This window comes from Haemaphysalis longicornis, unplaced genomic scaffold, assembly GCF_048455015.1.
Source record: "Haemaphysalis longicornis isolate Haplotype H1 unplaced genomic scaffold, Haemaphysalis longicornis Haplotype H1 scaffold_7, whole genome shotgun sequence".
NCBI classification, from domain to species: Eukaryota; Metazoa; Arthropoda; class Arachnida; order Ixodida; family Ixodidae; genus Haemaphysalis; species Haemaphysalis longicornis.
The window spans coordinates 106,587,786-106,653,673 of record NW_027526422.1 but is presented as its reverse complement, the minus strand read 5'-3'; the positions used below and the strand labels follow the sequence as shown (position 1 = coordinate 106,653,673).

Here is a 65,888-nt window from a genome sequence, read left to right as displayed (position 1 = left end):
AGAGCCTATGGCGACGGCTCATAAAAAGGGTCTTATTGATGCAATCGCAGATTACTCCATGCAGTAGAATGCAGCGGGATCCACGCAGCGGGATTTACGGCCTCTGCAAGGCGCGCTCGTCAAAAGTGATTTAGATGAAACTTGCCGAGCAGACAGTGTAGCAGCAGTGCGCTAACGTGCGCCGACGTATCTCGCTTTCACAAAGCCAGGGAACATTTGAAACTCCACTCGACTATTCGAAAAATCAAATAGTAGCTATTCGATTCACGAATTGAAGTATTTGTGGAGGTACTATTCAATTCGGGTTCGAATATTCTAGTATTCACACACCCCTACTTTTATGCTGATATGCGGCAGATACTTGGCTGCGTTGGCATGGTGGCCGTACAATTGTTGCTGTTGCTCACTACGTCATGAGTTGCTACAACATTTCGGATGGAGGCCGATCACAAAATCACCTGTGCAGTTCTTTGTAGTACTAGTACCATTGTGAATTCAGTCACGGGAGCAAAAAGTGGGATTGTCAGTCTAATGCTCTTTGTGCACTTCCTTTCTCTATGCTGTAGTTATCGTGGGAGAATTTGGGGACGGATGTTGAAACATGTTCAAGCTACCCGGTTTTTGTAAAATCCGGTCATGGCCCCAATCTCGCTATAACCTATCATTAAAAAGCAATTTTCGGATAGCTATCTTGAAGTTCTCTCACGGATAATGTCAATCTAGCTCCATAGACTAGATGCAAAAACGGCACCTCTGCTGCTCTCATAACCTTTCTCATGCATTCTAACCAGCCCAACCTTTCTTACGAGTTCTAACCAACCCTAGAAGAAATAATGGCAGATTGCTAATGGGGTGTCTCGCTTTTTCGAAGCATTCACAATTTGCAGCGCCGTTCGCTTTTAATACTTTGGCCAGCATGCTTTTGTTCCAGTGGTAGCCAGTGTGTCACGATGGTCCCCAGCCATGCACTGTTGGAGCTGACATTTTCGTGAGGCTGCAAGGTGCCACTTTCAAATAAAGGAAATGCACACACTGGTCATTGACCACGCACCACGCGATGCCTCCTTTACGGCACTGACACTGGGCACATTTCACTCCCCTCTAGGTACAAGCCCACCACTTCCTGTATATGCCAGTCTCATATACTGGTGAAGAAAGACGGACGATGCGCATGTCAGTCTTTCTTCGTCTGTTTATGTCTATTCAGCGCAAGTTTCGTGATACATAATGCACCAACTAGCCCAACAGCACATCATATACTGGTTTGCCTTGCTTTGAAATATAGCACTGCACAGGAACGGGCTGACCCGAAAAGCCAGGCCCGGACCGCGGACCGGGTTAGGCAGGCCGAAGCGTTTATCGGCGGGCCCAGGCCGTGCTCTGGCTCGAAGCCAATGGGGTGGGCTGGGTTCGGGCTTGAAGCCATAGGCCTGAGCCTTTAAAGGAGCCATGAAGAGAAAATACAACTTCGTTTAATTTGAAAGAACTAGTTAGGATTCAGTATCTCACTCGGCTTCATTACCGCCACAAAAGATGTTTTTTAACGAAAAAAAAAAGCCAGAAGTATTCATAAGCTTTCAAATTTTGCGCCACAGTGATGAATGACGTCATACGGGCCAACAATAAAACATAATTTTCAGTGCGTTAACTGCACGTTAGCATTCAAGTGATGCGGTCAAATGGAACTACAGGACCCATTGCAGACGTCCAGTCATGTGTCGTCGCGACAGGTCAGTTAGGCGGCCGCCAATCGCACAAACAAAGTTCCGTGACGTCATAGAAAAGTTGCGGGAAATTGGCTAGGGGGTCGCGACTGCTTCACACGTTTTCTTTAATATCTCCGTTATTTGTTGGAAGATTGCGATGATATTGGTATCATTGTTATCGGGACTAAGCAGTCTTTTTAATAAACCCAACTTGTATTTTGTCTTAATGGCTCATTTAGGCTTTATTATCGCACATGGTTTTGTTTTTGTGGTTATCTTTAACTTTTCTTTTCTTGCTCCTCAAGCTGTACTCCCCGTTTTATAAGCACCCTTTATTTCTCTTTAAATCCCTACTTTCTTACTTGCCATGCATAGGGTAGCAAACCGGAATGTAACCTGGTTAACCTCCTTGCCTTCCATGTACTAGTATTATCTTTCCTTCCAATTGTTCACGGCCATGTTTGTGGGGATTCATGCAGGAGGTATGCAATTCTCTCAAGTTTATGTTGGCTCGCTTTTCCCCCAAGGTAGACTATTTATTCGTGGTGGCAGGGAAAACGCTGTACATAGATTTAAGATCAGTTCCCTTTCCTACACCTCCTGAACGATCTCTTTACAATGGTCTACCTGGACATGATGTTTCTCCGGGAGTTTGTAAAGTGCCTCTTTCTCCGTGTACAAAGCTGCATGCTGAAATCTCTCCCGTAAAGATCGACGTGAATGCGTAAAAGAAATAACTTCGTGTATTCCCTGAATTGTCGGCTTTGTGGGGTCCCGGAAGCAACTAAAAATTTTATTGACTGCATAGAAATTATAGCGTTCTGGGATAACCTTTAAAGGACACCCCAGAAGTACCTCGACTTAAACACCCCACAGCCTGCGACACTGTGTAGCTTCGTGCGATGATGTGCCATATATACGACCTTTTTTTGCTGGTGGCGCTACATAGTTAACGGATAAAAAAACGCTCACGTTCAACGGACAAGTTGAACCAGTGGTATCCAGACGCCGACGTCGCTGACCGGCATAATACGGCAGCCACAACAGCCTTCTAATGGCGCGAAATTCGAATAAAGTGCTTTCTCTCGCTCTTACTCCGACATCTTCACACAAACACACTTCCAATTCCCGCAACCCTACATAAATACTACCCGGACATCTACCCAACACCACAGTGCCCGCACTGCGACCAGACGGGAGATTTACTCCACATGATGTGGCACTGCACACAAAACCCCAACATGAAGAACATCACAGCGAACAACAGATCCACGACACAATGGGAGGCCACCCTGCTCAACCCGCATCCAGCTTGCCAGAAATGGCTTGCGGACCGGGCTGAGAGAGCTACTCGTCGACCACCGGCAGCCCCGGATTAGCGGGCCCGACCATGGCTCTGAGCAATTTTTCTCTTTCTCTCTCTCTAGGTATCACTTTTGGTAAATAATAATTCAGCTGAATAGTTGCTGTGGCCAAAATGATTCTACACCTCATTTGTATCCTGTTGTTTCGATGCTCACCATTGCCCCGTTACACTCTAAAAAAAGTATGAGGTTTTTTAAAGACGATAGGCTTTCTTGGGCTACTTAAACCCAGAAATTTTGGTTAGTCTGTATGTCTGTCTGTCTGTCTGTCTGTCCGTCTGTCTGTGTGTCTGTCTGTGACTCGATTCAGCCACCCGGCCCAAGCAAAAAAATGCCTGCGCAATAGTCTTATATAGTCACAGCTAAATGTGTTCATACTTGTCAATATTGTTGAAGAACAACAAGACATTACAACAAATTAAGACAACAAATTAATACAGAAGTAATATTTGCAGCGTTCCTTTATAAAAAATCGTACATGTTTGGTTTTGGCGAGATTAAATACTTCATCAACTGAAGAAAAAAATATCACTCCGCCGTCGCCTGCTGTCGCCCGCGCCATATAGCTTCTGGCGGCATTTGAAGAAATCAAGTGGCAACAGTTACGAAAGATTCCAATAGCTACGTTCCACGTTCTGCTTGGAACGCACGTGAACTAGGGAAACGCGGTTCTATAAACGTTGAAGTAGGGCGCCTCGATTCACACTCGTCTTCGCCGTACGGCAGCGTTGGCATCGAGACTCCCGGTTTGGAGCAGTGGAACGCGGGAAATTTGAAATGATTTAAGCAAACCTTTGGCGTCTTTACCTTGGGAGGAGCGCGCCGCAAGAGGAACAACATGAGAGGTGAGCGGAAAAGCGAAGGGAGGCATTTACTTGGAAAATGTCGATAAAGACTATCGTCTTTTGACGACATTTGCAACGAAAGGCGCAGATACGCGGCCAATTTTTTAATTGGTTCGCACAATTCCAGCTTTCCTATTGAACTTTGTATCTAAGCTCTGTGACATACAAAAATGGTCTCCGTATATCATTATCATCCAATATACGTGTACTAACTACCGTAAAAGAAAAAAAAGAATAGTGGTGTCGGGGACGCGTGACAGCCTCGCGTTTTGGAGGACCTCGGTTCTATTCTCACCCAGTCCGGGTTGCATGCTCCCGACAAAAAATCAACTCGCCGACGAAGCACGAATGTCGTTTATTGTTTCTGACACGGATGGGATCGGAATTATCGCATCGGCTGCAATCCTTCGGGTGGCCGTTGCTGCGGTCGCGCTCCCAGCCAGGACACCCACGATGCGACCCACACCTGCGTACAGGCAGGCATCCACCAGCCCACCAGGGATGAGCTCGGTGTCAATGTGCGTCAGGACCAGGCTGCCGCCCGACCCGCTTGTTTTCGCCTCTAGGTCTTTGCTGTACATGTGTCTGTGCCCGCTCCCCAGATCGCCCACGATGCGACCGCGGACAGGTGTGCTGGTCAGCCTCAGATCATTATCAGGCGTGGCCTCGTCGAAGCTCGAAAAGGTCTTTTTCTTCTGATCCGTAGCAGGGACGGGGCTATCCAGGGCCAACGCCAAGCTGCTGTTCTTGAACGCTGGGTCGACGAGCCCGCCCTCGCCACTCAGATCCCCAACAGTCTCGCCACGTCCCTGTGTGTCCGTCGCCCTCAGCTCCACCTGGGTGAACCGGTCGTCCATGCCCCGGTGCGCCTTTTCTTCGTACCCGGGAGACAGGACCTGATGGATAGGGGCCTCTGGGAAGAAGATGTCATCCTGTCCACTCTTGGAGCTTATTTCAGGGGTGTAGACTGTGGAAAGTTCTCCTTCGGTGGTACGAGACGGGGCATCCTCCGATACGACAAAGCCGCCCACTTGGCTGAAGCTTCCTGGACGCGCCATCGCTGACCCCTTTTCCACTCCGCCGGACCGTGTGGGCCCGCCCTCCGGTTGCGTCGGGATCCTAGACGAGGGCATTCCCCGCTCCGATTTCAGGCTTACCGGGCTCGTCAATGCGTTGGGTATCGACCGAATGTCTGCCCCCGAGAACTCGCTCGAGAGCACCACATGCGTAGAGCTCTCGGAAGGTTCCAGCGACGAACGGCTGGCGCTGTCGTGGATGCCATCACCCTCCATCATCTACGAAGACTGCGTCGCATCGGACGAGGGCAAGGCACGCAGAAAATGGCGGAGGCAAAACGGCGCTGCTGCTTCTTCTTGATGATGAGAATGGTGATGATACCGTCGAAGTTTTTGGAACGTACCCACAAAAGTTTGATTGATCAGGGCTAAATGACATATTGAAATTCGTGAGGACCTCAACATACTAATTTATTACCGGAAAGAAAGAGGGCATAAAATGAAGGTTATAGTCACGATTAAAACCCCATTTGGCCATTATTAGTGCCCTTCGGTAATTAAAGCGAGCTGAAGAAGAAAGGAAAGCTTGAATAAAGTTTTGTATATCCCTTTTTGCATACCCCAAATTTGTTGCCCCGGGAGATAATATAAGTGGAAAAGAGAGTCAACCCTAAACGCTCCAAAAGCAGTTGTCAAGCTTCCTCCTCCTCCTCCTCATCATTGTCCCCTTCTTCTTCTTCTTCTTCTTCATTTAATAGTAATGCAACGTACGCACTCAGGTAGGGTAAATGGCCATGGCTTGACGTCTGTCTAATTATATATGATGTTTTTTTAGAATTAAAAATTAATTACGTTTACAAAGCCGTATGTTTTGTTTTTAAGTCAACGAGGCGTGAGAAAAACCATTGTGGTGGCCCCAACATATTACGGCGCATACCTATTCGGGACGATGGGCCGAGAAATGTGGAATGGTGAGGGTGGGTGCCCAAATAAGGACACGAACAGGAAACGTGTAGTTCAGCAGTTATAAAATAATTACTCCGCTTCTAAGAAATGCAATGAGCAGCGGGATCATCTAAGGCACCGCTTGCTCATAATCTGGAACCGGCGTTTCATCCAGTCCCTCGCCAGTAGCGAGAACGCGGGAATAACAAGCGGCAGTACGTTATCCTGCTTCTCAGCAACGAGAGGCAGAACGACGATCGAGATACCGAGCTCCGCCATGAGGGTCAATTGCTTCGTCAAGGTCCTCGCTTACAACATCGGAGCGTTATAAGTTGCATCCACATCTCCCAAACGACTGTGGCCCCATGTCATCTGCACCCCTCGTTTAACTTGTAGAACAAACGGGGAGCCGTGCATTCCCGATCGCAATGACGAGCGTTAACCACATACGGCCATGAACGGGACGACGACGCACATGACGCCAGAGGAAAAGCCTCCGTTGTGTAGTCTCTCGCAGCCCCTTTGACGGCTCTACGGCGACGCTCATGGAGCTGCGCTCACGTGCAGCTACAAAGCCCAGTGATTGGATGCTTCTGGCGTCCTCGTAGCCCAACCAGCTTTCGCGTATTTGTATGGTGCGTGCAAGCCTGTAGGTTCCTTCTCGCCTCCACTCTGAGTAGAGTAGCTATATCCTTGGCATGGACTCATAGAGTTACATACAATAATAATTCTATGAAACTATGCAGCCGCCGGCCGCCATTCGCTCTGCTCTTCACAACGGAACCGTACTGACCGTACAACGGCCGCACGTGTTGATTTTGCGCCGCTGTCTGGCTGGGCTATCCATCAGGAGGTTGGTGCCCTGCGGCAAGACGAGGCAGCCGGCCTCCTGCATCTCTACATAAACGGCTCCGTGCAACCGTCCATGGGCAGATCTGGAGCCGCCTGCACGGCCAAGGAGCAATGGGCACGAGTCGAGCGTGCTGCCTAGCCTTCCCCGCCGCCTCCACCCATGCAGAGCTGGCCGGGCTGCACCTTGCTGCAGAGCTGCTCTTGGAGAAGGGCAGCCAGATTCAGGGGTCCGTCGTCCTTACCGACTCCCGGCCCGCTCTCTTGCGACTGCGAGCGGCGGACCAGCCATCGAGCTCCAGCGGCAACGTGGAGCGGTCGCTGACGGCGAAGCTGAACCTACCTGGTGGAGTCCCGCGGTTGTGACCTGCAGCTCCATTTGTTAATATATCATGTCGGCAAGGTAGCTGACGCCCTGGCCAGAGGTGCTACTCACCAGGAGGGGATCCTTGCCTCCCGCGACCTGAGGCACTTCGACGCCGCACAACCCATTCTGGCTCTGGAGGCGGAGACGATGCACGCGTACCCCAGAGTCATCAGCGGCCAAGATCCACAGGTCCTGCCTGGCCGTATCAGCAGGGACGCCCGCTCCATACTCCTCCGCATGCGGCTCGATTGCTGCAATGTGACAGCCCGCTCGCACCGACAAGGCCGCCGGTCGTCGCCCACATGGGCTGACTATCCAGAGCCCGATACCCTGGAGCACATGCTCCGCTCCTGCCGCCGACACAATGCCCCGAGAGCAGAGCTTCGGGCTGCACTCCAGCGTCTCAGACTGCCCAGCCACACCCTGATGGACCTGCTTTTCCCGACAGGCCCCCAACTCCATCCGGCGGGAAGCCTTCCAACTTGTCCTGGCCTTCCTCGAGGAGACCGACCTCATCAAACGGCCGTAGCCCAATGCCTGCCGGCCAGCTTTACGCACTCCTTATCTCTTTCTTTCTCTCCCTCTTTCTCTGTCCCAATTTGTACTCAGCAATCTCCTTTCATTCCCCCTCTCCCCTTCCCCCGGACTGGGTTGTGTGTGGGTGAACCCCCAAATGAGTTCAAAATATCCCAAGCCCGCTTCTTTTTCACTTTCTATTTCATTAAAACACTTAAAACACTCATCACCTCACCCACCGCTGCGGTTGGCGCCTTAAACTGCCTTGTTGCCGCGTGCTGCTGTGCAGAACCCACAGAAGGGTAGGGGGGGGGGGGGCGGATATGTTTTGTTTCCCAGCAGGACCGAAAATATTCCGGTGGGTCCTGTAAGTAAAGAGTGGTAAGTGACAAACTACGAAGGCATAGTGCGTATTGTCTCCACCTCGGTACCTACATTTGAGAAATGCTTCATTGATTTTTTGCTTAAACGACATTCCGATTCTTCTTGTTTTTGTTGCCTTTCTTAACATTTTTTTAATATATTTTCCCCCGTTCAGCTTGTGGTAACATGCACTTGAACACACTCGTATTTCTTTTAATGCATTGAAACATTATACAGGTTTGTTTTCTCTTACGTATCATGTGGACCCTGCATTAGAGCACTTCACGGGCTCAGGCTGACCCGAAAGTCCGGGCCGGGCCGCCCGAAGCATTTACCGGCTGGCCGAGTCCAGGCTCGGGCTCGAAGCAGTAGTCACGGGCGGGGCTCGGGTGTTTGTTCTTGGGCCGGGCCGTTAATATTTCCGACGTGAAGCGTGAACAAGTGCATCAAAAGGAATATTCTGAGTTTATTTCCATGCGTATCTTGGTGTGAGTTCTATTTAATGTTTTAAAAACAGGTTTCGCTAGGTCTGATTACCACTGGTCTCTTATTTTAATGGCATTTCATCACGATTTTGCATGATAACATACTAAAAATACGACTACAGGGAATTCTGTAGCGGGAAGCGAAGAATTCGGACAACCTGAAGCCCTGCACCTATGTCTATGTGCACGCGCGTTTTTATACATGTCGTACTCATCGAAATGCGGCTGGCGTGGCTGTAAATCGAATTCCCCTGCTACAGAAGCTGCACCGATGACCAACCACTGCAGGCAAAATATTTCAATGCACGTTCATAGTGCGGCATTGAAACGCAGAACCAGAAATTTCAGCATAGCAACTTGTCGCCCAGACAACCGGTTGACGCTGCCCAGAATGTGGTTAACAAAGGTGACGATGTCTCTGATGCGAGAATACAAGATATGATTACGCCGATGTGACGTGTACTGAAAACGGTTGAAGCTAAAGTACGTGCGCTACTTAGCCCCAAATTTTGCATTTCTATCCTTGACGTGCAGTACAGACTAAGTAGATGCTCCATCTGAATGGCCGCTATGCAGACACTCAACCAAATTATAATAAACAAATTTTCTTCAGCGTGTAAGCGGGGTATAACTCTGTAGGCTTAGGAATAAATGACCGGACCTCCTCTGAAAATCAGGCCCTTGCAGTACTAGTTTGAGCAGCCAGGGTCATAGTTATTGCTCAATTCGGGTTTTCATTAGAGTGGAATTTCGTTTTTATATCACCCCCTATTTTCTTCGCTGGAAACTAAATTAGATGTACAAGCTCCAAAGGGAGCGCAGTCAACGCTTTAGCGCCAGCCAGTCCCCCGAGTAAGTACGTTCCAAACACGTCAAAGGGAGTCATCATGATCATTTTCATCATGCTGATAATAACGAGACGACACGATCGCGCCGCTGGACACGTTTCTGTATGTCTGTGCTGTCCCCACTGCGATGGACTCCGCAGCGTCCGTTCTTCCGCGGCAGCTGTGAAATGCATGCGCTCGCTGCACATGGAAGCCAACACCCCCGTAACCGTTGCGAGGCGAAGATATGTCGTATGACGAAGACTTGTCGCAATAGGGGAAGACATGAGCACGAAAGACCTAGCATTAGGATCGCCTAGGTTGAAATAAATGTGTCGCTTTTGCATTGCAAATGTCTCTGGATTGTTTTTGTGACTCATCTCATCCTATTGCTAGAGCTTTGTGAAGGAGATTTTGTCCCGTAGTTTGTATACATAGTTTCCCTAGTATTATATTTTCCTCTCCCTTTTGTTCACAGCCATGTTTGTGGGGATTCATGCATGAGGTGTGGAATTCTCTCAAGTTTCGGTTGGCTCACTTTCTCCCAAGATGCACGTCTGAGAGTGTTGTAGACTGCCTCCTCCGCCCTGTACACAAACTTTCATTTTCAAGCTGCATGCTGAAACCTCTCCCGTTAAGACGTGACTGCGTAATATAACTATTTTCGTGTCTTCTGTGAATTGCCGGCTTTGTGGAGTCTCGGAAACAACTAAACACTTTGATTGACTGCAAAGAAGCTTACTGTTCCGGGATAACCTTCACAGGACACTCGAGACGTCTTTTGACTTGACATCGCATAGCCTGCGACACCTTGAAGCTTCGTGCGATGGTGTGCTTTACGGCGTTTTTTTAATTGGTGGTACTGCATACTCAAGAAAACAACGCACACGTTCAACAGACACGTTGAACCAATGGTATCCTCCAGGTCTCACTTTAATTAAATGATTCAGCTGAAAAGTTACTGTGGCCAAAATTATCCTACACCCCATTCGTATCCTGTTCTTTTTCGATGCTGATCGTTGCCTCCTTATGCGTTACTAACAGTGTCGATGTTTAATAGGTTCGCGTGATTCCACGCCCCCTTATGCTTTACTAACAGTGTCGATGTCTAATCGGTTCGCGTGATTCCAGCGCCACATTATGCTTTACTAACTGTGTCGATGTTTAATTGCTTCGCGTGATTCCACGCCCCCTTATGCTTTACTAACAGTGTCGATGTCTAATCGGTTCGCGTGATTCCAGCGCCACATTATGCTTTACTAACTGTGTCGATGTCTAATCGGTTCGCGTGATTCCAGCGCCACATTATGCTTTACTAACTGTGTCGATGTTTAATTGCTTCGCGTGATTCCAGCGCCCCCTTATGCTTTACTAACAGTGTCGATGTCTAATGGGTTCGCGTGATTCCAGCGCCACATTATGCTTTACTAACAGTGTCGATGTCTAATGGGTTCGCGTGATTCCAGCGCCACATTATGCTTTACTAACTGTATCGATGTTTAATTGTTTCGCGTGGTTCCAGCGCCACATTATGCTTACTAACAGTGTTGATGTTTAACATGTCCGCGTGATTCCAGCGCCCCTTACGGTTTACTAACAGTGTCGATGTTTAATCTGTTCGCGTGTTTCCAGCGCCCCTTACGCTTTACTAACAGTGTCGATGTTTAATTGGTTCGCGTGATTCCAGCTTTCCTGTTTCACGTTGTGTTCTAAGTACTGTGAATTACAAAAGGTTTTAGTATATCATTAATATCCCACATACCTGTACTAACTATACCATGAAAGAAGAAAAAAGCTGTAGTGGTGTCGGGATGCGTGCCCGACTCTAATTCCAGAGGTCCTGGGTTCGATTCTTACCCAAATCGACATTACAAAACTTGAACTCGTCGACAAAGCACGAATGTAGTTTATTGTTTGTTACACGGATGGAATCTGACTGATCGCATCGGTTGCAATCCTTCGGGTGGCTGTTGCTGCGGCCGCGCTCCCAGCCAGGACCCCCACGATGCGACCCCGCACCCGCGTACAGGCAGGCCTCCATCAGCCCACCAGGGATGAGCTTGGTGTCAAGGTGCGCCCGGACCGAGCTGCATGGATCGGCCGACCCGCTTGTTTTCGCCTCCAGGTCTTTGCTGTACAGGTGTCTGCGCCCGCTTCCCAGGTCGCCAACGATGAGACCGAGGACAGGCGTGCTGGTCAGCCTCAGATCATCAGGCGTGATCTCGTCGAAGCTCGAGAGGGTCTTTTTCTTCTTATCCGTAGGAGGGACGGGGCTATCCAGGGCCAACGCCAACCTGCTGTTCTTGAACGCCGGGTCATTGGTGTACACGAGCCCGCCCTCGCCACTGAGATCACCAACGATTTCGCCACGTCCCGGCGTGCCCGTCGCCCTCAGCTCCACCGGGGTGAACCGGTCGTCCATGCCCCGGTGCACCTTTTCTTCGTACCCGGGAGACAGGACCTGGTCGATGGGTGCCTCCGAGAAGCAGCCACCCGTTCCACTCTTCGAGCGCATCTCAGGGGCGGAGACCGTGCTACGGGACGGGGCATCCTCTGAAACCTCAAAGCTGCCAGCGTTGCTGAAGCTTGCTGGGCGCTTCATCGGTGACCCTTTTCCCACTCCGCTGGACCGGGTGGGCCCGCCGGTTGCATCGAGATCAGAGACGAGTGCATTCCTCGCTCCGCTCTCCAGGCTTACCGAGCTCATCGATGCGTTGGGCATCGACCCAATGTCTGCCCCCGAGAACTCGCCCGAGAACACCAGATGCGTGGAGGGCTTGGAAGATTGCAGCGACGAACGGCTGGCGCTGTCGTGGATGCCATCACCCTCCATTATCGAGCTGCGAAGACTAGTGCGTCGAATCGGACGAGGGCAAGGTACGTAGAAAATGGCGGAGGCAAAACCGGCGCGTGTTTGTTCGTGATGATGATGATGTAAAGTTTTTGGCACCTGACACGGAGAGATCGGTCAGGGCTAAATTACTTATTGAAATTCGTGAAAACCTCAAAATACTAATTTATTTCGGCAAAGAAAGACGCCGTAAAATGAGAGTTCGTCATGATTAAAAGCCCAGTTCCCCATTAATTAGTACCCTTTAGCAATTCAAGCGACCTGAAGCAGAGAGGAAAGCTTCAATACAGTTATATCTATCTCTTTTTGGAGACCCCAAATTTGCTGCCCCAATAGATAATATAAGTGGAGCATATAGTCAACCCCAAACGCTCAATAGGGCCCTTCAAAAGCAGTTGCCCAGCTGCCTCCTCGTCATCATCCTCCTCCTCCTCCTCCTCCTCCTCCACCTTCTTCTTCTTCTTCTTCTTCTTCTTCTTCTTCTTCTTCTTCTTCTTCTTCTTCTTCTTCTTCTTCTCCTCCTCCTGCTCCTACTTCTGCTCCTCCTCCTCCTCCATCTAATAGTGTGAGAACGTACCCACTGAGGGTGATTTGCCGTGGCTATGAGGTCTGTCTAATTAATTAAAATGTTGTTTAGAATTGTAAATTAATGCAGTTCGCGCTAAGTTAACGAAGCACGAGAAAACCCATTGTGGTGGCCCCAAAATGACACGGTTCATACCTTTTCCGGATGATTGGCCAGAAAAGGTGGAACGGGGAGGTTGGGTGCCCAACTAAGGACACGAACAGGAAATGTGAAGTTCAGATGTTGTAAATAAATTACCCCCCTTCTCAGGACCGCAATGAGGAGAGGGATCATTGAATACATTGCTTGCTCATCATCTGGAACTGGCGTTTCATCCAGTTCCTCGCCAATACCGTGAACGGGGGAATAACAAGTTGCAGTACGTTATCCTGCTTCTCAGCAACGAGAAGCAGAATGACGATAGCGAGCTCCTTAGTGAGAGTTGCTTCGTCGAGTTCCCCGCTTGCAACGTTGGAGCGTTATAAGCGGGATACGACTGTAGCCCCGTCTCATCCGCACCCCTCGTTTAACCGGAAGAGCGAATGGGGAGCCGTGCATTCCCGTTCGCAATGAGGAGCGCTATCCTCATCCGGCCACTCAAACGGGACGCCGGTGCACACGAGGACGTCAGATGAATTGCCTCCGTTACGCGCGGAGTCACCCGCAGCTCCTTCGACAACCCTACGGCGACGCTCATGTAGCTGCGCTAACGCGCAACTGCAAAGCACCCATTTAAATACCAAACCAATCACAGCAGGTGGATGCTCCTCGTGACCTCGTAGTCCTACCGGCCTTCGCGTCATTGTATGGTCCGTGTAAGCCTGTATGTCCCTCCTCAACTCCGCTCCGAGGAGGGTGGAGACATCCTTTGCAGGGGCCCATGGAGTTTCATACAATAAAAATTGTATGAAACTCTGGGCAGGCGCCATCACCTCTTCGACCGGTTTTTTTAGCCGCCGGCGGCCATTCTCTCTGCTCTTCGCAGCGGAACCTATACCGACCGTACATCGGCCGCACGTGTTGATTTTGCGTCGCTAGCCGCTGTTGGCGCCTCAAAATGCCGTGTTGCCACGTGCTGCTGTGCCCAAACCACAACAGAGATGGGTGAAAAATGTTTCGTTTCGCAAAATTTTGGTGTTTAACATACCTAAGATACGACTACAAGGAATGCCGTAACGGCGTAGCGAAATTCCGACAACGTGCATATCCCAGGTGAAAATAATATTTTTTCTAGCTGGATTAATGAACCAGAAATTGCTTCTAGCTAGAAATATTTCTAGCTAGAAATAGGCAGCATTTCTAGCTAGAAATCCACTTTATAGCTCAATTCTACATGGATTGTGATTTCGTTCCGGCTGGCCGCTGTTACTTCCGATAGCATTTGTCATTCCATATGATGAAAAAAAAAAAAAAAAAAAGCCTGCACTGCTGGAAATAATCGTCTCTAGCTAGACGAAGAATTTTTCTGGTTAGAAGCTGTCGATTCCAACTAGAATGTATGAATCTAGTCAGAAAAAATGCAGCTGGAAATTCTGATTTCTTGCTCGAAATGCTCTTTCCACTTATGTCTATGTACTCGCGTGTTTTGCATGTCGTACGCATCGAAATTCGGCTACCGTGACCGGGAATCGAACTCCCGTGCTAGCGGAACAACACCGCTGAGCAACCTCTGCAGGTAAAATATTTCAATGCACGTACAGTCCTTTACAAATGAAACGCGACACGAAAATATTAAAGGGAACACAGAAATAACGCAATTTCTTTCCACGAAAGTCAACATGACGCGCGGCTGATGTTACAAAAGCAAAGTCGGAAAACGTTGCTTTCGAAATATACCAATAGCGCGTCATTGTTAAACCTCAACGAACAGCATTTTTAAATTTTCGTGTTTGCATTTCATTTGTCCATGGCTGTGTATACATGCTGGTGGATTGAAAAGCGGCGCCATAAACTTCAGCGTAGCAAAGACTACCCGCTGACGCCGCCAAGAATGTGGTTAGCAAATGTGATAGTGTCTTTGATGTCAGAATACAAGATATTATTACGCCGATGGGACGTGATGGTTGAAGGTAGTTGAAGCTAAAGGAAGTGCACTACTTACCCCTAATTTTTTTTTTTTGCATTTTAATCCATGCTACGCAGATGCTACATCTGATTTCCAGCTACGAAGACACTCAACCGCATAAAATAAACAATTTCATTCAGTGTCTAAGCCCGGGCCTGGTCATGCACACGCGGGTTCTCCCTAGGCTTAAAAATAAATGAGCGGGCCCGGGCCGGGCCCGGGCTTGCGACAAAAAATTCACGCATCTCCACGAAGTGGATAATGACTAGTGGGCGAAGCATTGGGGATCGTTCTTACCGTAAATCACCCTTGACATTGCCCACTCGCGCATGTAAATAAGTGACAACGCATGTGTACAGTACACACACTTCAGATCCAATCCAATAAAATTCAATTTAAATCGATCCAAACCCAATCCAGTGCTCGTCGCGCATGCGCAGCACTGTGTACACGGACGCCAAGGGACAAGCCACGGAAAAAGCGAGGTCCTAAGGTGCTTCACCCCTAAATAAGGCTCGGGCCCGGCCCGGGCACTTATTGTGAGCATGTTCTGAGCATCGCGTCGTGTTCACAGTGACCGGCTCGTATATTGTAGGCACCATCCTGTGCTTCATCTTCTTCCTTTCATAATCGTCCTCATCACCACCCTACCAACCCTCCTCTTGCGAAGATCATCGTCATCGGAGGTTGGTTCCGAGTCCGCGGTGGTTTCGACGCATCCCAATAAACGTCCTCCTCCACCTGCCTCTTCAGGCCCTCTCATTATGGACGCCCAGGCCCGGGCCGGGCCCGAGCGTGGTGTTACGGGCCCGGGTCGGGCTCGCACTTCATAAAGCTGGTTCGGGCCGGGCCGTGCCGTGCTGTACTTTGAACACTCTCGCCATTATTTAAGCAACCGCTAGTTGGAGCCCGCAGTTTGGCCTGTGTGGCTGTGGGAGGTATCGGTTCCGACGCCAACGGCCTGGCTTGTAGTTCGAGTGGTTCTAAAAATGTTTTGGCTTTTTTTATGCTCTCTTAGGTCAATGCTATCCCATATTACTAAATAAGAGTGGTTTGGTTTGTTTTAGACTGGTTTAGACGTGTGGCGAAGCCATTTACAGAGTTTAATTATCGTTTTGCATCGCGTCAGAAGTGCCGGGCTTATACCTACTTGAGAATTGAGTGTCGTCTGGCACTGCAAGTGCTGACAAGCACCTCGAAGTGTTTGACGACAGTCCCGTAGATGTTACTTCCCACAACTGTAGTCCAGCCACCGTGCTGGGTACGTATTTTATGAGTACGCTGGCATCGTTTTCTTTTATATACCGCGCTCAACGTGTTGTCGCGCTGACGTAAACGCTGCCATTAACGGCAGCATTATATCCGTTTCTTGCTCTGTGTGAACTACTAGTAGAAAATTTCCTCGTGTATGTATGTTCCGCTGCAAACTCCAAATAGGAACGTGTAGGTTCCAGAAACAGGTAGACTGTGTGGCTAGCCATGGTGTCCACAATTGCTCAGCGCTTGGAACAACACCGCAACACCGCACACACGCAGCCTTGCAAGGTTATAAACGACCTCTGATCCACCCATGGCGCTACAGGGAACAATATCCCTTATCTACTTTTACAAAGAGCTCGCAAAAGGAAGCAAGTGTAGTGGTAAAAAGTATATGAATTTGGATTTGCGACGGGTCATTTTAAGTGACGACGGCAATATGAGTTTTTCGGTAGAAGCTTCTAGTAAAAGCCATCGCCTTTAGTTAATGGAGCAGCGGTTTGCGATGAAAACTGTTTTACACAAGGAGCTGTTCATCAGCAATCGTGGACACTGAATGAGGAGCGAGTATTTACAAAATTACCTAAAAACAAGCGCAGTACCCGCAGTTGGGAAAAGGGGGTGTTTGCACGTGACATTTTGTCCAAACAATTTTATCCCTAAGCAAAAGTCGTTCGTTCACCAATTTTAACCTGACGTTTGTGTGTCTGGTTTTGGCACGCGGCTAGTGGCTAGTGTGGCTAGTGTGTTATGCGAAAAGCCAACTTCAAAGCGTGGGCAATACCAGCGTTTCCGGTCGCCGGAGATGTTGAAAGAAGGGGGGAATTGAAAAGTCATGAAGGGATGAAAGGGCTTGCGCACTCTTTGCGATTCCTTCACAGTCATACGTTTTACCCTTTGATTCACCAAAAGTAATTTTTTTTTTGCTTAGGATTGCGAAAACATTTTTACGATCTAAAATGACTCCAGACATCACATATGTCAAGTCAGAAAAAAATTTGGTCTTTTAGGACGGACACAGTGAAGTGTTGCTCCTGAGCAACACCAGGCAATTGCTGCTCCATATATCAGTTGAACAAGAATGCTACCTTGATCAGCATTCACCCGTTCATTTTATGTTTCAAGTCTAGACCATAAACTTAAGTTTCGTTTGTAATAACGACCAAATTGCACAATTTCGGGGGGCATTTCTGTTCTGGGGCCACCGACCACCACGACCATCATCCGCATCCGTGGCGGCGAGGACTTCTACACGTTTCCTCTCATCCGTCCCCTCACCTCATCCGTACATTCACTATGGCCTCGACCGGGAGGGTTGCTTTCGACGAGGGGGATAATATGTCACGGGAAGAAGACGAAGGGAGCTGTGAGCCCAACCTGCGAAGAAGAACCAGCTGTGCGGGCTCTCTCATGGCCAAAATCATGTTCATAGTGCAAATACATCCCTCGCTTCTTCCATGGTTCCATGGTATCTTCCATTTCCTGTGTCCTACCGCCACGTAACAATTTGAATGTCTCCGTATCATACCACTGCAATTCTCCTACCATAATGACACACCAGACAATCATTCAGAACAAAATAAAACAAATGATCCGTCGGTTGATTGGTTGATTTGATTTTGGTTGATTGTAGGGTTTAACGAGCCGACGCAACGCAGGTGATGAGGCGCGCCGTAGTGGAGGGCTCCGGATTAATTTTGACCACCTGGGGATCTTTAACGTGCCCCGAAATCTCGGACACACGGGCGTTGTCGCTTTTCGCCTGCATCAGAAAAGTGGCCGCCGCAGCCGGGAATCGAACCCGCGTCCTCGTGCTCAGCAGCCCAACGCCTTAGGCACTGATCCGCCGCGGTGGGTCAAAATGATAAGTTGTGCATACACGTACTCTAACACAGGTTCAATGTACGTGTACATTTCAACGCATAACATAACTTTTTTCTTCAACTGATCTGTGTTAGCTCCCTTGATTTGTAAATATTCATTGTGCAAGTCTTTATTTGGTGGCATGGATGTGCAGGTCGCGTAGTATCTTCGCGGTTAGGAGGTATGTATATAAATGTGCTGGGAGCATGAATTGCTTTTGCTGTTTTTTCTTTTTCTATTTGTTCAGATGTAGGCTGCCTTTTCTCATTGACAAATAAAAAAAGTTATTGAATCATGGGTGCTACCGTTGCCTCGTGTAGACTGCACAGTCTCCGTGAAGTCAAGGCCTTCTTACTGGGCTCTCCAGAATCTGTGATGCTCAGTGAGTAGTTCTTTGCATTTGATTTGGTCTTATGTTGGTGGGTCATTGTGACACCATTGTACAGACCTGCAGAAGTACTCAAAGAAAATAAATTAGGATATATGAAAAAATAGGCATAAGAATCGTACAATCTATGGTGATAATGATGTTTATGGGAGCATATGTTGCGCTCCCCCAGATAAAAAAAAAAGGCCGGTATCTGCTCCTTTCGTTGCAAATGTCGATGCAAGACGATAGTCGATTGGCGCCCCTGGCAAGTAAATGCCTCCCTTCTGTTTCCCGCTCACCTCTCATGCTGTTCCTCTCCCATCTCCTTCCTTCCAAGATAACACGCTAGAGCTTTATTCTAGTCAATTTAAATTTACCGCGTTCCACTGCTCCAAGTCGGGTGCCACGATGCCAGCGTTGCCGTACGGCGGAGACGCGCGTGAATCGCACCCGACTACAACGTTTATAGAACCACGTTTCCGTACTCCATGAGTGTTTTAAGCGGAACGCGGAACCCATCTAGTGGAACCTTTCGTTGTTCTTGCCGTTTGAAATTTTCGGATTCCGCCAGGTAGCGCGGGCAACAGCAGGCGGCGGTTTCCTGCAGTTGATGTAGCATTTCAAAGATTATTTCCTCAGGAGTACGAGAATTTGCGGCCGCAAAACCACGCATCCGTGAATATTTATTAAATAAACACTGCAAACATCACTTGTGCATTGATTTCCTGCCTTATATTTGCGTAATCTCCTGTTTTTGTTCAACAATGTTGACAGGTATGAACACTGACACCGGACTTAGACGTTTAGATTTGGCTGTGAGTATATAAGACTATTCCGCAGCATCTGTTTTACTTTTGCCGGCTGGCTGCATCGAGTGACAGACAGACAGACAGGCAGACAGGCAGACCAAAATTTTCCCGTTCAAGTAGCCGAAGGAAAACTACCATCTTTAAAAATAGTCCAGACGCCGTTGAACCTAATGCATACCTACAATAAAGCACCCGAGAATCACCCAGTGGTTTCAACCACAATTGCTTGCCCACCATCGGCCTGCTTGTGCTCACTGCATGAGGAATGCCTCTCCCAAATATTTCCAGCCGCGTCTATCGCGAGCTTGCCGAGTACATTCTTTTTGTCCGTATTTTCTTAGTTAGTCACTACATCGAAAACTTGGTTTTCCCCAGATGAACAGCAGTTTGAACTTAGACGAACATAGACAACAAGAAATACAGGACACGCCTCTGAAATCGTGTCCCGCATTTCTGCATACAGCGGCGCGTGTCCCGTGTTTCATGTCTTTTGTGTTCGTCTAAGTTGCTTCCCATTCGAATGTGTACCAACTCGCACAGATCAGAGCCATTTTACAATACTAATCTTCCCCTGTTTCGTTAACCATCCCTTGGCAAGCATTCCGTTGGACGGATGCTCCACCTGTTGTCTCTCATCCGCATCACACTCATTTTCTTGTCTTGTTTCTATCGCGTGTAAATGCGTTTCGGCGTGAAGAAGCCATGAAAATTTGTAGTTTTGTAAACAAATTCAAGATACGAGTTTAGGTATCTTACTACTTCGAGGCTGTCGTTGAAAGCCGCGAATTTGTTTCGCGCTGCCCCGGCAAAGCCCACCAACCGAGCTGCAGGGCAATGGCTGCTGTGCGGTTTTCCCGCTGGCGATGACGACGGAGGCAAAGGGGCCTTGCCATCTCACGCACGATTTCACCTTGGGGGGCGTTGGTCTGTTTTCCTCCTCAATTACGCCCTTTTTATTGCGTTACTGTACGTCGTCCCATTTCTCTTTTTGTACCTTCCTCGTTTTTTTCTCTCTATTATCCCGTTCCGGCCGGTCGTGTACATGCCACCATGAGCCCCGTTTTTCGCCGATGAATGCACTTGATTACTATCGAGGGCTCGAGGGAAGCCCTCTTCGTAAGACTGACCAATTACGTGACCCCTGGATACTGGTATTCCGTTTGACGCCTTCAGGGCGTTGAGCCGTAGAGACAAACAACACGCTCGCAAAACAAAAGTGACCGCTGCCCTCTCCCTCTCTCTGTCTTTCATTTTCTCCTCCTTTATCTTTCCGTGTCTCATTCTGCCTTTCGTGCATTTCCTCCATTCTACATCTCTCCCTTTCTCGCTCTCTTTCTCTCTCTTGAAACCTTCGGTTCTGCGGGCACCACCCTTGCGATAGCGCCGGCAATTGTGGGTACTTCCCAGGCCCGTTCAATGTACGCGTCTCACATGGCTCGCTCCCGCTGCGGGCGATACGGTTTGTTTGTTAGTCCGTTTCAATCGCTCATTCCGGACGCCTTGCGGTTCGCACATCTGCGGCGAAAGACCACAATCGCATGCTCGCCGTCAAGGGAACTGCAGTCTGCATCGCCCGGACCCGGCTTAGTGTTGGGGCTGTGTTCGCGTGGGTGTGTGGCCCGTGCGTGAAAGTCCGTGAAAACGCGGCGTCGGCGCGTGGAAGCGTAGGACCACCTCGAACAGCGGTCTTGGGAGCGTGAAATTTTCCGCAAGCGCCAAGCGACATCGCTCTCGGTACGTACCATGAAATGAGACCAGCGTGGACCTGGAGTCGGGGGTTCAAGGGGAAGGTAATTTAACCTTGTGTAACTTAGAAGCCGCTTGTGTTTGTCTCTTCGCTTCGTCCAGTTCATTGCGCTGCCCTCCACTTTCAAAGTTACGTACCAACCGACTCAAGCTTCAACTCTTCTGAGTTTCCACAATTTGATCTTCAGAGAAACTTTTACGCTGCGGCAGCAATGGGATGACTGATTGTGCACAATCTAACTATGAAACCCAGGTATACCAGTGTGCGTGTTCTCTCTGCGATGAGTCTGTAGCGCCGTCTGACTGGCGTAATTTGAATCTCCCGCATCCACCTCACTGCATTTTAATAATCCCCATCTGGCGCAGCAAGCACTGCCGCTAGCGGAGCTGACGTCTCCAGTCAACATTCAACTTATCTCTCTTTTTTTCTCTCCCCCCGCCTGTGCCTGTCACATGACCGAGGTCACGGTGTTGGAGCCATCGGCCTTGCTTTGGCGTGGGGCGCACACATTGTGGGACGCCTTCTGTGTAGTTGTTGATGATGATACAGTGCTATACCGGTTAATTTTTCGTGCAAGGTGGGCTTACAAGGCACACACTATCAAACAAACAAAAAAAAAGATTAGCAAACAGCATTAAAATGCAGGGTTACAGAGAAAAAAACAAGAACATGCGGCACACCGGAACACCTGGGTCTCTGGCACCATCTTGTTAGTGTAAATTGAAGAGGTCTCTTGCTCCTGCCGCATGGGGCAGACACAGAAAATTTGGGAAGTACTCTCAAAAGGAAGAAAGCAGGAAGAAAATCCCTCGAGATGTCTTGAGAGTTTGACCCCGTGTTGTCTCAACTTGGCGCTACCTTCGTTTGCAGAAACTATGGCTGGAGCGGTCACAACGTGCAGCTTTTTCGTCGTATGCGCGCTTTCATGGGCAACTAACGTCATGGCTGCATCCATAGTGCAGTCTTCCATCGTGCAGGCTGAACAGCGCCTTGCAGAACTCGGCAAGCTAGTGTCCGAAATCAAAAGTAAGTAGTCGCGCACTGCTAGCGCCTCCATCAGACGTTACATGATGTATCAAGTTTACTCGATGATAAGACTACAGTCAGCCTAGACGCTTAGACATGGACGCGCCCAAAATGTAAGTTTCAAAATGTAAGTCCAGTCGCGGCCGTGGCCAGAGGGGGGTTTTGGGGTTTGAACCCCCTCCGAAATTTTTTCCAGGCAGGGCGTAAGCAAGAATTGGTATTCATTTCGTCAAAACTCCCTCTTCGCATGCCTCATAACCCCCTCCGAAAAGAAGAATTGTGGCTACAGTTATGGGTTCAGTGGATATATTCCTTTTAGAAGTTTTACATTGCCAATAGAATCATGAAATAAACCGTAGTCCTGCCTATAATCTCAATACTTTAAACGTGTTCAGCTGTCTCGGAGCTAAGATGAGACACAGTCATTAAAAATATCTTCCATGTCGGTGTGTGGACACCGACATGAAGCTTATTTTAGTGAAGTTTAAGTTAAAAGTGGTGTGAGTATGATTCTAACGAGGCAATCTTTCGAATGAACCCAACTTATGTTTGGTCTGCATAGCCCCTTTAGCGTTCAGCACGACGACGTGTCGGGCAACGTAAAACACATTGTACATAGAGCTCGTGTACCGGTTGTAAACATTTTCAAACTCGAAGGCCGTAACGCACTGACTAGCCCTCATTTATTCGGCCTTATTTCGACGCAACATTAATCGTCGAGAATGTCCCCGGCCAAAGTCACCAACGCCAACTCGTCCGTTAGCTGGTCCAAGGCTAGCCAAGTCCGCCATGTTGAAGGAGGGAAAGAATGGGGACAATGTGGGGAGTGAATTGCGATGGGGCGGGAAAAGTTACGATTGTCGAAATTAGCATATGGTTCGGGGCAGTTGGAACATGCGGGGGGAGTGTCGGATATGGTAGAGAAAGGAATAAGCAGGACTTAAGAGGGTATTAAAGAGAATCTGCAACACTTCCGATAAACGCTTTCACTTTTAACCTCGCGTCTGGAAACACTGTGAAAGCTATATTTATCGCCTGCACGGAGCGGCACTGCGTGATTTGCTCGTCGCAGCAGATACATCTTCCGTTTCTGCTTTGCTTTTGTGGTTTTTTTTAAGTGGCTATTTAAACTGCGTTAATGGCTGCAACTGAAGCAAAGCCGCCCGCTACACTGCTGTAATGACGTAATTCCAGCAGTAAAAATACTTAGAGACTGGAAAAGAGAGAATAATTTTGAGCAAGTTTGTAGGTTGTCTGATGAGCATAGAGAAGTAAGTTTTGGCTGAAGTACTTTGCGACCCCCTATAATAAGCACTACTCGCCTCGGTGGATCAGTGGCTAAGGCGTTGTGCTGCTGAGCATAAGGGCACGGGTTCGAGCGGCGGCAACTTTTCTGATGGAGGCGAAAAACAAAAAAATTTCCGTGTGTTCGTCATTTCGGCGCACGTTGAAGATCCCCTGCCGGTCAAAATTAATCCGGAGCCATTCACTACGACGCACCTCATAACCTGTGCAGTTTTGGCACGTTAAACCTCTCAATCAATCCTAATATAAGCACTGGATGTGTGGGTTCACTACGGTCTGCAAGCATTTAAGATTTCGAAAAACCTAAAAACGTGTTGCATGAAAAAAAAGTGCTGCAGTGTCCCTTTAAGTGCATGCTTCGAAAAATGCGTGAGGGGTGGTTGGAGAATTGTCTGTAACAGGAAGAGCACAAGTAGGTTCTCTGGTATTCTGATAGGGAAGCTTTATTTCTTGTTTGTGGTCGAGAGTTGTGTCCCACGTGGGTGGGTAAGGCCAGGGAATCCCAGGCGGAACTTTGCGGGCGAGGCTATGCACCACCTCATTGCCTGGGATTCCAGCGGGACCAGGATTATTCCACATCAGTGTGATAGTGTGGGGACGCAGGTTTGTTACAGCTTCGTGTTGTCATTTCCTGGTGCCTGCTCGTCAAGGTGTAAAATGAATATAAATAAAATTGTTTTCGCAGATAGCATTCGTCCTCGGCACTGCAGCGACCTCCCGCACGCTGGTCAAAGGTCAAGCGGCCTCTACACCGTTTTTCCCCTGGCAACCGACGTCAGTGGCCAGATCGTCCACTGCGATATGGACACGGACGGCGGAGGGTGGACGGTACGTTCACGTTTATGCGTTGCGCGTGGGAGTCCGGAATGCAAGACCCGGTTATTTCAACTGCACCAGGGGGTCCAAAATATAAAAGAATTACATGCTACGTTTTCTGAATTTTTACTGCTCAAGGCCGCTAATAGCGGCGATATTGTCTGTGTGACGTCGCCTAAGCATTCAAAGCTTTCAAAGTTTGCTCTATGTATACCTTGAAGAACGCGGGGAAGAGAAAAGATCTTTAGAGCGAGTTTCTGAGTTCTTCGATCGGCGTCGAGTGGGAGAACCGGTACATACTTTGTGTGGGCGTCGAGACCAAACATAGGACGTGCTTGTTGACCAGGTTCTAAAACAGTTTGAGACGTTACAAAACTAAGTGTTGGAGGCCTTTTAGATCACGGCGGTATGACCTGGTAATAAAAATCTTCATTATCTCGTCGCTCGCCGTAAGTAGACGTTATGTAAGTAGACGTTATGTGCAATGTACCATAAAATTGAGATAGTGAATTAGAAAGGCGCTGCAATCACTGCTCTGGTTTTCAAACGGTACTTTCAAATGACCGTTGTTTGTGTGCTATGTGTCTTTAGGAAATTGCAAGATTTTTCTGACGGACAATATTCCTATTTTTACCAGCAGGCGTCATATGTCTGTAGCTTTATGTTATTTCTTACGTGTGTGTAACAAACGGGATCAATTCTTTTATTTCCTAGATAACCGCATTCCAGCAGCATTCACATTCGTGTAGGCATTCTTTGATTTTCGCTGCCATTTCATCTGTTGTGGCGCAGGGCAGACCTCGACAAAACACAAAAAGCCACATTTTGCGTTTTGTTCTACAATGACTAAGCTTTGTAGGTAAACGGCGTGCACTAGAATTAAACGAAGGTCACTTGATTTCAAGTGTCGTTGGACATGGTAGCAAAAAACCCTATTTGTTTCATTTGCAAAATAGGATCTCGCACGAAATTAACGCACTTCTTGATGAATGAAACGACTTTTACTTGTTTCTCCATGCATCATTTAAAGGAACAATACTGTGCAACACGTTTCAAATGTAACTGCCTAGCTGCAGGCGAAACCGGGTAATGCTGGAATGGCCAGTCACCGTTAGTATTATATTCGCGCAATTATGCGGAAGATACACCTGATGCGACCAAGTGCACTAGTATTGCACGCGGCCAAATACACTATTTCTGCATCGCTGGCTTTTGCAGGTAATCCAAAGGCGAGGACAGTTCGGCAACAACGCCTACTACTTTTACCGAAACTGGACGGAGTACGCAACGGGTTTCGGCGACCCCGACAAGGAATATTGGATCGGTACGAAGAGACCGTAGGGGGCGTTGTTTTGCCCTTTTACGATGCACGTCTTCTAACCAAGACCCGTGCCCCGGAAACGTGTTTCTGGCACGAAAATTGGCAGTGCGAATGCCAGCGCCACACTCCGCTAAGAACGACGCACTTCTAGCCCTAAAGTGCATTTGCTGTCTTCCAAGGTTGTTTTAAGTGCGAATGCACTTTATAAGCGACCCCGAACCTTCCGCCGTCCGCATAGCAACAGCTGCGGGTGCGCGCGCTTTTCGTCTTCCTTAGCAACGGGGGGAGATGGGCGCGCGCTGCCTGGCCGCTGACATGGCACATACCCACGTGGGAGATTGGCCAGGAATAAGTGCGAATGCACTTCTTAAGCGAGCCTGAATCGTCCGCCGGGGAGGTGGGGGTCCCGCTCACCTTCCCGATCTAAACTCGGTCGAAGAGCGCCTCATCTCGCCTCGCCTCCCCTTCATGGCCATCAGGCGGCTGACTCGGGGCAACGGTCAGTACGGCATTAAGAGACAGATCGTGAACGTGCCCATCGACGTTCCGAGCGTGGTGGAGTGTCTTCCGCGGCTGGTTCCCGAGGACGTTGCGATAGACGTGCACGGGAAGCGGAGGCTGGTGAGTCCGGCTGCGTACAGGCGCGGACTAGTAAAGCGTGGTAGCATCTTGGCGTGGTTGAAGCACCTGGAGCATGCGTCGTTGTATGTCGCTAGCGGCGTGCGCATCGACTGGAGTCGGCTGGGTCCGGCTCCGATTGCCCCCACCTCCCCGAAGGGAATCGTGAAGGGAAGGGAAGGGTTAGGTTTGCACTCACCCTCGGCGCGCGCCTCTCCCCTCGCCTGACAGCTCCCCCTCGCCGGTACTGCGCCTCTCAAGGCGATGGCACAATTACTACGCCGTGTACTCTCGGCGGAAGAAATGCATTCGCACTTCCTCACGATTCCCTTCGGGGAGGTGGGGGCAATTTTTTTGATTTGCCTTCGGTTGAGTATAAAACAGCATCGAACAAAACATCTCCCATTGTGACGAAAAAAAAGATGCGGGATTTGACTTTTTCGTATAGAAATAATGCCCAATTTTACACTGTCCTTGTGCACAAAACGTTTGCAGTCACAAATATTGTCCACGAGATTAGCTTCGGTAGGGTATCAAAGGACAGAAAACTGATAGATTACTGAAGATTGAACCTAGTATTCCGAATGACATATGAGGTCTATTTCCCTACAGCAGCCTTTCATGCAGCAATTAGCAAAGTAAAGCTGATGCATCAGCCAGGCATCGAGCTGACGCATCGGCCAAGCTGATGCATCAGCCAGTGTGGTTATACTGGGGAAGCTCCGGCGGGAACTCCCTATGTTTGATATTGATGAAGCAATGCCGGGTATCCTCTCTTCAGGGATTGGCGAAGGAAGCAACAACTGAATTTGACCTGTGCTGATTTTCTGGTTTTACATACACACTCAAGAGATTGTAAAAGAACAGCTGCGAGGAAATGTAGCCGCTTCGTGCCATGAAGCATCAGCTGTTAATGGGAGCCACTTTGGTCATGCCAGATATTTTTACAGCGGAGCTGTCAAAGCTTTCTTCAGTGCACGCGGATCTTTTACAGGCAATCCGCTCGGAGAAGTGGAAGGAGGAAATGCTAGGCCAAGAAACCTAAGGTAAAATGGCGATAAGGCATAAAAGCCCACGAGCAGGTATTGGGAGTGCTCGCATCAAGAAAGAAACGCTTGCCGTGGTCGGAATCGAACCTAGGTCCCTCGCTTTGAAACCGGCGTTTATCTGATTGCGCTATCATTGCGTCCGGTGCTTACATCATTTTCTTTGGGTTCGTAGCGCAAGCATTGGCTTTGAACTTTGACTGAGTTGAAGTTAACTGTGGCTTCGGACTTTGGGCTTTAGGATGGTAGATTGAGAACTTTGATTTAACTGAGTTTGCGCAAAGAAAGCTTCGCTTTTTAACCATCTTTGTGTTAAGAGAGGGGTACACCTACGAACAGCCAAGTTAAAGCTAGTGAACACCAGCTCCGCTGTTTCCTCTGTCTTCGCGTCTCAATTGCGAAGGTGGGCGAGTTTTTTTGTCTATGACTACGCGTTCACAAATGGAGGTGTCATTTACCGTGGAGTGGCAGTCCACCAACGGAGAGTGAGAGTGAGAAGATAAATGTATTGATTAAAGAGTTTCGCTTGGTCGGTTTACTTTTGTCGGTTTACAGTGTTAGGCGATGCTCTGTTTCCTTAGTGTGTTGTAGCCGGACTTGTAATTTCAGCGGGATAGGAAGGGCGGTAGTTCGACGAGCCACTAATTGCTGTGGGACGTGGGTGACCGGTTGGACTGAGTACGATTCCAAGGCAAGTCCAGTGCATATATTGGTTAGGTGAAAATCCTCCTCACTGGAAGCAGATAACGAAGGCTTATTCTTGGTGCTTATAATGAAGAAAGCCTTCGCGTGGTTAAAGAAATGCTGAAGCGATTTCTCAAACTATTGCTCATGTCGGTATTCCATGGACAGGCTTAAATAAACATGCTTTTCATCTTTTGGGGGGGCCTAAAGCATTATTGAATTTATGAAGGAAGAAAAAATACCATGCGCCGTCTGCGGCGGCCGCAACAACTACAGCAATAACGTAAAACTACACAAAACTTTCGTGTAATGTGTTTGGGCGATGTCTAAGCTTTAGAGGTTTATTCATATGCAATTGCGGTTGTGTCAATGTTTCTTTTTTTTCTGCAAGGGAGAACTTCATAATTATAGTTGCAAAAATCATTTGTGCCGGAATGCGTTCTTGTGGTTTTTAGAGAGTTGTAGACATCACTTTTGGGTTCGGTTCGCCGCAACGACGCGCTTGGCATCCGAAGTTATTTTTTGTCCGAAGAAATTGGAAACGTCAGAGGAAACCGGCGAGGACGATGCAGGAAGGGGAGCATCCCTTTCGAATTTATTTGTCTACTAAATAAATTAACCTAGACGTACCTAGGTCGACCAATACACGGCCTAGGGACTCTAAAGTTTACTTTGCACAAGCACAAGTAATCTGACAATGTTTACAAATTCCTTCAGAGTCCCTTCAAGCCGGCTTCCACCTTGAATTTCTTCGACGCTCTTTCCTGGGTAACAATTTACCTCCCGCTTGGCAACTTCCAGTGCCTTCCTTTGATGCTCTTTTCTTGATTGCAAACAACTTCTTCCTTGCCGTGCAGGCAACAAGGCCCTGCACGCGCTGACGTCAGACACGGACGACACGGAGCTCAGAATCGTGCTCACAAACGGAACAGGAGAGAGTGTCTCGATGGATTACGAGAGCTTTCGGATCGGCTCCGAGGAAGAGCTCTTCAAGCTGGAGCTCGGGAAGTACGACGGCCCCGAAGGTATGTGCACCGCTGGCCACGGGAGGGCGCGCGCATGGCAGTGCCGTGCTTATTGTGCCCTTCTTATTGTGCCCTTCAATAGTTATTTAAGGAAAACCGAGCGTTTCAGGTTACAATTAATAGTGTCTTTTGGGTCTACAGTAACCAGGCTATTTCACTCGTTACTGATCTGTTCGCTCATTTACAATTGAATTTTGAAGAATTTTAGCAATGATGATGAAGCAGTCCATGCAAAACAAACTAACGGATGACTTGAATGGAAGCTTGTGGAAATGAACGAAGTAAAGCGTGAGAGGAACTTCTAGGAGTACTGTCAAAATATACAAAGACTGTTCTCAAGTATTGTGAACATTAATTAGCTTTCAAAATTCATGTGCGAACAGCGCACCGTGACAGCATGATCCGGGTCTGATAATGGTGATTATATATGTTCCGCTGGCGTGTAATTTGGCCTAGTGAGGGGAACACATCTGGCCTCTTGAATGCAAACGTAGTTCTCACGTACTGAAATACACCGCGGTCAAATCTGGAATTACTGTTTACACTAAAAAGGTAAGGCACCAAATTATTTGCCATCTCTCCAACGTTGAGTACTTTTGTAACGTGTTCTCGTTCACAAGAAAAAAATGGTGCGTCAAAGCGTCATTCTACACCAGATGGGTGCGCAAGAGGGTAAAGCAAAAAAAAAAAAAAACGTTATCACGTCGTATCAGCATCAGCATCACCACCATTGCAGAGCTCATTAGCATCATCGTCTGCGCTTTAGTGTCGTCATTATCCATCCCGCGTGGTCCCGCGAAGTCATTGGAAAGCGGTATTGTGTTGCTGGGAGAAAGCAATGTGTGATGACGATGGCGGTGATGGTGACGTTACCCTGACGCGTGTTTCCAACGCTTTGCTGTCCAGCGACCCCCCAAGTCACATGTGTGATGTCACTTCGTGGTCCCTCCTTGCCCGTCGTTCGGTCTCTGTGGCCTCGTGGTAGTGTTTTTGGTACTGGCGCTGAAGGCCTTAGTACAACGCTATCCAGCTCCGACCCACAAGTACGAGAGTGTATGTTCCAGCCGGCCGGAGTCGCCGCTGTGGCCCACGGGCTCCTGGCCGTCGATTAGGGGACTGCAGTGTACCGGTGCTCCGAACCGGCGCCTCGTTCTATACAGCTTCGGATCAACAAAGTTTCCACCACCGCCACAACTCCCAGCGAGTTTAACCATTGTATTTATTTTGTATTGCAAAACCGTTTTCTAAGACGAATCCTAAGCGTTGTCTTTATTTATAATAGTAGTGATTTGGTATGTTTTCGGTCGCTTTAGGTTCGGGGCGCAGCGTATGAGCCCTGTATAAATAACGTTCAGCATCACGCGAAGAGGTGACGGGTAAAAAGTGCAAAGGCTCATGGACACATTGTTTCCTCCCGCGGATTGCCGCCACTTCCGGTTAGGAAGCTCTCCTGGCCTCCCGTGCGCCGCCGACTTTCACGCGCGTGTGCTCGTTGTTTATCTGTTTCCACCGGGGAAGAAAACACTCATGCATCGGGAATTCCATAAATAACACCGATTGACCCTAGTAGGGGTTTATCTTACGGGTAAGCACCCTGTGACAAATAAGCAACACGCACACACGCGTGTGAAAGCCGCCGGCGTACGGGAGGGCAGGGGAGATATCGAACCGGAAGTGGCGGGAGCAGGCGATACACCCGTGAGCCTTTGCGCTTTTTACCGGTCACCTAGTGACATCGCCCGTGTTACGTGAGGAGCGCTGTGGAGCGAAGTGTTTGGGAACACGCGACGCATAGCCCTACTGGCCGACGTTTCCAACTCGCAGGGTGGGACTCGCTGCGCGATGGCCACGACTGCCCCTTCACCACCCACGACCGAGACAACGACAGGGCGCCGGATAACTGTGCGGTCACCTTTCGCGGAGCCTGGTGGTACAACAGGTGCCACGCGGCCAACCTGAATGGCTTGAATCTCAATGGCCACCACGAAAGCTTCGCCGACGGCATCGAGTGGAGTCTGCGAGGAGTGCCGGGCAACTTTTACCATTACTCCTACCCAAACGTGCTAATGATGATACGGACGGACGGATCGTGCGAACTGTGATGGCGCCATTCGAGCTGGGCCCGCTGGAAATGGCACTGTGTTAACATGCGAGTTCTACTGTCCTCATCCCCATTAGGGTTTTTCTCATATAGGTTTTTTTGAAGCAAAGCGTTCTATGCCTCATTTGAGCCGTAGAATGTAACACCAAAGTGCACTGCAGGAAAGGCAACGTTACACAATAGGTTTACACAATGGTCACAAGATGATGTTGATGATGATGAAACGCGAAGCGCCTAAACAACGCTTCCCGTGGTCGGAATCGAACCACTTGGTGATTTGAAGCTGACGTATATCCCACCACGCCATTCCGACACGGTAGGAAGCAGTTTGGATTTTGAATTTTGACTTTGACTCCGTTTGCATTCAGAAAGAGCTTAATCTCTTAACCATGTTTCTCTTAATAAAAAGGCTATGGTTTTTATTCTTTTAGTTTGCTTTTATAAACGTTTATTCTCTCTCTGTCTCTAGCTCCACACGACTCAGAAGTCAGTGAAAATAGTTCAGCATGTCCTTCCCTCCCCCTCTTTCCCTCCCTCCATCCCTTTCTGCCTCCCTCGCCGCTTCCGTCATCCATCAGTGCCACTGCGAGGCATCACGTAGCAGACTCGTCGAAGTCGAATAGCCATGAATAATGGAGGTAGTGCCTACATCATCGACTGCGCCTACATCGTGGGCAGCGGAAAAGCACGGTATTCGTCCAGGAAAATGGTGTAGTGGCTCAGCAAAGTGTTGTCATTTGAAAAAGAAGCATTACGGACCCTTATTGCAACGCTACTTGTGGATTAATGCTGCGAATAAAACTTGGGTAACAGGTCGAAACGCGGGCAGTTTGTCGCCTCGCGCGAGATAGCACACTTTGGAACAGTCAAGTGACCACCACAAAACTGCTGACCGAACATGAGCACGTAATTCCGGATTTTTCTTTAAATACTGGAAAATAGAGGAGAGATGCGACAAAAGGGTGGGGAAGAAAAACACAAACTGTCCCGCCACCTGCTTGCCTTTGGGTTCAGCAGTCCAACTCAATGGTTTTATATTTGTTTTCTTGAGAAAATTACACAAAGTTCACAATTTCCACCGAAAAGGAGCGCTACCAAGAGCACAGGTGGTAGATTCCCAAACACGGGATATATTTACTCTTACTTTGCTGCGCGAATAATACAGATACCCGGATGAATCGCCTCTGCAATAAATATTGCCATTATAGCACCTCCCTGGGCTCGCTGAAGAAGAACATATCCAGGAGTCCACGTTGACGTTCGTAAATCCGAAAAACCATTCTGGTACACTTCCCATCATCGCGCGACAGACCGTACGAAATCAAGCACATCGTATCCTGTTGGAAAAGGTGCCATAACGTCTGTTGCTTTTTGACTTTATGACGTCTAAAGCCTCGGAGGACACGCGTATTTGTCTAATGAGTACTGAAGTTGTAGGGAACATCAGCTTCTGCGCTTCAAAATGCTGCGCGACCAATCAATTTAGCTTCTGGAATTTTCTGTCTTAGTATACGATTGTTGCTGGCTCAAAGCATAAAGAACCCTGAGCACGTAAGTGCGTAACACAAGTAACAAATGGCTTCCGAAGGAGGGGCAACACGTAAAGAAAGACAGGCGATTCGACTCGGTGGCGCGACCAATTTCTGCAACTAACGAGTAACGATACGGGCAAAGACAACTGGTCACGTGGGAAGGAGGAGAATCATTTCACACGCCCACGGAGAGAAATTTCTTCTTCCAATTGACTGATTGATTTATTTGTCTTTATTTTGTGGAAAGCTATAGGTCATGTCATAGATTGGCTCAATAAAAGTACCTGTGTTCTCAATACGCTTTGGCACTTGAGTTTTCCTACCTCTCGCTGGCCACAATTAGAGTTCTGCCCCCACTACGTTTGGGAATGCTCCTGGAGACCCGACCATCATCAGAATATCCATTCCTACCGTTCCACAGTCATGGGTCAAGTGCCCGGCTCGCAACCGGGCTTGCAGCTTGAGCCGGTGAAACGGGCCCAGACGGCCTGCCGCAGCCAGGGAATCCTGGACTAAGGACTCCCCCCACTGGTCCGCCTGCAGGCGGGGTGAAGTTGGGCTTGTATTAACAAAAGTACTCGTCTTTATCGTTCGCGTTTGCACGTCAGGGCCATAACTTGCGTAGAGGGCGTTCCATAGATTACCGCTCACATGAAGGAAGTTGAGCCATTTAAAGTAGGCTGGAGTAGAAAGCGCTTATACTTTGAACAGTAGCAACAAGGACTAGAAAGATAACAACACTTCTTGTACTTGTTGCTACCATTCAAAGTACAAGCGCTTTCCACTCCAGCTATACAGCCCCAACTAGCGCCTACATATGCTGTGTTCCCATACAAAAATGCCTTATGGGCGTCTATGGAAAAATGTATGGGGAGCTATGGCCGCCTATGGGTCCCTATGGCCACCCATAAAAGGGCATAAATTAGGCTATAGCCAGATATTGAAGTTTTTATGCATTCTGCACTAAAGAATGTAAACCATACAATTCTCTTTGCACGACTATAGAACATCCTAATGTGTTTAGTTTATAGAGTCACAGCTATGCAGGTTACTGTAGCCAGCTAAAGAAAAATGTATGGCTTTCGTTCTATAAACCAGCCGCGACAAAGCTCTTTTGGCTGGCTATAGACCATTGTTTCGCTCTAAGTCTACAGACTTGAAACCATTCAGCTGTCTTTTGCCAGCTATTGAAAAGAGTTCGTCCTAAAGCTAAAGAGAGAAAGCCAAAAACCTCATTTGGCTGGCTATAGGCCGTTGTTTAGCTCTAACTCTACAGACTAAAACCATTTAGCTGTCTTTTACCCCCTATTGAAAAGAATTCGTCCTAAAGCTAAAGAGAGAAAGCCATAAAAGCTCATTTGGCTGGATATAGGCCGTTGTTTAGCTATAACTCTACAGACTCAAAACCATTCAGCTGTCTTCTGCCAGCTATTGGAGAAAATCTGCCCTAAAGCTAAAGAGAGGCACCCATAAAAACTTCTACGGCTGGCTACATCGCAATATATAACTATAAACCTTTAGACGTGTGACAATTAAGCAACATTTAGCCAAAATTAGTAAAGCGTTTGGCGTAGAATTTACAGGCCTGCATCCATAAAAGCTTCCTTAGCTAACTACACAGTGGCATAAGGCTCCAAGTCTACAGCCGTTAATAAAAAAGTGTTAGCCTATAAAGGTATATTTCGAGCAACCATTAAATCCTGTGCGGTCGCCTTTCGCGGCGCCTGGTGGTACAAGAAGTGCTACGAGGCGAACGTGAACGGCTTGAACTTGAACGGCTACTACGCAAATGTCGGCGAGGGCATCGAATGGGGTGCGCGGAATTATTTGAGCACTCCTATCCTCGCGCTGTCATGATGATACGAATCGATGGATGATGTCAACTGTGACTGCCCCTTATGACCCGCTTGACATGGCTCTGAGTGAACCTGTACGATTTACCCTATCCATCACTATACTCGGTGACAACTTAAGAACGGCGCCGGAAGTTGCCGCTGTGCCTTATCACCGTAGCCGAATGTTTCTCCGCGCGGCGCAAGTAGGGCGTTACTGGTAATATTTTGAACATGGCGTGAGCCGTTCCCGTGATTTTTTGGACTTAATATGCTTATAAACGACTCCAGTGACGACAAACAAACTGCGTGAGACGAGGCAGACGATATCACGCATTCATAGCAAACCCCTTTCAAAACTCGCGCGCACTGACGTCACGGGTCCGGCGCTTTGGCGGAGTGATACACTACATGAGGTGGTGCCGTTCTTGAGTTGTAACCGAGTATAGTTGTGGTTGTTTCCCTTTCGGAATTTTTTTTCGATATATAGGGAGGACTTGTAATTCAATAAAAATACAGTCGAGTCTACTTATAACGATACCGTTTATAACAATATATCGGATACAACGATGGACCGCTATGGCACCGTCCGCTTTTGTATGCTTTCCATGGAAAATAAACCCGCTTATTACAATGCTCCAGTGCCGCGATATTGGATATAACGATTGAATCGTGTTACAGCAAGCACCGAAAATGCGAGCTGCCGCCGGCTCTCCACGGAAACGACGCCGACATCATGCGCCGCGATGCGCATCGCATCCCGTCCACCACTCTAAAAACGAGTCAACTGCGCCGCTCACGAGGAGCGAGAGGAGGAGGGGAACAGTTATACTTCCAAACACCCCTCCCGATGGCGGCGCTTTGGCTCCATCTCCGTGCCTGCTGCTTTGAATTTGACTGGGTGCCTCTTCAACTGCCTCATTTCTTCCGCGGATCAAACGTAAGAACCGATGTTTTGGAAATGTCTGAGTGCCTCACTGAAGAGACGATCCTTGCGCAGATACGTGCTACGGACAGGGGTGGCAGTGACCAATCTGACGGCGCGGTTGCACAGCCTACTCAGGTAGCACCTTCGCAGGAGGCCAAAAGGATAATGCCTCAGGGACTTCGTTTCGACCAAGGACCCTTCGCTCAGCTAGGTGAAGCACCTATAGATGCTCTTGAAAAAGATGTGCGCCAGCTTCATGTGCAGAAAACAAAGCTAACCGAGTATGACTTCTTTTCCACAAATAGGTAGCAGTACAACCTTGCTTGCCTGCAAATAAAATGTGTTGAGCTCTGTTCTGTCTTTTTATTTAGCAACCCGCATATAACAATCATCGGTTATAACGATGGGATTTCCTTGGCAGTTGGATATTGTTATAAGTGGACTGTACTCGAAAATGTGAATAAGCTTTCATTTGTTGATTCCTTGCTTCCTTCGTCGTTTCTTTCATCTACTCAGCCAAGCAACAAGGCCCCCATTTAGAGCGAGACTTTATTACCGCAGGTACAAACCCAGAAAACACCGAGTTTTTGCATACTGCCCTTGAAGCTCAGTCAAGGTCAAGCCAGCGTCTTGTGCCGATGATGCGTAGTAAAAGCGTGTAATCACTCGTTTATTCCAAGTGCGGAGCGGAAAGGGTTATATGGAAGAGTTTAAAGACGTGTTCTATCAGAAAGTTACTCAAGGAGGCGCTGGCTGCATACACGTTCTCTGCGCAGTAGTGCGATACCGTTGATGGTGCCGAGCAGCGCCTGTGTTTTAAATGCGAATGCATTTCTTAGTCGGGGGTTGTCGTGCTCCGTCGGCGTGCGCCTGCATTCCTCCAGCGCGAGCGCACGTGAGCGCGCGCCTCGTAGTTCTGCCTTCGTCGTCGTCGTCGTCGTCGTCGTCGTAAATGCGAATGCATTTCTTAGTCGGGGGTTGTCGTGCTCCGTCGGCGTGCGCCCGCAGGTGTTATCTCTCCGCGCTCCTCCTCGCCCCTAGCAACAGCTGTGGCGCGCCTAGCAACCGGAGCAGGTGGTAGCTCGGGCGGGAGTAGCGGAGGGAAAGGGGAGAGGAGGAGCGCGCTCGGGCGTGCGAGGGCGCTCGCATCGCGGAGCTCGGGCGGAGTAGCGGAGAGTGAGTGGAGAGGAGGAGCGCGCTCGGGCGTGTGAGGGCGCTTGCATCGCGGAGCTCGGCGGGAGAGAGAGCTCGCGCGCGGGGCGGGCGTGTTGCGCGGGTCTCTCTCTCCTCTCCGCGTACCCTCTCTCCGCTCGATGCGCTCGGAAAATGTATATAAATGCAGTGGAGCGCACGCCTCTCTCCGTTACTGCTTGCCGCAGCGCACTCATCGGTGCACCCAATGCATTCGCATGTCCGCACGATCCCCTTCGGGGAGGTGGGGGGAGTTTCTTTCGTTCGTGCGTACGTTCACCGTTCGCTGTGAACTCGAAAACCGAGCTATCGCTCGCCAAGATAATCTGGGCGCCTGCGCACGCTGGAGTCTAAGGAAACGAGATTGCCCATCTCACAGCTCGATAATTGACCGGCCGAGCACCGGCAGAAGAAGGTCTGCGTCCGCTTCCTGTAGTCTTGTTTCAAGAGATTACCGCGCACTATTGGCTACAGAGGCAAACGTACGCACCACCGCACAAACAACTACCGAAGGGCCATGATAGAATACTTCGTGCCCTGCGAACTATTACCTAACCCCACCTTAGCAGAAACCCCTACATAGCCCCCACCCTGTATCCCCGTTTGTGCCGCTTCTGGGGGAATTAGGAACACTTTTTCATATGGTCGGCGGCTGTACACGAAGTCCACTTGACCCGCCCAATCCCTTCCACACATGAGTTTTGGAGAGCGCCTTGGCCAGCTCTTCCCTCGACGTCCAGCGCAATTTGGTAGGAGGGCAGAAGACGCGGCCCGTGCCAATGAACTCCTGGAATGAGGAGGCCACCCCAATGACTCTTTACTATGAAACAATAAATATGTTTAGTCTCTCTCTCTCTCTATCTCTATCTCTATCTCTCCCCCTCTCCCCCTCCCTCCCTCCCTCTCTCTCTCTCTCCCTCTCTCGTCCTTTCTCTCTCTGTCTCGAGAAACGTGGTTCTACCGTTCTTGTTTCGCTGACACATTACGTCATGTGGAAACGCACCCGAGAAAATTTCGGGGCTCTGCGCGGTTTTTCGGTGTCTGTATTTTGGAAAACTCTAGCGCGACAATTACGTTATGCACAGCATTAAGTCCTTCTCAAGTTGAAGATATCCTAATTAAAGTAAGTACAGTGCGCATCATGACCATGAATACTAAAAAAATGGCCGAGTTGTGCAAGAAGCGCATCATTGGCCTGATCCAGTGGAGCCATCTGGCGTAAACTTAATAAAAGTATTGTTTTTGAAAAGCCCAACAAAGACGAATAACGCAAATTATTAAAATAAAATATGATGAAGCCAGACATCGCTCACGGCAGGGGCGATGAGTTTTAGGGTACTCGCTCGGGAATAAAAAAAAGTCGTTTCTCCAGGTCCTCGGTACTTGAGGATGTATTGTTATTTTTTACTAAATTTTATTCGCTGGCAGATTTTTGGTCTGCTGCAGTTATTGTATGAGGGAGCCGTTTTTGGCCAAAGGGGCTCTAGTGCCCTCTCTTTACTAGTTTGCATATCAGCCTGGCATTGATGCTGAAAGTAGTGAACATAGAGAACCGCAGCACCTAAAAGGCCTATCAGCAGACACTGCATTGAGCTATTGTAGGAAAGCGGAGCCGTGGACTCGGTGAGGTGCGCTGTGGCTTCCTACATTTTATATGGGGTGCGCAAGGCCCGGCCGGAACTGGAGTGGGAGCGGCGTAGAGACAAGCGACCGCCCAGGCGCTCGGTCGTGTTCGATCTCCCCTCGCGGCGCGTGGCACTGCTGACGTGCTAGTCCACTGATGATGATAGTGGTGAAAGGATGTGGATGGTGATAGGGGCCCTGATGATTGCGATCGCGATGATGCCGCTACAGGGCTCCCCCCTAGCGCGTAGCGCGTTAAGATGACAGATGTATAACAAGTGTGGCGGGAAACAAACTATGTACAGGTATGCACAATTTGTCCGTTGTCAGGAAGAGTCCGTGGGCAGGCAGTGGTCAAGTGGCAGGGGTTGACTAACGGCACGGTCCTGGTCGTCGGCGAGGTAGCGTCCGGGATGTGGGGAAACCTCTGGTGGACGAGGCTGGGAGTGGGGGTTGGGACGGGTTGGCGCAGGGTGGAGCAGCCGCGAAGAAAGAGTGACGCCAGCCGCGGCCGCTGCGTAGACAAGGCGATTTTTGTTGAATGGGCGCTTTACGCGCAGCCTTTTGTGACGCAAGTCCACTGGTGCTTTACTGCCAGTACGAGCACGCCTATAGGCTTGATGGCGACGTTTTGAGGACAGGTTCGGGTGCAGCCTCGTTGCGCGGGTTCGAAGCGCCCAAGTCCCGGAACGCCGATGATGGGCCTAAAACAGTGGTCGCCGTTTACAGCGCGTGTACAAAAGACGCTGGTCAAAATTGCGATGAGGTCTCGTAAGAGTGCGGTGCAGAAGTACCAGCGATGAAACTCGTTTCCGCGACGGGCGCTTAAGGTGTCGATGGCGACGTCGGCGTTGAGTTTCACGAACGCACTCCTGGTCATCCTGCACGTCGCGGTTCACGAGGTGCTCTCGGGGCGTTTGATGCGGAGCAGAAGTCGTGGCTGTGTTGTTGGTCTCCGCGAAGGGTGGCACGATGTTCGTTGCACCCGAGTCAGGCCCTGATTGCAGTGGAGCCGGGCGTAGCGTCAACGTCGTGGTGGACTTCACGTGCAACGCTTGCGTAGCTGGCGACGAGGATCGGTAAGATTGTACGGTCACGGAGCAACGGCAATCACCAGAGCCCTCGCCTGGGGTAGTAAAAGCGGTCGAGGCGGGCTGTGACTGGTGGGTTTCCGTGACGTCGTCCGCTGGAAGTGCCCTAGGTGTAGGTTCGGCTGTTTCAATATTGTTTCGCTCATCAGTGCCTTCGCGTGGCGTAGCAGAAGCGGGCGAGGCGGGAGGTGGTCGGTGAGCGCGTGCGATGCCGTCGGGTTCAACTCCGGGCGGTGAAGGTGGGGCTTCCGTGCTGCAGATGGAGAGCGGGTCGTCGGCCTCTGTGGTGGAGGACGTCGCCGTGCTGGGTTGCACGGAGGGTATCGTGTGTGGCGGCGTAGTATGCCGCCACACACGTAAGCGTCGTCACGTGGTATTTTTCATATTTCGCGGGCTTTCTTTATCAGTCAGAATAAATGAGTACGCAATTAGTTCGTCGCTGAAAATGCCGCAGTTAGATTCCCCTCGTGGTTACCTACAAGTACATCATTGACACTTTAGTGATTAGGACAGTATTTCTCGAGTTAGATAATAATTACAATTTATTAATTAAGTCTCATTAACGAAAAAATTACACTCCGCTTCTTCACAATATTGCAAACATTATGCACTAGGTTTTCTTCGAGTTACGCAATTTCTCTTTTTTTAAATCTTGGTGCATGATAGCTGGGACACCCTGTATACTATTAGCATCTATCCTACATGCAGTAACCCACCGTCTCAGGTACTTGTTGGCTTGTTTGCAATATAATACTGAAGAGGTTTATCCTGAATAGCAAATCAAGAACCGTAGGAAAAAATTCCTACCTCTTTGTTAAAAGGACAACGATACAGAGACAATTCTTTAATGACACCGAAGAGTTCACCCTTGCATAATTCTGGGCTTGCCACTGCAGATTGTTAGTGCAGGTGTAGGGATGGTTAAATACCAAAAATATACAAATAAGAAAACGAAAAACGAAAGGAAATAGATCACACGGACACACACACACAAAAATAAACGAAAAATGGTCGGGGCTTAGCTCAGCTAATATTTTATATTCAAAGCAATAGCTTGACTTAGTCTGGTTGAGTCTTGGTTTCCCTTGGTTAACCTTTGATGTAGCTGTATTGCCGAGCACGGCTCAAGGTGATGCGGTCCCGTTCAACGCGCACAGAAGGAGGCCCAGCCTCGCTTTCATTGTCGGCGAACGCGGCGCAAAATGAGTCACATATCTCCAGACAACCAAGCGGGGCATGTTGTTGTTGTTGGAAGGTGGCGGCTTTGGCCGGCAGATCAGCTGAGGGCCACCACCCCTGAGTCGGAAAATGACTTAAAACGGAGCCTTGTGCGCAGCGCCGACAGCGGGCCCGGCGAATCACGCGATGCGCTGCGAGGGGTGTGTCGCCGGGGGTGCGCCTGCGGTAAAAAGGTCACCTTGCGCTTCCTCCACGAAATCGCTGGACGAAAGTAGTAAAGCTTTGCTTTAAAAAGCGACAGAGGCAGTCACAAATTGGAGTCGAGCCCAGAGTCTCCAAGGACACGCACCACAGCTGTAAAACCCGCACCGCACTGTTCTTGCTGTTCCAGGAGCCTAAAAAGTACTTTATGGTGAGATTTCGCACCCCTAGCAAACAGATGCCATCATTCGCGCCGAGAAGAAACATAGACAAACACAGAACAGGTGCTCAGTGTCCTCTCGTACACCGTAAAGGGGACACAGTGTTGATGTCTCCAGGTAGATTTTGTTAAGAAAGCCTATGATATAGGCTACTTTGAGGCGTAGGCGATGTATAGCACGCTGTACTCGTCTGGATAAATTGTGTGGTATATGAAACGCGCACGGCGTGTCGACAGCGTATAGGGGGGCGTACTGCAGGTCCGGGTTCAGCCAGTGCTGCAATTGCAGGTGCCATCCGAGAGTTGTTACTATACCGTTTACGTGCTCCTTGGATAAAGGGAGTTGTGCTGTTGAACTCGTGGATAGGCCCTCGCGCACGAGCCGATCAGATATTACATTGCCCGTGATGCAACGGTGTCCTGGCAACCACTGCAACAAAACAGTGTGTCATTTGCGGATCGCCTCTGTGTGTATAACGTCGGTTTCAGGAATCAGCTGGCCTTGATTACTTCCACGCTCAAGAAGCGCTTGTAGCGCAGAGCGGGGGTACAGAAAAACTACCCGGGGTTTTGGAGAGCAGCCCTTGACAATCTGCAGCGCAGCTCTCACTGCTACCAGCTCAGTTTTTGTAGTGGATGTTTTGTGGCCGAGCTTCTGGTTCACAGCGGCCCCCGGAGATGGTACCCATAAGCCTGCGGCGGAAGATTCGGAAGTCACTGACCCATCAGAACATACGTGGCTATACCCGCCATAGATGGGAGATATATGCTGAAGTGTGTAGTGCGTCAAAGACGGTGGAGGCGTCACTGACTTTTTACTGATTCCAGACACTGTTTTTGTTATTGACCACGTAGAAAACTGCAGAGGCGGTAACTAGGGTTGAATAGGACGTTGATAGTATGGCGGCAGGAATTACAGCGCATGACTAATGACAGAAGTCTTAGATGTAGGCAGTTGCCAAACTCCGCCTCAAAAAACGGCCCGCACCTGGACACCCCCCCCCCCCCCCTCCACCCCCGCTTTCGATCGTACGTACGGTGGCGCACCGCGGCCACCACACGCACTCTCCAAACAACACAGTAGTTATTCAAACTGACAATTTACTTTAAAGTTTACTTTAAAGGGGCATAATTTTTTTATTTTTGTGCTTTCCTAAGTTATTCGTTGTTTATTTAAAGGCGGTTTTATGTCGCTATAGTTTATGCGTCTACACAACTGCCTCGGCCGATTGGCGCTTGCGCGGGCACTCGGCACAACATGGGTCCGACCTGAAGTACTAAATGTGAGTTCTCGCTCGACCAACATCATACTAAGTGCCAAAACTAATCCAGTAGTTGACCAACTGGCTCTAAATAATCCTTTAAAGCTTGCATAAAGCCGTCGCAGCGAATTTTTAACTTTTTTTTTGCCTCCGGGAGAATGCAGATGACGCGCAGCAGCGACAATGCGCAGGTAACAACGCATCTTGTTGAACACACAGAAGCAATTTTTCGCTTCTCTTGGTTCGAATGCATATAAAACACTTGCATGGTTGAACATGTTGGGCTTCTACGGCAAGAAAAATCTACATAAGCACCCAAATACTATTTTTCGTTCAGCTCGTCGAGCGGCGAACTACTTTGTATAGTTTATTTTGTCACCAAAAGATGGCGCCACTGTATGGGAAAATCTAAAACAGCGGACTAATCGCGGGGCCACGTTTTGATGCATAAGGCCTATGTGAAGGTTCGCAACTCTTATATCAAGTAACTCTGGACTAATGGAGCCATCCGCCAAAGGATGAGCAAACAAACCGCTAAGCCCTTATTCACACAGCTGCTTTTTTCCCGTCACGTCACTGTCACGTCAACGTCTTCCGTCATGGGCGATGGTTTTTCGGGCGATTTCTCGCCGAAAACGGTGCGGCGGTGACGGGAGGCTGAGCTCTACGTTTGCGTCCCGTCAACGCGACGGGACCACGCCCCGCCATAAACCAGCTAATCAGAAAACAAATTTTTACGGCTAAATTTAGCGTAAAGTGAGCACACGCCATTCTCTTTAATTTTCAGATTAAGCACGCTCAGTTCTAGGTTAAACTGAGCACTAGGCAGACGACCCTGTACTCTGACGGAGAGCTCGAGTAGGAACGCTACTCCGTTTACGTCTCCGTCGCGGTTTCTTGACGTGACGGTCCCGTGACGGAGAAGGTGACGGCTGTGTGAATGAGAGCTAACATGGCGGGGGCAGGCACGGATATTTTCTTGTCTTAATAGTACACTGCCCGAGAGGCATCTGGCTTCACAAAGTGTCGCGGTCGTTTACGTGCACTTAGGGAGTCCCATGCAAACGCGCAGAGCTTGCGCCTGCAGTGCTTCTAGTTGCTTGACGTTGCTGTTGGACAGTGCACCAGTGGCAATGCACCAATAAACAGTGCCTGATAGAGTCGTAGCAGAGGAGCAAACAAGCAACCCCATGCAGTGCCTGCAAGCATCCGTTGGATGTGCAAGAAAGACTGTAGGTTGTATTCAGGCAGCGAATATGATAGTTCCCGACATCGACCCGTCAAAGACAACGCTCAAGAATTGATAGAATCCCACATATGGTATGGTGCAGCCTGCTATAGTTAGGGCATAACAAGGCAGGTCGCGTCTTGTAAATGCCATCGCAGCGCATTTTCCAGGCGAAAGAACCAGATCACAATTTTTCAGGTATCGTGTCAATTTTCAAATCGACAGTTGCAGCTTAGACCTTATGCTTCGGTGGTTTCTCGCTGACCACCAGACAAAGATGTCGTCCGCATGCTATGATATATTCCCCTCTAGGAGGTAATGTTTTTGGGAGACCAACAAGACAGATGTTAAAGAGAGTGGGGCTAAGGACATCACCTTGCGGAACACCTTGCCTTATACCGTGATGCATAGTAACTCCGCTAGTAGTGGTCATATATGCCGTCCTGTCCCGAAGATTGGCTTGATTGACCATGGTTCTGGTCGCGATGTCTTCCCTCTTCATTTTCTCCGGTAGTAGACCGAGCTCGGGCGGGAGGCCTTGCTATCGGCGGATGGTTCGAGTGGGGCTGGCTTGGCAACTTGCAGACGGTTTAGGGTGCATGTACCCAGCACCTCCACCAGATGTCAGGAAGCCAATGATCACGCAGTTGTCTTGGAAGAAAAACAAGTTTATTGAAGCGAACTTGTGCTCCCCTAACAACTAAAAAAATTACACCATCTTCCCGTGGGGAACCCTGATGAGGATGCGAAGCATCATGGGGTTTCCGTGTGGTTCAATTGTGTTGCCGTTATGTTGAGTGATTTGGTGTTTAGTAGCGCCAGAGGGAATTCCGCGTCCGGGTCCACACCGGTGGCAAAGGCACGCAAGTACTGTTGTGTTACGGTGAGTAGGTGGTGGTTCTCGAGGCGCCGAAACTCGTCCATCATATTCGTGTCGATGTTGTCGTCGCTGTGGTAGAATCGGTAGTCTCCGTCAGCGTTGTTGAGGTAAAGGTTGTTGACGTTGGTGCACCGGCTGAGAGCAACGTACACGTCCTCCTCTTCGCAGCTTTGTCTTCTTCTCCTTCTTCTTCAGCGGTTCCGCTACGGGAAGATGACGACTGTGGTTGAACGCGAAGCTATCTCGTTATGGATTCTTTGGTTGGGCAATCCCTGGGGGCATCCTGCCCAATCATCATCAGAGGCGCTGCGGACGGGGCAAGAGGCACGCCCTACTCTTCGCAGCTTTGTCTTCTTCTCCTTCTTCTTCTTCAGCGATTTCTCTACGGGAAGATTAGAGAAAGAGAGAGAGAGAGAGAGAAACTTACGGTGTTCATGTAGGAGGTGTACGGGAAGATGACGACGGTGGTTGAACGCGAAGCTATCTCGTGGTGGATTCTTTAGTTGGCCAATCCCTAGGGGCATCCTGCCACAATCATCGTCAGAGGCGCTGCGGACGGGGCACGGACGCGGAAAATCCCCCCAAGCAAGAGATGCTTCGCATCTAAAATACAGAGGCGGTGAACCAGCAGTCAACAAAGTGACGTGCGCAGGCAGGCGTTGGAGAATCGAATGCCACGGCGTCTGCTCTGCGGGTATTTATCTTTCGGTGCGGGTGTTTCTCGAACGGTCGAATTACGTTGCGAACACTGCAGATCAAACGATATTATTCTAGGCTAGTGACGTTACTTCGAAACACCCTCCCTATAAAAAGAGATAACAAGTGCGGCACACAAAATAATCTATGAACACGCGCTTCACCTGGCACACAGATAACAAAGCCCGAAGCAGCCGGGCGGTAAAAGCAAAAACATAAATAAACAAATCCAATGCATGCTTCGCGGCAATATCACGGGAGCATCAACCGGCCGGTGGTCAGCGCCTCATCGTTGTGGACAGTGGTGAAACGATCGATGGCCGCTTCCATGCGCATAACGATTTCACCAGTTCAATCGTCACCTGCAAGAATGTTACTGCAAGCGCAACACAACCGTTCTTCGCCGGACGATGACAGCGATTTCTTGAGCAAAGGCTATGCTTTGGGTACTCAGGACGGAAGGCTCAAGGGGAACAAGTTTCCTGCACGTCGCTAAGCGCAGGTGTAGCGATAACTGGTTTCACCGGGATCAGAAACCCCCGCGTGGTGCCACAGTGTTTAATGCGACGCTGAGCGCTGGCTAAGGTATTTCTTTTGTTGCCTTCGTGCCTGGCTGCTTTTTTTTTCATAATGAATGCTCTACATTCAACGCTGCCAGAAATGAAGAAGAGCAGCTTATATTTATTTTGGTATATGGCAGAACAAATAGGGCAAATTTAGGAATAAAAATGCACAGGAAAGTACCTCAAAAGAAAATTTTTTAATCATTGCGTAACGCAACACAAGGTAGGTTATGTGGAATACGCTGTGGCATGTAGCGACAAATAGCGCAGAAAAACCACACGCATTGCCATGATTACATCACCGCCAGAGATAGGGCACTGGCTAGAGAGTTTAAGCCGGAAGCTTGCGTTAAATTAAGTGTGGTTAAAATTATTTGGTACAGATGAACCTAGTAGCACGAAATGTTTTGGCAAAGCCTGAAAATGTGGCCCATTCTGCGGAAAACAGCCTATGTTGTTGTAGTTGCAGTTCTCCGGCTATGGAAACGGCCGCTACAGTACAGAGTAAACAAAGAACACAAGCGTGATCTGATGGAATTTTAACCAGCGTCTGCAGAGTAACAGTCCCGTATTTTATTAACCGCGATATCTCGGCGTGTTTAATGAATAGAACAAAAGTAGCTGTCGTTGTTGCTGTTTTTTCGCAATACATTCGCACTTTAGGAATTGGGCAGGAATCAGAATTTCGAGGGGCATTTTGGCCGCTTCACAAAATTCACAAAATTATGCCTTTGAAACGCGAAATGTGTAGAATAATGCGTGCCGCGGGACCCTGCACTTGATGATACGTGAGTAGAAAGGGTGCACACCAGAGGAGGATAACTCTTACTCTAGAGAAGCTGTAGCACGTGCCAGTCTGATTGTTGATGTCATTTGCGCAGTAGCACAAAGAAACGAAAGCGAACAAAGAGACGTAAACACATTGTAACAGAAAAAAAGGCGGCTGAAATTCTTCCCGCGAAAAAACAAAGAAACAAAAGCCAAAAAGTGCTACAGGTGCGATATCGCAACAAAGAAGTTGTGAATAAGTATCGCCAAGCTTTCGCCTTCACAGCATGTAAGCAGGGTTAAGTGCTCCGTGCAAGTGTTCGTTTGGGAGAAAAGTTTCGACAATGCATAGAGTCATTATAAACGCTCTTGTAGTGCCACCGGTACGATAAATGATAGGGGCCGTAAAGAGCGTGAGGAAACCCTAATAGTATAGCCTGATGTGGGCAACTCGCAGGTTGGGACTCGATGCGCCACAGCCACGAGGCCGCCTTCAGCACCCACGACCGGGACAACGACAGAAGGTCGTCGGGAAGCTGTGCAATCGTATGTCGCGGTGCCTGGTGGTACAACGACTGCTCTGAGGCAAACCTGAATGGCCTGAACCTGAACGGCTACCACGACAGTGCCGGCGACGGCATCGAGTGGACGTTGCGAGGAGTTGAAGGCAGCTTTCACCATTACTCTTACCCTCGCGCTGTTATGATGATACGGACCGACCTATAACGCGAACTGTGACAGCCCATCATGACCGGCTAGGCATGACACTTGGTGAACGGGCATGGTTTCCCCTATTCGTTACATGTTATCCCTCGGAATTTTTTTATTTCCCAATGTACTAAATACTTAAAAATTAATAAAAATACTCGATTTCAATAAACGTTGCTTCCTTGCTCCCTCCCTGCATTCCTTCCTTCCTTCCATCCCTCCTTACTTCCTTACCCCTTTAGCCACTCACTCACTCACTCACTCACTCACTCACTCACTCACTCACTCACTCACTCACTCACTCACTCACTCACTCACTCACTCACTCACTCACTCACTCACTCACTCACTCACTCACTCACTCACTCACTCACTCACTCACTCACTCACTCACTTAAGTGCTTAGGTAAGCTCTCTTACTCCCCGTACTAATCCAGGATACGCCGGGTACTGTCAGTCTGAGCTTTAGGCTCACTAAAGGTCAATCTAGCGGCTCGTGCGAATGCTTAGTAAAAGCACGTAATCGCTAAATCGTTCTAGGGAGGTACACAGTTGAAAATAGGAGTAAATTATGGTGGGTGCCACCAAAAATGACGCAAGGACGGGCTGGATGTTCCAATTCAACTCCCGGGTCTCGCTTCGACCAGCGAGTGCGCCAAGCAGCGTTTGTTTATTGTCTTGCGGTACCATTGTGCGGATTTACTGCGGGCTTTCAGGGCGGAAACCCATCTAGCGCTGGAAATATTTTGATTAACAACGTTTTTCTTCAGTGGCCCACTGCGTCGAGTGGAAAGGCACCCGGGAAAATTTCGGAGCTATTGTAGCTTTACAGCATCGGTATTTTAACTACCTCTAGCTGCGGCTGGCCATGCAGTCCGACAAAATGAGAACCAGTACGCCACCAGGGTAACCGGGTGTATATTACGAGCTGGATACAGAAGATGGAGACGGGCATTAATTCCATGGAGGGACGAAATAACGCGATTCGGTGGCAAAAAATGGACTTACTACGCAAAACAGAAGCTTGTTGAGGTCAATCGGAAAGGCTTTCGTCCTATGCAGTGGAGCCAAATAGGCTACTGTCGATGATGATCAGCTAGCGGGATTACGTTAGTATGCACGGCATACACTACTGCTCAAGTTGTCGAGAGTTATTTATTTTTATTTATTTATTTCCAATACTGTTAGCCCTTGCGGGCTGTTACAGAGTTAAGTATACTGCGCATAATATGCATAATTCCGCAAAAGGAACTTGCCTACTCGGCAAGCGTCGCATCACTGGAATCATTTAGTGTAAACGAAGTGACGTAGACATATTTTATTTCTGTTTTTCTGTTGAAAAATAAGCACACAAGAAAGAAAAACACTGAAATCAAATATAATCCAAGAGAAATACCTATTGGGGCACAGGCAAATATATTTAGGGTATCCGCTTGGGGAATATGTTGAAAATAACCATTTCTTCACTCTACCCTGTCCCAGGCTTTGACGCCATTTGTCCTAAGCACATTTTCTGAGAACTGTTTCTACCCACAAAAAGTGGCAGCCTCTTGGGACTAAACTAAGAGAATCCCAAATTCTTATTTTCGTACCTTATGTGGTCGCGCACACAGAACTGGCTTATTGATCACTTCATTATGAACTGCTCCAAAACCAACCCTGAGCGGACCAACTTTTTTCGTGATCTCCAGAAGTTAGGAGTGCCCCATGCTACATCTGAGGACATTATTTTTTCTAGGGACCACTAGATTGTGAGAAGAGAGGTGTCTCATCTCCTAATCGGATTCTTGCAGTCCGCAGGACTAAGTGAGGTGTGGTGACATTGTGTGTCTGTTATTTTAGGACTAAGTGAGGTGTGATGACTTTGAGAGTCTCTTATATGGTATTGGGGAGGACGATTAGGCGGAGCAATTGCCGGCAGCTATGCAAGGCTAAGTCCGCCTTATTCAACAATACTTCCTTACTCACTTACTGGCTTAATTTCTGTATGTATACTACCATGGTGACTAGCCATTTCGCCTGCTCACTGGGGACTCGTTTCGGTGTGAGGGTGTCTAAGAGCCCTCTCTGCTCATTTAAATCTCTCAGATTCAGCTGAAACTGGGCCTCAAGCAAGATATTTCTGGCGAACTAGCAAAAAAGTGCCGCTGTTTGATTTTTTTGTAATATTTAGCTAAACAAGTAATTAAACCGGGACATTCGCCACCGAGTCTGTACACAAAGCAGCCGCGTCGGCGGATTGCCTCGAAAGCGCGTCATCCCTATTTCATATTTGCCGCGCTTTCGAGGCCCTTTTTCAAAGAAAGTGCTACGAGTTGTGCCGCGCTTCCGCCAGATGACGCCACGGGTCCCGCGACGGAGAGAAGACGGAGTGAAAAATCCCCCTCGCGAGGGGCACGATCAAATGCAGAGCATTTGCGGGGGCGCACGACGTTAAGTAGTTTGCGTTACGTTAATGTTGTTGCACTTGTGGCAACTGCTGACGAGAGAGTGCTGCAGTAATTGAATGAGTCAACGATGTAAGGCTCGTTCGTAGCTTCCCATTCTGTGTCGGCTTTGTGGCGCAGTGGGTAGAGCACCATGTACATTGCGTTCCGTCCGCAGGGTCGAGGGATCGAAACCGGGCGCCGGATAGTATTTTTTTTATATAGTAGGGAGGGGTGCGGTGCGGACTACGGACGTCAACGTGGGTGACATCGTGAGTTACTGAAATGCTCTGCATTTAAAAACTCTTTGTTGCATTGTACTGTGTGGTCAGCATTCACATAGCCCGTATGACCTTACCACTTTACTTAAATTATCATGCCCTCGTTCCTGCACCGTTTACCCGACGGCACGTGCACGGAATTACTTTTGGCGTTCGCTTGTTGGAACTGAGAAATTTTTACGGTGAGTGTCACAGTTCTCCGACCATCGCCTTCAACTTGGCTTGAACGACAGGCGCGGAAGCGCTTGAAGGTTGAAGCACCTGTTAAACGGCTAGAAAGTCGTTACACCAGACCCTCAATCTCACACAAATCATACGAAACTTCGACGGCTGCCAGCCTCTCTTATGTGGAGGTACTCTTCGTTGGCGCCAGTGAAAAACCGTTTAAGTCCGCAGGCTCACTTGCTACAAAAAACTAGTTGTTCACCTTGATCACATGGCGTAAAGCGGCGGAATAACTGCAGTTTATTTGCGGATTTAGACGTGGAGGTCGATAAAATGTGTGTTGATAATTCCTAAATGGAAAGCCAACGGATGCTTGCCCTTGTCTTTCTGTGCCATCAGCTCCATAAACTTCAACGTGAATCAGTGTTGACGTAAGCACGCGTTTGTGTTTTGGAATATATGGGAATACAGATCCCAATGTTTTCGGTGTGTCGGGATGAATGTTTCTCAGGTGCATGCGGCTAGCAAGTTGCCCCAACAAACTGGAGCCGAAGAACCATCGAACTCGGAGCGCATTCAAAAATTTTTGTATTAGGCCCTGCCGGGCTCGTCGCTTTGCCGCTTGATACCACAACGCAAGTGGCGTGAACCACGAATGCCTGGCCAGAGAGAACAATTTTCAGGAAAGCGCGGAAGTTGAACAAAAAAATACCCCAGAAATGTTTGAGAAATAGTGAGGCAAAGCTTACCGTGACAAGACGTATTTAAATTCAGTGGTGCGATTCGGTTCGGTGCTGCAAGTGCATGGTGTTCACAGAAAACGTGAATGTATGAGGAAAAGTGAGAAACACACACACACACACACACACACACACACACACACACACACACACACACACACACACACACACGCACGCACACACACACACACACACGCACACACACACGCACACACACACACGCACACACGCACACACACGCACACACACACACACGCACACACACACGCACACACACACACACACACACACGCACACACACACGCACACACACACACACACACACGCACACACACACGCACACACACACACGCACACACACACACACGCGCGCGCACACACACACACACACGCACACACACACACGCACACACACACACACGCACACACACACACACACACACGCACATACACACACGCACACACACACACACACGCACACACACACGCACACACACACACACACGCACACACACACACACGCACACACACACGCACACACACAGACACGCACACACACACGCACACACACACACACGCACACACACACACACGCACACACACACGCACACACACACACGCACACACGCACACACACACGCACACACACACACACACACGCACACACACACGCACGCTCACACACACACACACGCACACACACACGCACACACACACACACACACACGCACACACACACGCACACACACACACACGCACACACACACACACACACGCACACACACACACACACACACACACGCACACACACACACACACACACACACACGCACACACACACACGCACACACACACACACACGCACACACGCACGCACACACACACACACACACACACACACACACAGAGAGAGAGAGAATAAATTTTCGTTTCCCGAGCAGAGGCTGATGTTACCTGCTCTCTCCGTGAAAGACATCCGATTCCCTTGTCTGGGATTCCTTTGGTTCAACTGGCTATCCCCTCTTGTATCACAGATTGCGCTGGGTATCCGGGTCTGGGCAGAAATCGCAGAGGCAGTAATCAACCAGCTCAAATCGACGCTCTGACACAGATAGGACGGAACCTGTATATAAGACAGAACAAACTATATGTCGAGGGCGTCGTCAATATATGGGGTCTGCAAGTTGCTAACAAAAGAAACTTACCCGCGATTTCCGAAATAATTTTGTTGCACAGCGTTTCGCTTTTTTATTATCCTAGCCGCGCGAAAGAGAGACAGAAAACGACGAAAACTAAGCGCTGACTTCCAACTACCTTTTCTGTAAACTACACGCACTAAAGTATACATTATAACAAATACCTCGGGACAGATCAGGTAGGAACAAAGCATCAACACAAGAAATGCTCATGAAAAATGCAATTAAATTGGTCACATTGCCGGCAACAAAGCAACACTCATTCAAACGTTCTATACATTCGGCGTATAATTTTTTGTTGAAACTTAAATAGGTAAAACCGTTTCTATCATATCGGCAACTCCTTCGAATAAGAAATTAACCTACAATTTTAGGCGAGTGGCTGAATTTGCGTTTGCTTTGTGTGGGCGCCTTTTAAAGCGAGTCTTTCTATGTCTCACTTGCACCGTAGTTTCTAACACCAGAACGCACTGTAGGAGAGCCAACTTTACAGAATGGGTTTCAACAAGTGGCACGTAATGATGATGATAAGCGAAGGCACATCAAGCGCCTCAAGAAAAAAACTCTTTCTACACCAGCCATCTTCATTGTCTTTGACCCATTTTAAGTGTTTTATTGCTCACTGATTTTACTGTTTACGCCTTCATCTCTCATATGTAACAACTGTTTTGGTGCTCTTCGCCCCAGTCGGCCTTGCGCCAGTAACACCTAACCCTCACCATCAAGAAAAAAAACTCATCCTGTGGTTGGGACTGAACCCAGGTGTCGCAGTATGCCGCCAACGTCTATACGTTTGTACCACTCTGACGTGGTGGAAAGAGTTTGGATTTTGGACTGTGACTCACGTTGCACAGGAGAAAGCTTCCCGTTTTAACAATTTTCCCTTCTTTTTACATGAAAGGGGCTTTCCCTTTCATTTTCCCTTCTCTTTCTGCTACTCCTTGTCATCATCGTGTGGTTTCCCAATAGTCGCAGCGTGACTTCAGGCGTACAACCATTCAAGCTCGGGCATTGTCGAAACGTATACTGTCGTGTGCTTGAGTACGTGATCAATAGAAACACAAAAGGAACGTTCAACTCGGTAAACAATCACTGTGTTCTAGTTGCATCGCTAAGCCTGGCCCAGCGAGGCCGCTATAAATGGGACGGCACATGGGCAGCCGAGGCGACGCCCCTGGGTCCATCCGTATACCAGCGCAATATCAACTCGTGCAAGCCAGCGAAGGTGCGTGAAGTGCGTGAAGTAGAAATATGGCGTACAGCCAGTGTCCGTGGTTCGGCACTAGGCTGTTATTCGCATGGTGGCGCTTCAATGCATTTCGGCCGCTGCTCGGCCGGGATCAACTGTTCCTCCCAACAGTGCATACGTACGACAGCACAGCTAGACCTACTGGAGTACGGAGAAGCGGAAAGAGTTCTGCGTGTATGAATGTATGTATAAATTGTTACAATTTACATGTTATATAAAATGCATAAGAAGTAACAAGGCTTCGTTTCTACACCAAGGCGGAGACAAACGTCACAGTCAGTCTGTGCCGTTTCTTCGTCATATTGTGTCATGGATGCCGCGTGTTACTCGCTCTACAATTGGGTATCAAATCGCCTAAAGGATTGCTGTAATCCATAAAGAATTTATTTACATTTTATTTGGTTGCTTTAGCAAGCACGTTTTTATTCATATCGTTACAGAAACAAATGTCATCTCGCGAACCCGATAATAATATTATTCTTAAATATTGGTTAAATTTCGGCGACATAAACGGTCGTTCGAGTGCTTATAAGGCAGCCATACATGGGCCAATGACCACCATGAGCCGTAACACCAATACCTCTTAAATCGGACGTTGCCCGAGAACACAAGCTGGGTTGAATACCCGAGCCCAGGTGATCCGAGTACTACCAAGGTACATTCAAATGCGTACACTGCAGCGTGTGTTTTTCAGTAAACGCTGCGGGCCTTGGTGACAAGCCGCGTCAGCGCAGTAGGAATGTGGCACTATAGTTAGTTTCCAACTTTGGTATCGAGAGAGAATCGTTCAGGGTGTGTGCGCATCTTGATGTGGCCTACCCGCGCGTTTCACGTCAGTTCACGCTAGCGTCATTTGCATTCTAACCTTGGTATGCGGTTCCGGGCTCGTTCCTTTCGCGCGACCGTGGCCTATGTTTTAAAGAACTAGCTTTTAAATAGAACCCAGTCTGAAAGAGAAGTTCTGTGGCTCTAGAACTAAGTTCAAGCTGCACCTTCTAAATGGAGAACACATTCCGGAAAGTTTCCTTGTCAATTCAAGTGTGTAAGATCCGGACGTCTCCAGTATTTCCGATAACCCTTCTGGGTATTCAGCGGGGTATCCCTGGAACAATGGTGGTTCGTGGGGCTGCTAAAGGACAATGAGAAACGAACTCGCATGGTTGGCCATTTTCGCTCTCTGCGCTTTCATCAAATCGTGTTAAAAAAGGCCGTATGCGGAGGGAAGACCTTGCAGTCGATGGGTTGCACGGGATGGACATGTTCGTCGGCTTGCCGGGTGCTTACGGTTCGTGCACCCAGCTCTTCTACCAGATGTAATGTGGCCAAGGACGACGCAGGTTCTCGGAAAAATAAAGTTATAGGAGCGAACTTGTGCCCCGTAATGAACTTAAAGAAAACGCGAATGTGACGCGAACAGAAGCAGAGTGACGTGCACAGATGAGCGTCGGCGAATCTAGTGCCGCGGTATTTGCCCGGCGAGAATTCATCTCTTCGCGTTAATCTTTCTCGAATCATCGAATTACACCTGCAGTGCTGTAGATCAGAGAAGAAAGTTCTAGTCTTGTGACGACAGGACAAAGAGCTCTCCGTATCAAATCGGATGGTAAATTCAGTTACAAAAAAGGAAGGGAAGAGGGACGAGGTTTGGGCCTGTTGGTGACACATAATGAGGTAAAACGCGCTAACAAGACGAGGACGAAGCGAGAATACACAAGCACAAGCGCGCTCGTGCTTGTGTATTCTCTCTTCGTCCTCGTCTTGTTAGCGCGTTTTATCTCATCAAGGAAGGGAAACACGCGCTTCGCTTAGGAAACACAATACAGCCGGGCGAGGCCAGGAGCTGGAAGCAAAACACATAAGTAAACAAAACAGCAAGTATCTTGTGGTGATATCTAGTTAAAAGAAACAATTAAAAAAAAACAATGCGCTGGTGCGTACTGTGACGGACCATGCGGTTATGAGGAAAAATGGCATGCGTATGTAACATTGGACGGGACGGAAGTTACAGAGTTTGGCGTCACCCATAAAATGAAAAATATATGGGGGACAGTTATAAAGCTTTAAATAGTTTAAGAGTTCAAAGCAATGTACTATGCATCCAAGAACCTAACTACAGAACAATGGACTCGGATAAACAATGCGAAAAGTCATGCCGGTGTCAGCGTGCGCGTCGAAGATCGGATTGTACTTCGTCTTGCAAGCTGGTTTCAACACGGTTGAAGCTGCGAAGCGTGCAGCAGCAGTGTACAGGCCTACGCGAAATAAAAAAAATAAACCCAGTTCCCCCAAGAGAGAAATGGCTTCATTAGAATCGTTGGTGTTTCGGCATCTTGACTACCACCATGGTTTTCGTTAATCCCTAGCAGTGTACTCAGAAGCCTTTACAACCCACGTTTAGCAACAGTACATAAAACCTTAATTTTTTTAATCTGAAAAATTTTTTTCGATTGCTGGAAACTCCGTTTTTCCCAGTTTTGCTTCATACCACGATAAAATTCGTTTCAAAAGCACTGAAATAACAAGGCAGCCCGAGTTCGCGGCAAAGTGCGTAATGTAGTAGACCTTCTTTTTACAGGCTGAGAGTAGCACTTCCATAATAATGTTCAACGCGCCGAAACTACTACAGATTATGAGGCGCGCCGTTGTGGAAGGCTCCGGATTAGTTTTCGCCACCTGGGAATCTTTAACGTGCGCCGAAATCTCGAAGACATGGCCGTTTTTGCTTTTCGTCTTCTCTTGCTTTTCGCCTTTCACCCGCGTCCTCGGGCTCAGCAGCACAACGCCTTAGCCACTGAGCCACCGCGGCGGATTGAGAATAGCACTGTGGAAGGCAGATCACACGAGGAAGCTTTTGCTTTGCTTCCTTTTTCTGCATTTAAATTCCGTGTTCAAGTTTTGTTCGCACACCAACCGTGCGTGCCCTTTGATTTTTTTCATCTTTTGGCTCTGCTTACCTAATATGTCTTTCCCTGTTATGTTGCTCTGCTTACCTAATATGTTGTGTTTCCCTGTTTTTTTTTTGCAGGAGCAGGACGATATGCAGCGCTTGCCTACCGCGAGATAACGGGCAGTTGTGTCATCTTAGTGGAGGAGTAGCTCGTGCAAGTGCACAGTACGCTTGCGTTAAAGACGGCAGACATGCGAACCCAAAGAGTCCATACTGTGGTTTTTTTTCTATCAATCAAACTTTATTTCAGGAATGTATACATTTACATGAATAAAATGTTACAGTACAGAGGAGGTCCCGAAGTTAGAAAACTGTCGGGGGGACCTCCGTTAGAGAATAAGTCTAGTGTAATAAAAACACAGCAAGCAGTGAAAACACTTTGTACGAATTAAACAAAGAATAGGTAAAATTTCGTAACAACAAGGCAAGAAAAATTTCCGTGTAACAGCACGACTTTCGACTTTCGATTTTCGCGCAGTCAGAGTACAGGCCGATTTCACTCAGTGCTGCACTAAAAGCTGGAAAGTAACATTTTCTTCGCCGTGATTACTTTAGGTGGCCTAAAAATATTGCTCTTTGTTACTTATGTTCATATGTACTTTCTGAAAATAGAGCAGTTCGGCCCGGTGAAAAGAATGCTTATCTCCAGAATGCATGAATGACCGCGGGAATTAGATAATAGATGGCTTCAGAAAAACCATGCGGACAAAGCAATTGTCGGTCAATGAGACAGCAGTTACTCCCCAAGGACCATTTGCCGGTCCAACACTTCGTCGTTTAGTATGAGCGGTGAGTCCAGCAGGGTTTATTTGCAAGGATCAACGTTACATCGTAAGTGAGCATTAATTTGTCTATAAAGAGTAATGCTAATGATGAACGGCTGATCCTTGGAGGAACAACAGTGGGTGTCCAGTATACCAACAGAAACCACTAGCAGTTGGTATACAAGGGAACCACAACTACCCTTTACGAAGGACCAACAGTTCAAACGTTAGGGCACTAAGCGTAGAGAGACGAACAGTTGGTCTCCTTTCCCTTAGTCCAAAAAAGAAGTAATGCTACTGGAAACGTACTTAGTCCCAGGAAGCACTAATTCCGATACCCCGTTGGTCCGTTTTGGCACACACCCAAAAACGGAATAACGGGGTATTGGAATTATGGGAAAATTCATGCACCCCGCTCAGCTATTGGGCGGGGTGCGTGAATTTTGTGCGGAAGGTGCTGGGCGTAGTCGTTGAAATCGTAATATCGTGTTTATCTGCAGGTTTAGTGGTTTGCGACTTTTTGCTTTGGCCTCCTCCAGTGGCGTTTTGTGTGCATTGACACTCCGAATTCATGGGACAAGCAGGTTAACTTTTCGCCAATGTACGAACACTCTTGTAATGATATGCAGATAATACTATTGGCAGACTTTAATTGCGTTCACCAGAGTATTTGTTCGGGCGAGTAGGTACATACCAAAGTACGGAAGCGCAGCACAAGTCGATGGACAGAAACAGAAGTTGACACACAGAGCCCTAATTATGTATTTTCCGCACGTGTCCAGGTGAGCGGCAGGACTTTTAAGGATGTGAGAATTGAGTTGTGGTGTGAGCAGGTCGCGGGATTAAGAGTTGACAATGTGTGTGCGCGCATGGAAAGTGCAAGAATTAAGTGGGCAATACACCCACGTTCAGGCCAGAAGCCACGCCTGAGGGCACAGAATCAACACATCGTTAGACATGGTTTTTAAATGCTGCAACTACAGTGTTTGGCCAATGTACTATGCTGATCATTGTCTTGTAACGTGCAGAATAAGGCGAAAAAACGGCGTAATACTTTCACATGGGAGTTGTGGAAGCTAAATGCAAACGTTATTCACGAGAAAAATTTCAGCCACGTAGTAAAATATCATTTTAGCAACATCTTACATGGAAGCCCCAACACGCTTTTCAGAAGTGTGGGAGCTTAGTAAACAAATAATGAAAATAAAATATATTCAACGGGCCACCTTCATAAGGTATGAGCAAAACAAAACAGAAATGTCACTACGACTCGAGTAACACTGCAAAAGCTGACGGCGCACGAAAACACTGCGCCTGGCATGCTCAAAGACCACATAAGGCAAATAAAATTATAAATGGTGGGTACTTACAAGGGCTGCTATAACGCAGCAGTCGTGCGCGCAAGAGTTCGCCAAGCGATAGTCTGAAAGGCTTACTAAGAGGGTTTTGGGGCTCGAGAGAGCGCACGCTCGGCGAAATCATATAGCCGAGATTGAGTGAAAGAGGATAACTTGTGGAGATACCGAGCACATCGAGCGTGCTTTTTACGAGTATTATATAACGCTCCTTCCTTTCCGGCCTTTTCACACTGAAAGGTTCAAGAAAGAATTTCCGGGCAGTATGCCGATGTTCGGCAACTAAACGAGGGAGATTTGGAGCAGTTAATAACATACGAAGTAGAAGGTACAAAAGGCAGTCTAAACGCAGAGAAGTCTCCTGGTCCAGATGGTTTAAGCGCGGCATTACGCAAGGCTTTTAAAAGAAAGTAGCGCCGTTGTTAGCTGCGGTTTATGAACAAAAATTTCTATTGGAACTTACTGCAACTTTCCAGCGCGTTAAGCTCACACAGTATTAATTTCAAAGACAAAAGATATTTAAAAATTTAAATAAGTCACCTCATATTTACCTATTTCAGTTGCCAATGTATATTTTAATGTATGCATGAAAATTATTACAAAAGCTAAGAGGGTGTGATGCATGAAAAGAGTGGGCCTCATTCAACATGCGGCATACCGCCTAGGTCCAAATGCACCAGCAATCACTATCCTAGGGGCGTTCTTGAGCGTAGTGTAGGTAATAACAGAGTATGTCGATTTGCTTCAGCTCGACCTGGAATAAGGTGCATCGGCTTTATCCCTAATCCAGGTTTCAGAGAAAGCTATTACATCAAAATCTATTGATACTGACTGCAAGAAAATGGTGATGTTATCACCTTTTTTTCTTATACTTCTACAGTTTACATGTAGTATGGAGAACGACTTCTTCGTAGATGATGTTTTAGAGTCGAATTCCGAGACAGTGTAATACTTGCAAGAGTCATTCAAGTGCATCAGAGCGAAATCTAGTAGCTAGCAATTGCCATTTTCATGCGACCAATTTAGTAGCTGATTTGGGCCAGGTTCCCTTCATGAGCTATGTGAATCACAGGCGCGTCTTCGTCCTTTCGCGCCAGCACCCTTCCATTAGTTGTCCATGCAAATTTCCACCCTACTTCTTTCTTTTTTTGAATGGAAGCCGAGAGCGAAGCTTTGTTTTTCAGGGTCAGATGTTCGTTCACAAAGAGCGGCGTTTTTTGCGCGCATCAAAGGATAGAGCAGTCCACTCTCTTTTTTCTGCACTTTTCCAGCACGTCATTGCGCTTGCTACGTCGAACAAAACGCACAACTATGTTTTTCACGAGTGCGGCCTCACGAGTGCGGCCTCAGCGACCGCAGCCATCGTGAGTGAGTGCTGAACGGAGAGTGAGGCAACCGGTCGTGCCCTTTGTCAGCCGCTGCAGCTAAACGAGCTGCCAGAGCGGAGGCTCCGCACCGCCGACGCGAGAACCCCGAATGAGGTCTGAACGATGACCGGGGCAACCGGTGCATGTGCTTCGTCACCCACCCAGTTTTCTGCAACAATACAAATATGTCCGTCTAAAATTATTTGCCTCAACATATTTTGCAGTCAAAGCAGCGGAACAGCTTCGGCCAAATATCGCATTAGAGAGTGTCGTAATCACCAGCTAATTTTTTTTTTCAGATTCAACACTATGGCTATCTTTATTTCGCAATCTTCCTTGGATTGGCGATGTCAAATATAAGCATTCTGTGTGCCTTTTTTTTACATGCAATATGTATCAGTTGAAGATCTTTGCAGGCTATTTTCCAAAATGCCGCACGGGAAGACTATTTTGGTTTCCTACAAAAAAAAGTACAATTTATTACCCGTAGTGTCCGGGGATGCCCGGGTGTGCCTGTGGGTATGTGTAATACGTTTGGGTATTACACATATTGAGTTACTCCTTACTATTTGTCAATAGTTCACCGTGAAGATGTTCACAATTATGAATTCCCGTCAGCCGTGAATACATGGGGTCCTACAGAAGGCGTCTGTTTTCAGAAAACGTCTGAAACTGGTGTTTTTATAGAACTGTCTCCAAACGAATTGAACGGCATTGGTCTGCTCCAGCGACTACAAACTCCCGGGTAGATTTATCTCAGCAGCAGTCAATGAGCAGTAGTCAGTTAGTTTTATAAAATAATAAGCCTATCATTTTAAGCCCTCTCACTCGCGTCAAAGATCCGCAGTGGCAAAGACACCCACGTTTTGTGCTTAGTGCAGCAAGGCGTGATACGTCGATAGTAGTAATTAAGCATTAAGGGGCCCTGATTGTGTTTACGTAGTTCTGATCGTATGAGAATTATGTTTGTTTTTGTTTGTGTAGATTCAAATGCAAAAATTATAAAAGTAGGCATTTTCATTCGTGCAAAGGTTTTGTATGACTGTATAACAGAGGGAATATTTCCTATCGCGGTGAAGTCAGGTGACATCAAAGAAGCTGGCATACAATGGATGCTACCATTATGTCCACTTATATCCTGTTGCATGTAGAAGTATTTTCGCAAGCAGAAATTGCAGTTTTTGGGTGCGTAGTAAGCAATCCCGTTTTGTGAATGCGTCTCGAGACGTTCGTATGAATCCTGTGCAACGACAAGGGGCACATGTGGACCACGTCCGAAGAGTCGCGTCAAGCAAACGACGCAAGGAGTACCTGTTCCCAGTTTTTGGCAACCTATATAGAGATATCACGTACTCTTTTCTATCCGCGATGTTTCGACGAAGTTCGCTCCAGGAGTTTTGCTTGAGGAAGCGTCCCTAAGGACAATTACAACAAACCAAGCTAGTTGCTTCACTTCACGAACGCTTGAGAGGCTTTTTAGAGCCAAGGGCACCAAATTAACAAAATTAACAACAAAATCAGGAGCCATTTCCCTCCTTCAAGGTGGGTAAGAAGTGAAGCTTTTTAGCACAAGAATGATAGCTGATGCAGAATTAAGGTAAAATAGATGAGCAGATTATATTTCCTATTACCGTTATTACCATTGACGGCGGTCATACCTAAAAAACTCATATAGATACACACACACGCTTTTATTTTTACTCTAATGATCTGGAAAATGGTGCCTCGTGATTACTAATTTGCTAAAAACGCACATAAAAGTGACCAGCAGCGTATGCTTGAGGTCGGAGTCATACTTTGATCTTAAAAACGATGCCTATTATAAACTAATATACTCGAGAAGCAAATTCGCGTGATGACAGGAGAGTGCTACCTGCCATTTCCACCTTGGTGAACTGAAGTCACTCGCAGGACCGGGACGAAAAGTTGACATAAGAGAGTACAGCTAGAACAACGTCGGCCACGAGACCTTATAGAAAACTTCTCGGCACTCGATATACTGGAAGGCTAGCGGCCACGCTTTCCCATAAAGTGGCCATTTACCGACTCTGACGACGATGTATCACGAAGCGCCTGAGCTGCGGCGTGGGCAATTGGTACAAACGCTTATTTGCGAAGAGAAAAGGAGCAAGGCTGCCTTCGACAAAGGAAACTTTCCAGCGCGGATGTAGAGTGCCGGGTTGGTCGTGTTTGCGACCAGCGGCCCCGAAGGGCCAGGAAGCCAACAAATGCCCACCCTGCATAAACAGGCAAGTTATTCATACCTGAGGTTTGTACTGCCGACACATACCTAGTTGGCTAGCTCGAACAGACGTTTTGAAACAACAGCACGTGTGCCTGTCTCCCTATCCGTCTTCTCTCCAAGACGACTGGCTGCCGTCGTCGGAGAGAGCATACCGGGCGCTCTGACGGCGAGCATTTCGTGGCTCACACTCGGCGGGTCCTCGCGTGTTCTTAGCTAACTTTTCTAATTTTTCCGAAAACCCCGGAATCAGTTTTTTTGTTTCAACAAAACAAAGCAACAGCAACAAACGGCAGTGCAGATATACTCAAATGGGGTCCCGCCATCTTCAGCGAACAATGGCGAGACGGAGTTCATGCAGCTTCTCTGCAGTTCTGCACACAAGCGTCCGGTGCGACGCTGACGGTGTCCTGGTTGGTCCTCCGTCTGGGCTACTTTAACCATTATTTTCCGAGTGTCTTTTTTTCTACAAGTGATGTAAAAGTATTGCTTTTAACGAAGACGGTCATTTAGCCTGGTCTTTCTATCGGGGACAAGCTTTAAGTGATATTTTATCTTGTCCATAATAGGGAGCCGTGCACTCTTTGCTTAACTTAGGATTAAAGGCCCTATGTCGTAGCCTAACTGTGAACACCAAATAGGGGAAACCGAAATTTGTTTTGGTACTTTCTTGATGTATGCCAGGCTTTTCAAAATGCTTGCTTTAAAGGGTCAATGCAAAAGCGACCTTTACTGACACTGCATAAATAAGCCCCTTGCCAAACGATTCAGCCATAACGTGAAATAAATCTTACAACATTTGCTACACCTCTCATCACTACTATCTTCAAATTCTTGAGATGACAGACATAAATTAAGTCATTGCATAAATTGAAAAGCTCCAAAACGCGACAGAGCGAATAGTAACAGACACGGGCTGTGTGTTTCTTACTCTTCATTTCTACCCATCTTTTCGCTGTACACTTGATGCAATGAACCAACGAGCTCTGCCAAGTCTCCCGCGATAAATAAAATCCCATACGACCGCTTGGATGAAAAATTTATTCGTAATATTTTAGGCAACAATAAATTTAAGAAATCAATAAGGGTTTACGTCTATATATTTATCTAGCCGAAAATAGAAATAAAAAAACTCAACTTCGATTGTAGTCAAACGCTCTGATTATAGGAATAACGGTCAATATTTTTCGGCATCCGTGCTCGCTTCTACTTTTTTAACAAGTAGTTGAAATGTTTCCCATCGCCTCAGGTTCCTGTATTTCTACAACACCGCGTATGTTATCAGTGGACATCGTGGTATGTGTTTCCAACATATGCACGGCGTTGGATGGCTGGTGGAGTCATTATGCTGCTGAGCGAAAGGACGCCGGCTCAATCACAATCGCGGTCACAGATTTTTATAATTGAGTTGGAAGACAACAGAGCCTTATGTAGAAATTCCCACAGAAGTTAAGTGCCCCATGCGGTGAAAATCAAATTTCATCGCAACCCATAGCCTACACATAGCCTAGGCGTGTAAACTCGCAGAGTATGGCTTTTGTTTGTTTCAAGCAAGAAGTTTTAGACATCACGATGTCCAATCGAGAGTGAGGGGATTTATTCGCGGACAACTGAAATGATTGTCTCTTCGTTTGCACAAAGCTTCGAATCGTTTTGTTCCGATCTGGTTCAATTAGATGTACTCCGTGGCAGTCGTATAAAACACAATTAAATGCTTAGGCGCACGAGGCGTGTTTTCTTTCTTACGTATTTCGTGCCTTCCCGAGCAAGATATCTCCGGGGGCCAACTTCTGCCCAGTGCAAGAAGCCGGCGCTTCCTTGGCTTTGTCATATTGCTCACCAACGTCGCCGCAGGGTAATGATTGCTCGCGCGGTTTTCCCATGAGTAATTCCAAGCTTGCTGCGGGAAGAGACACCACCGCGAGACGCAGGGTCGTTCGTTGCTTTGTGATGCTGAGGAAAACACATGGTTAGTGACCGTTCGACCTCAGAGAGGAGGACGCGGCGTCAGTTTTCCTCATCTGTTTTTCTTTTGTGCGCTGCTTTCTTTAACTTCCCCCTCTCGCTACCCACCTAACCTCCTTGCTTTTTCCCTACGTGCCACATGGGACTGAGCAATTTGCAGGTCTGTGGACTGTATTGTTTTTTCCGCACGTGCCGTGTTAAAAGCAGTGAAGTCAAAACATGTTTACAAAATACCAACAAAAGTAACATTGCAATCTCTATCTCCCCCTCCCTGCCCTTTGTGGTTGTACGTCTCTCGCCATCTGTTGCTCTCTCAGATCTCTTGCTAATTGAAGCGCCCTTGAGATACCCGCGGCCACAAGATTGCTGCTTGCCATTGCCGTTCATTGCCCGCATTCGCTTGGTTCGCTGTTGCTGAGAGCGGTACTGTCAGCGCCACTTGCCACACGCGAGTGCAAGTGCGGGCCCTCCGCCGGGAACGAGATGTATTGCCCAGCTGAGGATCAGTGCGACTGTGTGAGCTCAAGGGGTGGGACGTTGGACTGCACCGCGATGACTCGGCTGGGATAAGAAATATCGGCGCTAACCTGAACCAAGAACCGTCAAACTGTCATATTTCTTGAGCGGCTACAAGACATCGTCACCGGTACGTGCGACATCACCCTCATTTTAAAGACAATACAGTGTATTTTTGTTTACCTTCACTGAAACAATTGTTCTTGCTGTTCGACTGTCTGTGACTCCCTCGATTCAGCCGCAGGACCAAAAGTTTGAAAGAAAGCCTGAAGAAAAAGCATATACTGAGAAAACTGTTTCTAGCTGCTTGAACCCTTGGCGTGTATTTAAGTATGAACAGTGCTCAGTAAAAAAAAAAAGTATTAGGCATATTTGGAGCGAAACATGAGTACATAAGAGACCGCAACAGGGTTCTTTTAATTTCAAATAGACGTAGGGTCGGTATTTAACAACCGAGGTACAACGGTGTGGAGGAAATGTGAGGTAAAAGTAAATGCTAAAAAAGTGCCTCCTGGAGTTGTTGCACGAATAGTGAAAAGAAGAGATTCCTACGCATGACTGGCGAGTATTTCAAAAGGGAAGAAACCTGAATTGCATCAAGTTTAATAGCCTCTATTGGAGGTTGGGAGAGGGGAAGAGGACAGGGGGAGGGTTTTGGGGAAGCATAAATGGTGTTAACCGCAGGGGCGCTATAAGGATTGTCTTTAGATGACATTTTCAGCAAACATGATGCGGGGTCATTTTTTTCAGCTGTTGGCAATTGAAAAAAAAAGCAGGCGTGGATGTACCAACGTCGTTGCCACCCTTTCCATGGCGACTTAATGTACACTACGTTAGTTGATGATGAGCGTAAGACCACGGTCTAAAAGTATGTCTTTTTTTCCTAAATGCAAGGCGTTCGAACCAGACAGGAGGGAAACCGTCGCCTTCTATGGCAGCCAGATAACATCACAAGCTGTAGGTGCAGGTTAAAAAAGCCATGAAGACAAAACTCAAGTCTGTGTTATTCGAAAGATTTTGTGTTTTATAGTGCCCCAGCGCTTGTCCGAATGCAAACGATGCTTTCTTCACTGAGAAATTATTTAATGTAAGTTAAAATTTTGATTTTCCCGCTAAATCGTGCGTTTTTGTCGTCTGCAATGACATTACAGGGCCATCTTTACCGTTTGTGAACTAGATGGCGCCACCACACCGTGGCAAGCCGTTTTCTGCCTTTGTTTGGGAACGTATTTTTACCTGGCTTGTTTTGTTCATGGAGACAATCGTTCCGTGAAACACGGTGCTCGCTCGACAAATACGGTCACGTAAGACATCGTCGCTTGCGTCAAGCGGCCAGTGTCGTCTGAAACAACCCTAAAGCCCCGCAGTCCTGTGCAGCTAAACCAAGCATGGTGCGCGCAGTACCAAGAGCAGTACTCATCGGTACTTCTATGTTTACGTGTGCTTTCGTAACTTCGACTGTTTGTCCCACCATTCTTAAGGCTTTAAAAAGAATGCGCCCTAAATTTAAGCGCAAATAGCTCGTTCGGCAAGCTTAGAAGTTCTGCCTAATTAGCGTTTGCTTTTGCCCCCCTCCGCCAATCGCAGAGCTGTCTGGTATGACATCCTAGGTTCTGTTGCGGGAAATTAGCTAGTAGGTCGCATGGCCATTCCCTTTTTTCCTAGTTATGTAGCTTATTTGGGCGAAGCTTACGTTCAAAGTGGTGTCAGTATGATTCTAACGAGGCAATCTTTTGAATAAATCAAACTTGTGTTTTCTCTTCATGGCTCCTTTAAGCTAGCGGATCCGTCGCGGGAAACGAAACTGCGGCCATCGCGATCGACATTTAACTGCGCAACCCCGGCACGAGTTTTGGACGCTATCAGTTCGTCCATCAGGTGCAATTACCTTCCCCTTCGTTGCTGCAGCTACGAAGCTTTGTAGTCCTCGTTGGTCTTTGTTGTGACATCTTTGTTACTTGCCCGCGCCCTCAGCAGTGGGCCATTTCGCCTCCTATGTATATTCTTTATCCGTGCCCGAA

At 48.1% G+C, this 65,888-nt stretch overlaps 2 protein-coding genes across 2 annotated transcripts in view; both read left to right on the top strand.

Moving 5' to 3' along the window:
• The first annotated feature begins 20,530 nt into the window (after window positions 1-20,530).
• LOC144146783 (techylectin-5A-like) lies at window positions 20,531-32,555 on the top strand. The gene is made up of 6 exons (XM_077678712.1): window positions 20,531-20,797; window positions 21,681-21,836; window positions 23,827-23,969; window positions 25,176-25,281; window positions 28,484-28,651; window positions 30,476-32,555. The coding sequence occupies exons 2-6, from the start codon at window positions 21,686-21,688 to the stop codon at window positions 30,751-30,753; spliced, it is 846 nt and encodes a 281-aa protein (XP_077534838.1). The 5' UTR covers window positions 20,531-20,797; window positions 21,681-21,685; the 3' UTR covers window positions 30,754-32,555.
• A 31,110-nt stretch (window positions 32,556-63,665) lies between these two features.
• The window catches only part of LOC144146782 (techylectin-5A-like), a 16,240-nt gene continuing 14,017 nt past the window's right edge, over window positions 63,666-65,888 (top strand). The window contains exon 1 of the mRNA XM_077678711.1: window positions 63,666-63,997. The gene's annotated coding sequence lies outside the window, so the exon portion shown is untranslated. The remainder of the gene's footprint in view (window positions 63,998-65,888) is intronic.

What these genes read in the sequence shown, in the direction of transcription:
- LOC144146783 (XM_077678712.1), top strand. Translation starts at nt 21,686, where the DNA reads ATGGCTGGAGCGGTCACAACGTGCAGCTTTTTCGTCGTATGCGCGCTT. An exon ending in GCTAGTGTCCGAAATCAAAA is followed by an intron (nt 21,837 to 23,826) that starts GTAAGTAGTCGC and finishes TTGTTTTCGCAG; the next exon opens with ATAGCATTCGTCCTCGGCAC. An exon ending in CGGACGGCGGAGGGTGGACG is followed by an intron (nt 23,970 to 25,175) that starts GTACGTTCACGT and finishes TGGCTTTTGCAG; the next exon opens with GTAATCCAAAGGCGAGGACA.